This window comes from Phoenix dactylifera, chromosome 1 (assembly GCF_009389715.1).
Source record: "Phoenix dactylifera cultivar Barhee BC4 chromosome 1, palm_55x_up_171113_PBpolish2nd_filt_p, whole genome shotgun sequence".
NCBI classification, from domain to species: domain Eukaryota; kingdom Viridiplantae; phylum Streptophyta; class Magnoliopsida; order Arecales; family Arecaceae; genus Phoenix; species Phoenix dactylifera.
Window position 1 is genome coordinate 21,676,697 of NC_052392.1, and position 60,948 is coordinate 21,737,644.

The window sequence follows — 60,948 nt, forward strand, 5'->3', positions numbered from 1 at the left end:
TTTATTAAGCATTAAAGATTAACGGCACTTATAAGCACCGGAAACTTTAAACTAGCCTTTCACAATACCTTTCTAGCTAGCGTCATTGTATTATTTTAGTAAGGTGATGCTTATTAGTATCGATAAATGCTGCAAAAAAGATGACGGTAATTATAAGCGTCATCGGATGCCTAAATGCCTACTTTAATCTCGATCCCCCTGTCCTAAAAGCAATTTTAACGACGCATAACAATGTCCTCAATATTGTACTTGAAGATGCTCTAAAGTATTGTCACTCAGCGATACTTATAAACATCATTAAAGACCGGCCACACGGTAGGCTTGTATGCTACAACTTGCGTGACATTTTTATAAAGCATCGTTAGTTAGTGACGCATAGAAGCATGGCTAATTAACGGCGTGCACGTAAAGCATCATAAATATTTTTTCCTGCGCCTGCATTGCGGACGCTACGTCAATGCTTTGACAAGCGTCTATGTGCATCGTCGTATGGCCGGAAAAGCTGCTCGTTTTTCCTGTAGTGAAGAGATTTATGAAATGACCTTGGCACAAATCAATAATCATCATGTAAGTGATTCTAATGATTTGTTGATGGTAAGTTTTAATCTGTTAAATAATAGTTGAAATATAAATCTGATAATCTTAAATAGTTTATTTTGCAACCATGAAATCTTAAATTGATAACCTAATACCAGATCAAGCTTTTTAAAGATACATGATTTCTTCCTGTCTTTTTTTTTTTAATTTGTATAATCTTTAATTCCAATTGATAAGGCCACCTGAAAAGCTCTATAATGTATTTCTATATTTTCTTTAAAAAATCAGAAACAAATAAACTTTCAACACTAAAATGCGAGCTTGGATATGTAGGTCCTCAAAATAAATACTGTAAAACAGATGATATAATATAGTTCTTGTTTCCACCTAGTCCTTTCAGTTGATAACAGCGTTTGCAAGTGATTCTCATCAATCAACAATGGGGATCAAACGAAACAAAATGCACTTGAAATGGTCCTACTTCTATCTATTCAATCATCCATCATTGATCAATGGATGAACGGTATGAGGGATCAAGTTGGAATAAGAAGCTGAACCCGTTATGACTCGAACTAGATAGTATCCATAATCTGAGTTCCTTCAACAATTAATTAGACGTCTTATAGCTCTGAGAGTTCATGATTATCTTCTGTTTAGGAGCACACAACCCTGACTCATTAATTCACTGCCAAAAGCTAACACATTGTCTGTCTCACCTTGCTTCCAGACCCACTCCATCTCGGATAATTCGCATCAAAGCATACCCATGGCTACGGAAAGGCATTCAACTTTTGTTGTGTCTTTTTTTTTTTAAAAAAAAAAAGAGTGAGTTACATAGATTTTGGCATTAATACTAGAAAACTAATAAGATACATATATTTTTCTAAAAGAAATTGGTTGGATAAAAACTCATTAATCAATGGCACATACGGTAAGCACTATTCCACGCTGCCTCTCTTTTGCAGTATTGCTCTGCGTTTGCGTCTGCATGGGAAAAGGATGGACGGGTGATTGCTCTTTCACTAGCCTCTGTCACAGCGTGCGAGTCGAAAAGCTGAGGCCCAGCTATGCTGCAAGCTAAGCTTGCGTGAAGTGCATGCAGTAGTGCAGAGCTAAGCTAGAGGGTTGGAAGGCAGAGCGGACACAACACGAAGGGAGTTGTTGGAACGATATAGTCGCCGGCTCCACGCTTTCACATGCTCCTCCTAGTCGAACCGTCCTCGCGGCTTCAGTGCGCAGGAAGCCATCAAAACACTGTTCACAGAGTCCTCAATGTTGCCGCCATGACAAGTCTCGTGTGGCTGTTACTCCTGCATCAGTTTGGCCACCCTGATGCTTGAAACAGTAACTCTTGTCACGGTTTCAGGGACTCGGCTTAGATTGTAGAAGACTATTTGCAGCAATATATAGTTTCAGAAAGCTAGCTTTATCTTTATCAGACTCGGGCCTCTATATTTTACTGGTGGGTTAGAGTAGGCTGGATTCGTCTTTGGTCTTGCTCAAGATTATGATATAATGCTCCAGGGCAACGGTGGTGACACAAGGAGCTAGTTTCATGTGCCGCATGATCATATATAGGTGGGGGTTGGTTGGTGTGATTCATGGTGCAATGGTGGTGGAATGTTTTGCTGATTAATGCCACCTTTTAACTTCTTGTATGATCGTCTGGCAACCCGGAGCATTTTTTCATTGAACAAATTATATTATGTGAAAATTATGTTTCTTCTAATTGGCCTTGATCAACTTGACCCGCAGTGCAGTCTAAGGTTCAGGTGCATGGACATCAGAAATGTATATGAGCATTGGCTAATGTTATGTCTTGCAAGCATTATGATAAACTCACGTATCGTAATTCAATAAACTTATATGATCATCATAATCATGATAAAATGATTATTACAACTGTTCCGACTTACTTTATTCATTATAACAACGGTATATGATAATTGCGACAATCGTTCTGCCAGCAATAGAGTTGTTAACTGAATTGGTTAGCATGGAGGAGGTCCAAAATTCAAATCCTATACTGAAAGAAATAATAGTTCCGTCTCATCTTTGTTATGCGTGCAAATGCAACGAGTGGGCTCAGTTTGTTTTTTCTCAGGTGCAAGTTTTACAAGCTCATTAATTTAGTTTTATTTTTCGTTGTGGTTAATTTAATTAGGATGTAATTGAGAGTGTTATGTAACAACCTAGGATTTCACTAAACATGGCTAGCCATAAGGTATTATTTGGATTCTATAATTTTGTGTAAGGATCAAAAATCGACCAAGCGAATAATCGATGTGGGACTAAATACACGCATGCACTCATGTCCTCACATAAAAAATAAAAAATCCAGCCCTTTAAGCGAATTGGGCCTGGTCCATTTGACCAGCCCACTGGAATTTGGCCCAAAACACACAAAAAAAGAGAAACCAGCACATCACGTGCCTAGAGAGGAAGAGAACTCCCGATGGAAGTCTTCCTCCTGATCTCGCTGGATGGAATCCGACTCTAGGTTGGATTCTGGTTGCGACTGATCCTATTTAGAGGCTCCTCCCCATCCTCTCTTTTCCACACCGGAGTTCCGGCCGTGATCGGAGCTAAGCACCAACATTCTCTTCGGTTTTCGCTTCGAACGCTCAGTCTCCATCATCGCTGTGGCCAAACATCATCAGAAAACCATGTAAGAATCCAACCCCCTTGAACTACCATCTCCCTCTTTCTTCCGAGGTCGTTAGGAGCTTCAACACCAGCCGATGATTGCCGGATTTTGGATAAGAAGGAGAAACCTCTATTTCCTCTGTATTGACTGATTGAATCCATGTTTTTCTCGATTCCGGCCATTTCTGCCACCGGTGCTCACCATTAGGGTCTTCCTTAGATCCCTCATAGTGGCCGGAGACCATTGCCAAAGCTTTGACAGTGGGGATGCTTGATTTCTTCAGTTTAAGGGGTCACAACCCTTATTTCTTTAATGAAATTGGTGCTGATGGCGTCAGTCGTTGTCGGCTGCCGACCGCTGTTGGCTGGTCGTGGGTCCTTTGACCCCAAGCACCACTGCAACCACCATTTTCTTCCTTGGATCCGGCCAGCGAATCGCCAGATTGATCTCGGGCAAAGTCTCCCCTATTTTGATACTTCTTGTCTTCTGTTTCAACGGTCATCACCAGGCAAGGCACGCTGCTGACACCGCTGTGGGTCGTTGACCGCTGGAGGTCGCCGACCGCGAGTGTCATCGAGGGCTTTCCTTTGTTTCGGGAGGAGATAAAGGGAAGAAGAGAGGGCCTCACAACTCTCTTCTTCTTCTTCCCTTATTTTCTCTCTCCTCTCTCTAATTTTTCTTTCTTGCTCTCTCTCTCTATTTATCACCCTTTCTCTCTCTGCTCATTTTCTTTCTACATATTTTAGTGGACGAATGGTGGGTCTAGATACTTTGTGAAGTCGGGCTGATCCTTAGAGTGGTCCCGACCAGTGTTGTGTGACCTGGAGCTTTGAGTCGATATTGGTCTCGGGTTGGCGTTATGCAGCCGTAGGAAGGGTTCTAGGTCGGCGTTATGCGACCGTACGAGAGGTCCCAAGTTTTTGGATTGACTTCTCACTCTATCTTGGTGTTTTCTCTTTCTAGTTGATTCAAAGAAATTCTTGGCTGAAGGGACTGGTGGATAGTTCTAAGTTACTACGTGATGGTGGACCCTTTAGTGGATTAGTAGAGAGTTTTGGGTTGTCGGATATCTCAGATGATTTTTGATGTTGATTTGATTTTGCAGGAGAACAATCTTCAGAAAAAGAGGACGTCGAGTAGGATTCTGCACATCCTGGTACATAGATCGTGGTGTGGGGCAAATGATTAGTTTATTTAGGCTGTCAACAAAGAGGTAAAAATCTTTGTACACTCATCTGTATGATTATAGATATTTTGTATACATATATATGATATGCTACTGATTAAGATAAATAAGATGCAAAAATTCATTTATGTTGGTTTTTGTATTAAACTATGTTTTTGATCATATATGCTTGTAATTGATAGTACAATAGATGCATATATAAGTATAATTTACACTTGCATAATTGGCCTAATAGTTGTGGTGCTCTAGACTAACCATGTTATTTTGATTGCCTCGTCACGGGTGAAAAATATGATACTTATTGTTTGCCCCATCACAAGTTGGTAATGTGACACTTATCGATTGCCCTGTCACGGACGGAAACGTAACCATGGTTAGTCTAAAGATAGAAATAAAAGAAATTAGTATATGGATATGAACTTGATTGAATGAACAAGGCCTCTAGATTGATCTTGTTATCATTAATTGCCCCATCACAAGTTAGACATGTGATATTATCGATTGTCCTGTTACGAGCAGGAAACATGACACTTTTTAATTATCCCATCATGGGCGGAAAACGTGACCGAAATTTGGCCCAAAATCAAAAAAAATAATTGATCCTGGATTCAGATCGAGTTAAAAAGGAACAAAACAAGAAGTTGTTTGAAAACACTATTTATGATTTATGAGATATCGTACGATATATCACTCTTGAGTAGTTGGATTTCTATTGATATTCAATATACATATGTATACTATTATTCAAGTATTTTTGATAGTCGGTTTATGATTTCAGTAACAATTTCTTGCTATTTTCAAACTTATATTATTATATGATATAGATGTGTGAAGATTCTTATTATGTTGTAAAACTTACACTGCTTTTTTTTTTTTTTCAATGTTGATGGTCACTTGGCACTTGGTTGCAGTTGGGATAACCGATGAAAGGATGAGTAGATAGACTATCACTGATACTAGTTGGATGATTAAATTTTGTAATTGTGCTAGTTTTATTAATTATTATAACTCGAGATCATTATTGTTTAATGATATTGAGGTTGTAATAAATTTTCGGGCCTTGCATATTTTCTAAAACTTTGTTGTAGAGAGTATGTGGCCGTGTCACGTAGCCGACCTGAGTGTTGAGTTCGGTGCGTGATAGTGCAAATCCTTCGTAACGCTAGTTGCACGAGTAATAAATCAAGGAGTGTAGCATACTTTTAAGGGCTGAGGTAATCTAGCCCTACTTTAAAAAGTTGACTTGAAGAAGCACCATGGAGGATTGAAGTGGAACCTTTTTTCAGGAAAAAAGAAAAATGTCTATAGAAACTTTGTCAACTTTATCAAAGGAACATAACGAGCTGATAAAATTGGCAAACTACGTAAAATAACTCTAGGGTGCATAACTTGCTCACAGGAATCCCCTCATGGTCATGGCTTTCCATCTGCTGGTCCAGGTTAACCCATACTTGGCTTGTGTTGGGCCAACATGTATCATGTTGTGCTTGGGCTTGTCAACCCAATTGCACGTTGAGTTTGGTTCAAGTTGAGAGCTCCGAGACCCAACCCAACTCGAACCCAATCCAGATTTGGAATTTCTGTAGGATACTGAACTTTACTCAACCAGAGACTAAATTTTAAGCGTTCCAGAGCTCCACCAAACTGAAATAAAACTTAACCAATATTTCTACACGAGCTCTCAACGCAACTTAACTAGCTTAAATCTTGCTTAAGCCAACTCAATGCAACCTGATCACTCGGCCTGACCCAACCCCAAATGCATTTGGCCTGAAAATTTTGGAGTTGGGTGGGTTCAGGTTGGTCTTTCTTTTCTTTCACTCATCCACTCGTTCATTCTTTCTTATTCTTTAAAAAAAAAATCAATATTTGGCTTGGGTTAGCCCTCAACCCCACACTAACCTTCCCAACTTGCACCTAGACGAGCTAATGAATTCCATTCTAGTGACATCATGTATGCGTGATGTTATAATAGAAAGAGGGCGATGGTGATATATATATTTATAAAGACCCATGCACCCTTCCACTTTGTGATTGTCGCATGATCATATTTGAAAAGAAACGCAAGCATCAAAGGCCTTTTTTTATCCACTGGCGACCTCTAAGATCAAGTGCTCACTGCATGAAATGCTAAATAGCCCATGGAAGAAGGATCTTATGATCAAAATATTGAAGTTTTCAAGCTTGCATGGATACATAAGTTGGTCTTCTTGTTCTATTTTAATGATGAGATATTTCACTTGGTGGCATCAAGTCATTCATACAGGACAGTGAGAAAGAGACCTTCTGCCCCCTTGTCACCCTTCCTACTGATATTTCTCTTTTCTCAAGCATGAATACTGGATACATGCAGTCATCGGGCATAACATCATTGAACTCCATGCTGCTTAAAATAACACCAATCACACATACTTTGCATGCACATAGTGGATGATAATTTGTAGAGCCCACACCAAAGAGCTCTTATCATGAAGAAAAAGTTTGACGGTGTTTCACTGTTGGGAGAAAAATGGACCACTCCACAAATACAATTAAAGCACCCAAATCCCACAGCAAGCCTAAGCTCATGCAGGCCGAGCTCATGCAGTCCGAGCCGAGCTCATGCAGACCGAACTCAGAAGGTCGAGCTCATGCAGGCCGAGCTCATGCAGTCCGAGCCAAGCTCATACAGACCGAGCTCAAAAGGTCGAGCTCATGCAAATCGAGCTCATGCAGGCCGAGCTCATGCAGTCCGAGCCGAGCTCATGCAGACCGACCTCAGAAGGCCGAGCTCGTCGTTCACGTGCTGCGGCCATACCTTGCAACAGTCTCACCGCACCATGCTTTGCTTGCCGGCCACGCCACGACATATCAACCAGGGACCCTACCTTGCTGCGACTGTCAACCATTAAATAAGCATGGTCTCTATAGTCCCCCAGCCAGCCTAAAATCTCAAGCTATCCACGGCAACTCACTGACTCACTCAACTACGTCCGGTCGCCCACAACAACTCACTAACTCATTCAACCCAGTCCAGCCCTCCACGGCAACGCATTAATTCATACGATCACACCCAATCATGACAGTAACTCATTAATTCGCCCAGTCACATCACAGGGAACCCTGTATCCCTCCTATAAAAGGAGAACTTCTTCCTCCGGGGAGAGAGAATTCTCCTAACTATGATTTTCTGGCTTGGACTGCTACATACGAATTATCTCTCCTTCTCCACAAAAGCTCCCTCTGACTTAAGCATCAAAGGGCCGGTGCCGGAAAGCCTGGCCACTGGCTTTTTGCAAGTTCCCCGGAGGATGCAGCCCGCCGACGCGCCACCCGCCGGAGCTCCTCCTCCTCCTCCTTCTTAGCCAAGTGGTCACTCCCGAGTTCAGTTTCCAGCAACATTCACCAAAGCTCAAACAAAGAATTCCGTAATCTTCCACCGAGACACCCGGTCTCACCTTCATAGGAATTTATTTAGAGCAAACATCTGACATCCTCTTGGACTAACCTAAGATTGCCTCAGTAATTAATACTGAATGCACTCGTGTAAAGGCCATGGCTGATGACACTTCAGCGATGCCAGGAAAAGAAAACGGAGAGAGATGAGCTGGTGGTCGTAAACTAGGGAAGTTAGCCTTAAACCGAGTTGTCCTTTCGGTGTACAGCCGAGGAATATGAAATAGCCTCCCTCTTATATTATTACTAAGCTTTCTCTTCGAAAAAAAGAAAAAGAAAAAGCTAGAATAAGTTAAGAACTTTGTCGGGAGAAATTCCAAGAATGCTAGTCAGACTGGAAGAAACGATCTGATCAGATATTTTCTTCTCTTTTTTTTTAAAAAAAAGAAAGGCACAAACAATTTTTTCCCTGGCGATACCATCCAACTGATTCTTCTCCGTAAATATTGAAGCTCATAATTATTGTTTTTAACGAAGAAGAAGAAGAAGAAGAAGAAGAAGTTGCTGCTGCAACACTTATACATGATCAACAGAGAACTTTGAATTTATGAAGATATAATTTTGATGAGACCTTAATTACCTAATACCATAAAGCTTGATACACTGGGGATGTTTGTCTTCCACTTATATGTGTTTAAATTAAACAATTTTTGAGAGAAGGGTTAGATCAAGCAATTGATTGCAAGTATGAAAAATGTGTGAATTTTGATCCTGAAAAAACAGCATGTGATTACAAAGAATTAGTATAAGATGATCGACACTTTGGCCACTATAATATGCACAAAGGTTAGATAAACTATAATAGCTAGCATGTTTAGAACCACTCGCCTCAAAGCACGGAAAAGAAGATTTTTTCGCCTATAGTAGAAGCTGTCACCTGGTCCTTCGTTGGCTGCAAATAAAAAGGAGAAAGAGCCCAAACTAAAGTTGCATTCTCAAAATGAAAATGGACCCAATCAAAACTAATATTTAAGCATACAGAATTTGCTGTCACTCTAGGTCTTTTCCCTGAGTGCTCTAGTCAGTCTGCAGCCAATATTTGGGTCCCTTCAGAGCCAAATCTTCAAATAACATCATAAGTTATTTCCTCTCACAGCATTTCAGTGATTGGAGTTATAATGTGGGATCCATGTGACATCATCCTTTGAGCTAGTGATAATGATTCACATGTTAATAAGCGGATGATGATTGCTGCGAACCAGAAGGGATTAGAAAGGGCACAAGTGATTGAGATATTTTAGTTTGCAACTAATGAAAGTACAGCACTGGAAGTTAGATGTACAAAACAGTATCAAGGAAAAAAGAAACGTCAAGTAAAACATATGCACTGATAAACCGATGATGCTCGAACCTGGCCATGAGTATGACCAGTTGGCAATCTAACTGGTCAAGATCCCTTTATACTGACTGATGAAGTAGAAGGAAAGTTTTAAGTTCAACAATGAAGTAGAAGGGAAACTTCCCAATAAATTTTAGCCCTACACCTTTGATGCCCTGCTTAATTGGATACTTGATCTTTCTAATTCAGGTAGTCGGGCTGAATGTACACATCATATGTTGTTCTAACATACACATGGGGGTTACTTTACTAGATTTAATAGACCAGTTTACTCACATAAGAATGAGGAATTTGTGTTTCACCACTTACCTTCTTCTATTTACCTTCTACCTTCTTCAGATAGATGATAAAATAAATGAGGGATCACTTCATATTTTGAACTGCTTCCAGTGACAAAATTGTCTACCTAACTAACATCAACCCACCATATTTGCCAAACAGAAGGGTGTTAAGAGGTGAGTCTTTGGGAGCCATGGATATTCTTAGAAAAATTAAGAGAACTGTCAGCCCATGGAGAACTTTGACTGGTGAGAAGATCTGGCAAGCGTTGAGGGCTTTCTTCAGAAATCTTAGAGTCCCTTGATGTCTGGATCTCCTTGCAGGGAACCTGTTTCTTCTGCCGGCTTTTCTTACTACTGCATTATTTTATTTTATTTTTATAATCTCTCCCCTTGTATCTCCTCTAAAAACCTTTAACTCCATTAAATACCTTTTGGAACTTCCCTCAAAAAATTGACATCAGCCCACCACTTTTTTACATCTTGTTTTTGGACCATTAATAATTGGCAAATAAGGACTCATAAAGCTAATTCCACTAATTGTTGAGACAAAGATTGATGATTATGTTTGTAATTCGATGATCAGAGAAGATTTTACCCCAATAAAAGTCAATTTACATTTTACACAGACCATACCAGAAAATCAATGGTTATTATCGGTCAAAGCAGAATACCAACTATAGTCAAGTGGAATTCAGTGGAGAAGATTGACATGCTATGTGAGGTTAACGTGGTAAAAATTGGCTGGGTGAATTTAACAAGAAACTCACATGCAACTTGAGCAATGAAGTAAAACCCGCCTTATGAATGAAATATACAAATCTCTTCATCACTACATTTCTATTTGCCAAGCATCCCACGAATCTAGGCTTACTTTACTTTCTCTATGGGAACAACTTTGATGTTAAACCATGTTTTTTATCCTTTTCCTGGTCCTTTCTTAGAATGTGAAAGACGACACCATAATCAAAAGATAAAATTTATATGCTTGCTCATTTGTTTTTCTGAGTATTTATGTCTGGTCATCGCCTGTCCCCGGAATTGTTTAATGTTTTTATCACTTTAAATTATTTGATATTGGTACGATTCTTGAGACATAATTCTCACTTCTCAATTATCTAAACTAGAGAGTTGATTGGAGCATGAGGTAATGTTTTAAATCACTCCATTCCTTTCTCAAATTGTCGTGATATTAGTAAATATTTATTCTAACTTCTTCTTTGGATATCTCTTCTACTCTCTCTCTCTCTCTCTCTCTCTCTCTCTCTCCCTCTCTCTCTCTTTTGAGCAGAGCTCAGGTATGATTCTTAGATAGCAGGCATGGACAATAGGTCTTTCTATTTTACAAGCAGTATTTTACTCCTGAAAGATGAACAGTTATAGCAGACGATGGTGACAAGACACTGCATTCATTTTAGGACGCTGGAGTCAATTTGCTTGTCCAACGGTCCATCTTTACTTTAAAAGAAATTCTTTGCCACTTCCTAATAACTTGACTAAATCATTTTGTTAATGTGAATTGCTCACTGAGTTTTCTTCCCTTAATTTTGATGTTTTGTCTTGCAAACAACTTCTCTTCAGCCATCACACAAAAGGATTGGCCATGATACACTGTGGAGAGGTTTCATTATAAATAAGTAAAAAGGTGCAAGTAGGGTGACAACAATCTTGTTGATCAGAGAGAGCTTGGACGGACTGAGGGAGAGAATAATTTCCCAGGGTGCATTGGTGGAAGAAAAGCTTTATGTATCTTTAATACTAGTGGTCTGTAATGGAGAACAACTTGCCCGGAGTCAAAACCTGTACAGTACGTTTATGGGGTATGGTTAAGGACCCCTTTTGTCATAAAAGGCTTGAGACATGCAGAGAAACGGAATCTATGGCAGTGGATTTCTTTCACTGCTGAAGAAGAAAAGAGGGCTGTGACTACTATTGGCTACCTTTTCCTAGATTTATAAAGAGTGCTGGCAGAAGGAAATTTACCCAAAAGGGCTAATTGCACAGAAAAAGATCATCATCTATCAGATGAGAATGAGGAGAAAAATGATATAAATGAGGAAGAAGGAAAAGACCTGATTTGATATCCCGTCATGATGGCAGCTTTCCTTCCATGATGGAGGAGGAGGTACCCACTTCAATAATTCTTACCCACCTTTCAAACAAAATTAAAAACCCATAGCAACGCAACAAGGCTTGGGGCTTGCCCTTGTATATTTTGTAGAAATGAACCATTGTATCGCCCAAAAGAGTGAGAAAAATATAATAACAGTGCGTGCATAGATACTGCACTCTAACTTGTGTGTAAAACTGCACAAAGTATGTAGACATGAACCATTTTATCGCCCAAAAGAGTGAGAAAAATATAATAACAGTGCGTACGTAGATACTGCACTCTAACTTGTGTGTAAAACTGCGCAAAGTATGTAGAAATGAACCATTTTATCGCCCAAAAGAGTGAGAAAAATATAATAACAGTGCGTACGTAGATACTGCACTCTAACTTGTGTGTAAAACTGCACAAAGTATCACACACACACACACACACACACACACCCACGCACGCACGCACGCACGCACGCACGCACGCACGCACGCACGCACGCACGCACGCGCGCGCACACACACACACACACACAGAGAGAGAGAGAGAGAGAGAGAGAGGCACTTACGGCATGATATTGTTTTGGCTCACTGGTCTCTCTCTGTAATTTCCCACAGCTTTATTGAACTGCAGTTAAGATTCCCACCATGGAAGTATAGTTGATGGCAGCAGTTCAAGAAAGCTGTGGAAGAATACAGAGAGGGCCATCAATCCATTCCTCACACAAACACGCGCGGAGAGAGAGAGAGAGAGAGAGGGAGGGAGAGAGGGGTTGGGCATAGGAGAGGGCATGGGGAGGGGGTATTTATAGATGGGAAGAGGAGGTTTCATGGGCTGGGAAAACTTTGATAACCCAATCCCGAGAAGAATAAAGGCCCCAACTAAACTGACCTTTTCCTTTCTTTCCTCTAATACCACATGCTTATATACCACTAGAAAAGTAATCACTTTCCTGCTTTTAGAATATATCGATCTGTTATGTTCTCATTATGTTAATGGTAATAAACAAACCCGTATGGAGTCAAGTAGCAAAATGGCAGCACTTGCTGGAAACAACAGAAGTGCTTCCATGTGAGTCCTATATAATATGAAGCTATCAAAGTTGCAGAAGCGTGGAGTTTGTCATTCAAGACCATGACACCAGATTGATGGCGGCAGAAGAACGGCAGATTTTTGACACGTCTATTGTATGCGTCGAGGTCCGAGCTGCATGAAAGGGTGTGACCTGTGCGAGATAGGTGCTGGGCATGGATAAGATCAGAAGGACTCAATCACAGTGATCGAGTGGGCCCGGGGTTAGAGAGACGCTGTAGAAAAAAGGCCGCTGCTCCACGACATCCACAGTTTACTAGAAGAGTGTGTGTCACGCCCCAAATTCGGATCATGACACGGCCGTGCTATTGCTAAGTTAAGTATACAATAACACGTAACCACTTTAAAACTTCCAATCAAATTGAGAACAACTATATTCATGAATGTCATTAAATGTTTCACCGGTAAAGAATATTTACAGAGCTTTTAAACATATCGATATTTAATATTTCATTTTTTCCATAACTCTGAAGCATGTCACGCTCCTTATTCCTAGCATCTCCTCTTCATCTGTAAGAATATAAATAAATGAGTGTGAGCTATAAAGCTCAGTAAGTAACCATGCATAATCTTATCAGATCAAGTATAATATTTTTGTATGCCAATGCACTATTTGAAGAACAAACAGTTGTAACAAAGAAAACATTTTCTATAATCAAACGACACGTAAACATTTTGTCTTTATTTCATACTTTGAAATCCGTACTCATCATTATTCTTGCTTTGAAATCTGTACTTATCATTATTCATGCTTTGAAATCTGTGCTGTTATTATTCATGCTTTGAAATCTGTGCTTGTAATAAAGTAAATATTTCATGTAATCCAACAAGTTATAAAACTATGCAAGTCCATTCATGCAACTTCATAAATATGATTATGCATCATAAAACTTTTGCCATTATTCCATACTTTGAAATTCATACTCTCAGATGGTAGTGTAGCTATGGCCGTACTTATTCCCACGGCAAGGCCTTTACCACTGCAAGATTATCTTCCAGTTACTATTACCCACTGGCGGGGATCGTAAAGCCAAGTTACTTTTACCCACTGGCGGGGGTCGTATGCCTAGTTACTGTTACCCACTGGCGGGGGTCGTGCATAGCGATCTGAGAGTTCTTAAAACATATCATGCTTTTCATAAATCTTTTCTCATAAATACATTGGAAAGTGAATAATGGCATCATGCTACATAAAACTCATGATCATGCTCGAAACTTTATTTTTCTAGCATCTTTCTACATCATAATCATGTGTACATAATATAATAATAATAATCACGATGGATGCTATTTATCCAAAATCATGTAATCATTTGCTAACACATACTTGATCCTAATTTTGTGAAAATATAAATAATCATATACAATTTCATAATCGAGTAGTCACAAGTATTTGATAAAATATAAGGTTATATCAGGGTTCCTTACTTTTTCTATAATTCATATACATAATTCCAATCGCATAAATAATACTTTTTCATCTTATAAAACGTGATACATGATCCATAATAAGATTAAGACATGTTACTTACCCTACTTTGCTCACCAAATGCCAATTCTCCAATACCTAGCAAGATCATTAAATTACATGTCACCTGCACATCTAATTTTTATTTATTTATAATCTTAAAGTCATTTATAGTCCATCCATAGGACTCAATTTCATTTTTGGGTCTATAGCCTAATTCAATTTCTGTTTCAGGCCCATGGCCCAATTCAATTTCTGGTTCTGGTCTAATCTACTTCCTGGTTTGGATTTAATTTAATTTCTGGTTCAGGTCTGGTTCAATTGCATATCGGTTCAAATCTGACCGAATTACTGGTTTAGGCCTGGGTCAATTGCATACTGGTTTAGTTAATTCTGGATTTAAGAATATTGGGCTCGGACCAGGGCCCAGCCTGTCTCGGGCCTTTAAAGCCTGATTCATATGAAGCCCACCACCGGAATCAGGCCCAATTCGGCCCACAGCAATTTTTATTTTATTTTTCTTTCTTCTTTTCTTTTTCTTTTTTTTTCTTTTTCTTTTCTTTTCTTCTTTTTTCTTTTCTTTCTCTTTTTCTTTCTTTTTCTTCTCTTCTCCTCCCTTCCCGAACCTTCTTCTCCTCCTTTCTTCTTTCCGTCCCGATCTCCTCTTCTCCTCTTCCCCCCTTGAAGCTAGGAGGCGAGCTCGGAAGGGGCGCTCGGGAGGAGGCCGGCCCGAAGCCGGCGACGCTGTGGTCAACCAGCGGCGCCTGCGGCGGGCACGATCTGAGCTACAGCAGCCGCGGCCCGGCTGGCCGCTCTCCTCCTCTACCTTCGGTGGAGGAGATGGGGCACGGGCACCTCTCGAAGAGCAGAGGAATCGGCCGAAACCGGTGGTGCCTGCGTGGCGCGCGGCCGACGCCCACGATCGGCCCGATGGCGTCCACAGTGCCCCAAGCCGGTGGCGTCCACGGCCAAAACAGGGGGATTCACCCTTCTGCTCTTCTTCTCCAATCATCTCTGGCTGAAATCAAACCGGTTCCACACATGGGAACCGGATTTGCATGAGCCGAGGACTCTTTCCATGAATCGGGAGGTAGGTTTCCCTTTTTGGATTTCTAGATCTAAGGTTTTAATGGAAGAAAGATAAATCGGGTGAAGGAGAAAGGACCTCAGTCAATGTCCGCTCACGGCCGATCATTGGCTAGCCTTTTCTCCTCCCTCCTCTTCATCTTCTTCCTTGTCTCCTTCACTCTTCGATCTCTTCTATTTCCTTTTCTCTTCTTGGTTTTGTTTCATAGCTAGACTGGATCCTACTTGAATGAAGTATGAAGGATGCAAGGGAGAAGACATCAAGACTTACCTAGCTCCAGAACGGCACTGTGATGTTTCTTCCGGTGATTCGGCGATGGTGTCGAGCTGGAGATACCTCCTCTTCCGGCGCCACCGCTCCCGATCCAGTTCTTTGTAGCAGGAGGGAAGAGTGAGGGGTAGTGAGAGGGTAGTCTATTGAGTCCCTCACTGAGGAATCCATGAGCGTTTATAGCCCTGGGTCGGAAGAGGGGAGAGTGGTGTCAGGCGGTTGTAACTGCCTCAGCTGGCGATCACCGCCTCTGGGTCTCCAGATGGGCCGGCCACGTTGGGCTTGGCCCATTAGCCCACTGTATGTGGGCTGGTTCTCACAGTGTGACTCCCCCCAAGCCACGCATGTTTATAAGGAGGCGAACAGTGTCGTTGACTGGATTGCCTCCTTTGTTGCTCACCATACTAAAGGGTTTATCTGGATGGATCATATGTCTGTGCCGGAATCTTTGTGTGGCTTTTTGTTTTCTAACTTTGTTGGCCGCATTCATATTCGCAGAGTGTAAGCCGTTGTTGTGCCCATCCCCCCCCCCCCGCAAAAAAAAAAATAAAAAATAAAATAAATAAAATAAAATAAAATAAAATAAAAAAATAAAAGGCTGTAACTTGGACCAATGTTTCGGCGTTAACACCAACGTTGGGTGGCGATACCTCTCGCTCGCTCTCCCGAACCTGAAGGCAATCTAATGACTAGAATAGATGGTCCAAAGCCACAAACTTTTTTCTTGTAATTTGGCATCTTACTCTGAGCCCTGCGGAAACTTTGTATGCACTTCATCACCAAACAATACGAATCTCAACGCGTACAGCTGAAACTGGCTGTTGCCAGCTCATCCTTGGAATAGCAGTAGTCACATACACCTTCAAAGCAGTAGCTTGATCAAACAATGAACCTTGCGAGTTACGAAAAAAAAAAAAAAACTTGCAAGAACTGAAAATAGTCACCTTTAAGTGCAGGATTAAGAGAGATTTGAAAGAATCTACACGAGCTCAGAATTAAAAGAAAGAGAAAGGAAACTGGGAAAGGGTTTCATTCGTCTTGATCTTCCAATGACTGCTGCCTAAAAGAATTCTTGGGGCATGTGGGTTTGTTTTGGCAGGAACTGCATGCCCTTTCTTCTCTGCTATATCTGTTTGTTTTGCATAATGTGGTCTAGTTTGTGATAGGCGAGGAGGATGGATTAAAATAATGACCCTGAGCTTCTGAGGTGACTAGAGATTTCTGCAAATGGCGAGGTCGGTCTCAGATGAATGACTTGTGAAAAGTACGATCTTAAGCATCTTGGAAATGGCCCTAGAAAATGTTTCAGACATGCTTTACAAGAACTATGAGAATGGCTAATGTTTTCTTCATGTAATTTGATAGAGACATGATAGTCAATATTGACCCAATGGATTGTTTTTGATTAGGATAAAATATTTGAGTACGATACTAGTGATTTTATATTTGTGAAGTGGTTAATTTATTGTATAGGAAGCTCAATGAGTTTGAGAGGTTAGAGAAGCATGGATATATTTTTTAAAGAGTTTTGGGAGTTTCTGTGGTGGATAAGTCGACCCATGAATATCACGAGTCGACTCCTGAATGACTACAGAAAAAAACAAAAAGTAGTCAAAAATAGCCCTCTCATGAGTCAGCTCTTGAGACACGAGTCGACCCCTGAAGAATTCGAGTCGACTTGTCTATGCATGATATTAGTAATGGCTAGTTTTTTCTGAAACTAGAACGTCTATATTCATTTCCAATAGTTATTTTAGTCTCTTTAACGGTAGAAACATCTTCCAACTAATTTTTGGAAGATATAAATACATAGGAACACTCAAAAAAGACAAGAAGAAGAGAAGAGATCAAGAAAAGTGAGTGGATGAGGTAAAAAAAAAGAAATACAAGTCTATCACCATTTATTGAGCTTCAACTTGAGGATCGATCTGACAAATGACCATCCAAAATCTTCTCCCACTTCAAAGTGAGCTTTCAAATATCTATTAAAAAGAGAGCTTTAACTTTCTACCACTAAGTGTTCCCACAAAATCTAAAACAAATAAGAAAGAAAGAGAGAAAGAGCTTCCATTCACCAAGATCTCAACTTTCAGAACAATCAAACTTGAGCTTCAACGGCATCAATCCAACCTTTGTAGAGGTCATATTATATGGATTCTCTATTTTTCTTTGGTACACGAGATTAGAAAATCTCATGTGGGGTTCATGGTGTAGCTAACACCATGAAAAATCAGCTGGCGTGTAAGGTTTGGTTGTACCCATGAAAATTGACTGTCTTGTTGAGCTTGAAAATCAGCAAGGAGTTCTTGTTGGAACTTGGGTTTGGTTTTGGTTGATTACTAAAAAAAATCAACTGAATTTTGTTAGGAGCCCGGAAAACAACTGAGCTATAATTTGGTTTATAGATTGATTATAGTAAAATTTCCGAGGAAACCTTGCGGAGTGAATGTACATGCAGAGTTGGCACCAAACTACTATAAAATCTTGGTATTTAATTTGTTTGTGCTCATTCTTATCTTTAGCATTTATTTATCATTCATTTCGTTGTGCATACTTAAAGTTTAAATTAGTTTTATTTAATCATTGTTTAAAGTTTATAAAAAGTTTTGAAAAAATACACACTACCAGAAAACACGCGTATAGTGACGGAAAATTAGTGACGGCCCATTATCAGTCACTATTTGTGACGGATTAGTGACAGACAGAAATTTGGTCACTGTGGCGTAAACTTAGTGACAGATTAGTGACCGATCGGTCACAAAATACGCGGGTAGGATGGGCGCCAAAACTTAGTGACTACTGTAGTGACGGAATATCTGTCACAAAACTGGTAACCGAAATTGCAACGAGACAGTGACAATTTCACCGTCACAAAAATTGCAACCCAAATGTTTATAAATTTTTAAAAGATTATTTTTGATAGTGACGGATTATTGACAGAAATTTTCGTCACTAAATTTAATTTCTAATTCCAAAAATATTAAAAATAATATTTTGAGTAATTATAAATAAAAAAAGATAAAAGATAAAAGGAGGAAATCTAAGTGCCGCGCTTAATTTCTAATCCCCCCCCGACCCGCCCGCCCGCCCGGCGCCAACACCAAAATTCTAATCCCCCTAAACCCTAGCCCCTGCAGCCGCCCCTCACCCCCCCCCACACCACACCCACACCCCGCCCCCCCCCCCCCCCCCCCCGGGCGATCCCTAACCCCTCCTCCTCCCCCCCAACCCAAATCCAACAAATCCCTAACCGGAAGGCTGTCCACGGCAGGGATGACCGTCCGGATTTCCTAACCCCTTCTCCTCCTCCCTACGCCGACGAGAGCTACCTGATCTTCTTCGAATCTCCTCGAATACGGATTCTCGCTTCGAGAGCTCACGTCCGAGGCCAGCATCGCGGGATTTTGTTCTGTATCTCTCATGAAATGCTCAAGATCGGGGCGGTCTTTCTGATAAGATCTCTTCGCCTCGGATTTTTGATGAAATGCTTGTGATATTGCTTGAGGTACCCGTGCTTGTCCCTTTGTTACTATTTTTATATTTTTTTCTGGGTGATTTCAGTGTCTGGTTCATATAAAATGGTGGAACGTAAGCTTAATTTATTGGGGTTTTTTTTTCTTGTGATGCGATTTGTGGATATACAGCAGAGATTTGGATGATTCTGTGGTTTTTGATGTAATGGGGTAATTTTTTGGTTGAAGAAAAAGGACTCCACCGCTTCCAGGAGGCTGTTTAGCTCTATAGTTCATACTTCTAGGGTTTTCCGCCCTCATGATTTGTTCTTTATTTGTTTGTTTTTCTTTTGATTTTGTGCACAGGTGTTGATTCCGATACCAAAACCTACTGGTTTCACTGGTGCCGATCCTTACAAGATGTAAGTCTAATTGAATGTTCGTGTTTTTCTTAATTTGTCTAACATGTCATTTGAATATGCTTCTCTTTAGTCAATTTACTGTATCTGTGTAAGAATTGATGGCTGTATAATTTTCTCTCTTTATAATTGATTCTAAACATTTCATTGCTTTGTTGGAAAAATAATCTCAGCACAAGATAGATAAGCCCTGAATCATGTAAAACATATATCTAACAGCATCATGTACATCAATGAAACTTAATTTGTTTTTCTTCCAGATAGGCTACATCTGGGAATTTAAAGTTATTTACATAGGAGCTAGACTCTCTTCTATGAAATAAAATATATTGATTCTGCTGATTCATTTAGCTATAAATTTCCCTCACAGGCAAATTCAATCTTTGTTATTGATCTTCTTACTGGTATACAAATGTACTCATTGTAATTTAATTTTTAGATCTTCCAGAAGTTTGCTAAATTATATAACAATGCCTTTGAGAAAATCAAGATCGAGTGCTGTTGAGAAAGCCTTGTCTCCTGAAGAACAGCAAGCAAAGGTAAACATACTCATTTTAACCAACTAAATGCTTCTATTTATGCCTCTTAAGTTTTATGCATGACATCTTCATTCCGAATTTTGGTTATCACTTGAAGCATCTTATAGTGTTCACTTGAAAAGCATCTTATAGTTTTCACTTGAAGAGCATCTTAAGCTCCTTCCTTTTTCTGAGAAAGCATGTTAAGATCTTTATGGAATATTATGTCTCACAACATTGTTAAGGGGTTCCTGTTGTATCATGCTTATCATATATAGGTAATGTTGATGCCTTTTCCAAGCAGATAAATGAAGTTCGAAGGATGATTGGTCCATTGTCGGAAGCACTGCCAGACTTCTGTTCAGATGCTTCAATATCAAGGTACCTCCGGTCAAGAAACTGGAATGCAGAAAAGGCAAGTAAAATGCTAAAAGAGACTGTGAAATGGAGATTGAAATACGAGCCAGAAGCCATTCGCTGGGTATGGGTAGAGTTCTTTATGTTCTTGAAGAACTGTAGTTTAACACAAGTTGGTCACTGACCAATCAAATTATTTCTGAAGTTTAACTCCTCACAAATCTAAGAAGAGGCTAGATTTATTAAAACATTAAATCAAAAAGACACAATGACCATTTGCCCACATTTGGCAAGAGCGAAACAAAAATTGACAGAACGCAAAGATTAAGTGATCTACCTCCTTCATTTAGTTTATTAGTGTGCCATCATTCAACTGTAAGAAGGAAGAATCTGCATCAAATTTTTATATCTCCAAAGCCCTTATTTTGAAAGAAAGTGCAGATAAGTTGCTATTTATCAACTGCATAGAATTTTTAGAGTCCACTCATTCTTGATATTTTGGTAAAGCCTACATGATTACAAGTTTGTTTGTAGCTTTCTGTTTCCTGATGTAATTTCTTGTTGACTACTAGGAAGATGTTGCCCATGAAGCTGCTACTGGAAAGATTTACCGGGCTGATTACTTTGACAAATATGGAAGATTTGTTCTTGTTATGAGGCCTGGATTTCAGGTGGGAGGGAAATATAAGAGAAAATTGTGAATATTTAATAGATTTCTTCATCATCTGACTCTCAGGCTTCTGCATGACATGAAAGCCATATTGTGACTTTTTGCTTTTAATTTTGTATACGTGGTGGTTTTCTCCTTGAAAAAGAATGAATGAAAAAACAAAGCTGTGTGGGCCACGTTCATTAGCGTTTCATTGTTCGAGTGTTACTTTATAATTGTACCAGTAGGTTGTGGTGATAATTTTCAGAAACAAAAGTTCTGAACTGGTGGACCAAAATTTTTCCTGTGTCTTTCATTTTTGGGATTATAGGTCTTGCTCGCATGTTATGTTTCAACAAGAAGGAACATGTCAGAGATAACGACCTTTTATATATTACTGTCTTAGGGATTGGGAACCATTTAGTGAGATTATCAGGCTTGTAATTGTTGGTTCTTTTGTTTTGTTTTGTTTTTCCAGTTCCAGTTTTGTAATTTCAACCTACTTATATTAATTCAAAAGGTTTCACTGTTTTTGTATTCCCATCTTTTTTTTCTGGTGCTGCAAAAGGAAGGGAAGCTCTCGTCAACTGAGTCTACAGTGAGGAAGGCAGAGGATGTGGTGAGCAGCATGCTGGCCAAGGGTTTTGTCCTGAGCAAGGATGCCCTCAAGAGAGCAATCCTAGGATAGGTCTTTGCATTCCTAGGAGGAATGAAATCTCTGTTATGACATACTTTTTGTACTTTGATTTTGATGGATTTAGGACATGTTGATGCCTATTTTGAATGACATGTTAAAAAACTTTTGCGTAATGTTGAATGCCTTTACTATTAATGATATTATTATTATTATTATGAGCCAATCAATGTACCAAATGTACCAGGTTATTGGAATGTGATCAGTGACTAAATTTGGTTACTGAATTGTTTAACAAGTATTGTGACGAGCAGCCATAAATTTAGTGACAGAATTTTGGTTACTAAAAATTGATTCTGCTCAGTGAGTTGTGACAAATTAGTGACGGTAACCTTGTCACTAGATCAGTGACGGAATTAATAACAAATTTAGTGACAAAATCTGTGACCATGTCTGTGACGACTAAATTTGTCACTGAAGGTTGTGACAGATCAGTGACCAAATTTGTGACCGAATTCTGTGACAAAATCAGTGACCAAGTTACTTTCGTCACTAACTCAATGACTGGTTAGTAACGGAAAATACATAATTTCTTAAATATTTAATTTTTGGATTTGTAATGGTTTAGTGACGGTGATTCTGTCACGGAGTTTCGTGACGAGAATCGGCGCCGTCACTGAGAATTTAGTGACGCGTGTTTTTGTAACCAATTCAGTGACGGAAGCTCCGGTCACAAATTCCGTATTAGTGACTGGAAACATGGTATAGTGACGGGAATTTCTGTCACTATACGCATGTTTTTTGGTAGTGACAGTTCACCCCTCACCTCCTTTTGGATTGTCATCTTAGGTAACAATTAATATTAGAGCAGGTGCTCTTTTATCTTTTAGAGACTTAACCGTCTAAGAGCTCAAGATCTATATGACAACTCTTGGAATATTTTTTGCTGAAGGACACTCCTTTATTAGGCCTCTTCTTTTTAGAAGATTTGATTATGCTTTGGAAGTCTAGAATGAAAATTTTTATTCAAACACAAAACTATGGTTTATGAAATATCATCGTACATGGCCCATACATACCTACCAAAATTATAGATAAAATTTAGATTCCCAAACATGAAAGTGAATGGGATAACAATGAAATAAAATTAGCTTAACTAAATGCTAAAGCAATGAATGTACTTTATTGTACTCTTAATAAAAATAAATTTAATAAAATTTGCACATGTTCTTTTGTTAAAAAAATTTGGGATAAATTAGATATAATTTATGAAGGCGCTAATAAAGTGAAAGAATCAAAAGTTAATATGCTAATACAAAATTATGAAATATTAAAAATGGAATCATATAAGTCTATTTCTAAAATATTTTCAAGATTTTCAAATATTATTAATGATTTGAAAAAATTAGAAAAATCATATACTAATACTAATCTTATGAAGAAGATTTTTAGATTTTTTCCTAGATCTTGGAAAGCAAATGTGGTAGCTATTCAAGAGGCAAAAGATCTAAACCAACTACTCTTAGAGGAGCTCTTGGGTTCCCATATGACCCATGAGCTGGCCATGATGAACCATGAAGAAGAAAGCAACAAAAGAAAGAAAATATTAGCATTCAAGTCCTCCAATCAAGAATAGAGAATAGAAAGTGAAGAGTCTGGTGACAAAGACAAAGCTTCCTGAAATTCAAAAGCTTCCTGAAGATAAAGAAGAAGAAGAAGAAGCAAGAAGAAGGAAGTAAAGCTTCAACTGAGGGAGAGCTGAACAAAGAAAAGAAGAAAAAGATAAGAGGAAAGAAAGCTATGGCTAAGAGGGAGCCCTGCAAAAGAAGAAGAAGAAGAAGAGAGCTTGGAGCGACAACAAAAAATTCAGCTCCAAAGAAGTGGAAGCAAAGGTAAACAACTTATACTTTATGGCACAAGGAGATAAGGTAAAACTTGAATCCCATTCTGATTTTACTTTAGATGAATTGCAAAATACTTTTGAAAATTGTCTTTTTGAGTTAAAACAATTAGGAAAGAAAAAATAAAAAAAATTTAGAAAATTAAACTCCAAACTATCTAAGGAAAAATAACTAATTTTTTTTTAAAAATCATTTAACCATGAAAAATAATGATCTGAAATTAAAAGTAGATGACTTAAATACTAAGATTTCAAAATTCGCACATAGAGAAAATAAATTAGATATAAAAATAACTAACTCTAATCACTCGTTCATAAAATATAATTATTATGGAACAAAAGGACATTTGGTACATTCAGTTCACTTAAAAATAATACTACTGATAGAAAAAAGAAAATATGGTTTCCTAAAAGATCAATAATTGTTAGTCAAAAATGATCTAAGAGAATATGGATACCCAAATTTAAAACTTGATTTGATCAAACATAAATCAATACTAGGGTATTCTGATTTGAATTTGAAATTATTGTAAAAGTTGAATATTAAATTATGCATAACTGAAAGAAACAAAATCCTAAGATGGAAGAAGATGAATTCCTAAAAATGAATAAATGATTATGAAGTTGAAAATTAGATCATAACTATACTTATTTGAAAGAAACATAATTCAATTTTAAATGGGAAAAATGAATTCTTAAAATTGAATGAATAAATCTAAATTGGTAAATTAGGTAGAATAGATTGATTTTGATATAACTCTTTATGATGCCTAACATACTTTAATTCATGATATTTGTCCTTAATGCCTTGATACATATTACTATGCAGTGATACTTGTTGAAACTCATTAATATTAACTTATATTTTGATTCTTCTTCTATTAAGTTTTTCATATTTTTAAATGAATATATCTGATACTTTAAACAAAATATTTTCTATATCCTGCAACTCAAGATCTTAATGACTTAAGATGAGCTGCAATGCATATAAAATATATCTCAAATTATTAATTTGAAAGTTTCATTGAAAACTATTCTAAAATTCTAAAACTTTAAATGGAATGATTAATTAAGAGGGAGAAAGAAAACTTAAGGACTCTTACCAAAAAGAAAGAAAGAATGCTAAACATATGAAGAAATAAAAAATAATCCTAATTCTCTCCAATAAGCCTCATATAAAATTTAAATCTGAAATTTATTATAATACATCTTGAAGTTTGCTATTCGGTTCATACATTAGGTTCTTCAATCATGAACCAAATTGCAAATCTAATATGTGATATTTTTATCACCACTAAAATTGATCTTAAGTAGCTCTAATTTAAAGAAAAATGGGGAGAGAGAAGGTTAAGTATTGTTAAATCTAAAATTTCTATAGAAAATTTTCTCTTGAACCTAAAGTGGTCTCATGCATTAATTTTGAATATCTAAAACCTCTGCATATGATCTTTCATGCGGGCATCTTAATTATCCTAAAAAATTATTGGGATAAAGTTGCTCTAATTTTTTTGACTTTTTCTAAATTTTAAAATTCAACTTTTTGATGCTTTCAAAAAGGGAGAGAGAGTAGGTTTAGTATATGCTAAATTGAATATATATTAACTTGAGTTAATCTGAATATTTTATGAAACATTCATGAAGTATGTTCTTAAGATACATATTTTTTTATTTCATATTTTAGATAAATAAATTAACTATGCATAAATTCTAGAAATACAATATCTTTATTTTGCATATACTCAAAGTTTTATCATCATAAAAAGGGGGCGATTGTTGACCCAATGAATTGATTTTGATGAGGACAAAATATTTAAATATGATACTAATAATTTTGTATTTTTGGAGTAGTTAATTTATTGTATAGGAAGCTCAGCGAGTTTGAGAGGTTAGAGAAGCATAGAGATATTTTTTGAAGAATTTTTGAGAGTTTTTGTAGTGGATGAGTTGACCCCTGAAAATCACGAGTCGACCCTAGCATAAATGAGTCAACCTTAAATGACCACAGAAGAAAACAAAAAATAGTCAAAAACAATCCTTTCACGAGTCAACCCTTAAAAAATTTAAGTTGACTTGTCTGCGCTTGGCAACAGTAATGGCTAATTTTTCTGCAAAACTAGAACGGCTATATTCACTCCCAATGGCTATTTTAGCCTCTGTAACAGTTAAAAACATCTTCCAACTAGTTTTTTAAGACATGAATGCATGAGAATACCTAAGAAAGGCAAAAAAGAAGAGAGAAGATCAAGAAAAGTGAGTGGATGAGGTAAAAGAAAAGGAATACAAGTTTATCACCATTTCTTGAGCTTCAACTTGAGGATCAATTTGAAAAATGACTATCCAAAATCTCCTTCCACTTCAGAGTGAGCTTCCAAATATCTATAGAGAAGATCGCTTCAAGTTTTTATCACTAAGTTTTCCCACAAATTCTAAAGCAAGCAAGAAAGAAGAAGAGAAAGAGATGACTTCCGCTTACCAAGATCCTAACTTTCAGAGCAATGAAACTTGAGCTTCAATGACATCAATCCAACCTTTATAAAGGTTATATTGTATGCATTTTCTATCTTTCTTTTATAGGGAATCTCGTGTGGGGTTTGTGGTGTAGCTAACACCATGAAAAATCAGCTAGCATGTAAGATTTGGCTGTACCCGTGAAGCATCTACGTTGCGGTCGATTTTTCTGGAAAATCAACTAAGTCTTGCTAAGCTTGAAAATCAGTAAGGAGTTTCTAAGTGTTAGAACTCGGGTTTGGTTTTGGTTGATTGCCTAAAAAAATTAACTGGGTTTGGTTGTGCATCCGAAAAACAACTGAGTTGTAATTTGATTTATAGATTATAGTGATTTCTCAAGAAGAAGCCTTGGAGAGTGAATGTAGGTGTAGGATTGGCACCGAACCACTATAAAATCTTGGTGTTTGATTTGTTTGTGCTCATTCTTATCTTCTGCATTTGTTTATCATTCATTTCGATGTGCATACTTAAAGTTTAAATCTTAGCTAATGATAAACAATCATCATATTGCTAATATTTTTTATTATTTTTGAAAAGCATATTAGTAATATAACCATGATAAATATCTCAATGCTGGACCTATCTCAAGAGAAAGGTCATATGAGAAGGGTGCCAACCATTAAACCCAAGTTTATGGCTTTGCTTACTACTTTGTCATTTCGGTCATCCCATTTTATTCCCCATGGCTAAGGCTTCATGGCATATGGTGATTTGTTTGCACTTAAGAATGCACCAAATTGTCAATTCCCAAATTTTGGGCATAGCACAAAGAAATGCCATTCAATAGCTTGCTGATATACGAGTGTTGCTGGAAACTGGGCCCGGGGGCAACCACTGGACCGAGAAGACTGGGGCTCCGGCGAGAAGAGGCTGGCGAGGGCGGCGGCAGTCCGTCGGCGGGCGGCGTCCTCCGGGGGAACCTGCAAAGAGCCGGTGGCCGGGTTTTCCGGCGCCGGCCCTCCGATGGCTAAGTCAGAGAGGGGCAGAAGTAAAAGGTGGAATCTCCGCTCCAGAGGGAGAGAGTCCCCCGCTAAGGTAGCGGGGTATCCCTTTTATAGGGGGATACTGGGTTACCTGTGATGTGATGGGGCGAGTCATCGTACAATCAAGTACACTGCCTGAATTGATGCATGGCTGCGGGAGTTAACGCTGTGGCGAGGTCGGAATCAAAAATTGCCTTGCAGCCGAGCTGGCTCGATGTGACGATCTGGAGATTTGCAGACAGCCGGGAGCCATGCATTTATTGTAGAACAGGCCGGAGATTTGTGAGAGCAATCTGGAGATTTGCAGACAGCCGGGAGCCATGCATTTATTGTAGAACAGGCCGGAGATTTGCGAGAGCGATCTGGAGATTTACAGACAGTCGATAACCATGCATTTATTGTAGAATAAGCCGAAGATTTGTGAAGGCCATACGCATTAATTGTGGCGTAAGCCGCCTGAGGTGTCCTGGGACCAGGCGCATTAATTGTTGAGTAAGCCGCCTAAGGCGTGCAGAGGTCGGGCGCATTAATTGTGGAGTAAGCCACCTAAGGCGTGATCCTGCATCGGGCCGTAGAAGAAAGTACTCACAGTGGGCAGTCGGTGGAGTCCGACTCCCGGGGTCGGGCGTTCCGAAGTTGGGCATCAAGTTCGGCCGTCCGAGGTCGGCCGTCACCCGGTCCCGTACCGGCAAGGCTCTCGTGTACTCGGGGGAACTTGCATTCCCCCCAACAACTAGAGGTTCTAAGTTTGTTTTTTCCCCCGCTTGGAAGTCCTTTTTTTTTCTTTCATAGAAGCATCAAAGTCGATAATTAACGTGGCTGAGCCAGTAAACAAGAATACCAGTCCTTAGAATAGTATTTCTTTTTATAGTACATCAACTGGTGACTTTTGCTGTTGAATGTGGAAGTCAATTATTCAAAAGCATGGCATTCCTAAAGATACCATTTATTTTAAGGATCTGTTTGGTTGAGAGTTAGAATGAAAATGAGAATTAAAATAAATTAAAGTAGAAATCAAAATGACAATATCCTATACGACTGAAATTGAAATCGAGATCAGAAAATTAATTAAGCATAAAAATATTTTTTTAAAAAAAAATTATTTTTAAGTAAATTTGGCAAAATAAAATTTAAATAATAATAAAAAAATTAGGATTGAATGTTGGAGAATTGCAGCATCATCATTTTTCCTGAAAAGAGAATGCGAATGAAATGTGCAAGTCATCTATTTCTATATCTATTTTAGAGCCTAATTTTTTTCGACCAAATATATCCTAAAAATTCCTCAAGACTCATACTTTATTTTGCTTCGGATAAGCCAGTCCATTTATTCTTGATTTAAAAATCCTAATTTGGATTTTTTTTTTTTTTTAAAGAGCTCAGAAGGGCAACGTCATCCGGGCTCAGGCGACCACGCGGTCTCACAGCTCAATAAGGGGCAAAAAAAGAATATGAGATGGACCATTTATACATCCTGAGATTGCACAAATAGAAGTGGCAAACACTATTTGAGCCTTTCAATCATGACAACTAACTTTTTTCTACCATATATAGAATTCTTTAGAGCCTGTCCTCATCTCTTTAGTGCTGCGACGAGGACGAGGGCCGTAATTTGGAATCACGTTGCCTCCCCCTTAACCTTGCACGAGTACAGCCTCTATGAACCGAAACGGAACCATTCTTTGATTCTTTGAGTTAGCCAGCTCATGGTAGGAAGAAGTTATGCGGCACTTTAGGGTCATATAAAAGGCTGCATGAGATGGAAAAGCACTCGGAAATCTACGCACTTTTATGGAAGCTTATTTTCTTCTGGGTAAACATCACGATTTATGATTTGACCCACCAATCCGATCCATAAACAACCAATATTTAGCAGGTTTCAGTTTGATATAAATGAATTTCGATCATAAATAGATCAATCCGTCTAAACCTATTTATTAAATATAATTGGTTCAAGTTTAGAACCTTTGATCGGTGTAATCTGTTTTGATATACTTAATAATTGGATTGGGTTATTATCCAATTAATTTAACCTATTTGAAATTTGCTTATCCTGCTTCTGTCCTGTTTAAATCAATTTAATCCATTAAAAATCTAATCGATCTATTTTCGCCTGATTTAATCTGTTTAATAGGTCATATAAATAAGTTCGAATTACCTATTTAACAACTAGGTCGAATTTAGACCTAAAATTTTAATTTATTTAATAAGTAGATCGAGTTTGAATTGGTAAATTTTTAATCCGGTCCGATCCGTATTTGAGTCGGTCCGATCCGACCGCCACCCCACGTGCAGGGCGTGCTTTTTGTTCCACCATTATTCCTTGCATGATTGCAGCGTACTTTAAATACTTCGAAATTTAATTAAGAGGTGACACTATTATCTTGCTCCGCAAACGGGGTGCAGCTTTTTTTTAATCTTTTTACTGCCTAAGCGATCCATGGTGTCCAATAGGATCCTTGCCCTGCCAAATAGCATCTTGATAGGTTCGGTGGAGCCAAAAACCTTTTGGTTGGGACCACATTGACTAGATGGGTTTGGATCATCCGATAAACTTGTCGGGTCCTTCAGGATCTTCCATTGGACAATGCCACCGTCACAATAGTATTTTTCGATTATTAGTGTAAGATCTTTTTCTCCATTCATAAATTCACTCGACCATTCTGCCTTTGTTCTCTCGGAACATAGTGGATATCGTCCACCTCACTCTACTCTTCTCTTTCACTTTCATTGAGACAAAAAAATGAAATGAAGACAAGGCAGACACATGGAGTTCACCATTTAGCAAAAAGGCATGCAAGTAAGTGTATTCTGAGAACTGCATGAGCTTTTTTGACCAAAAAAGTGAAAACGTCTTTTTTTCATGCTCCACTTGCTGGAGACTATGGAGATCTGGGATTTAAGAACACTGACTGACGGCACTTCGTGGCAGAATTGATGTACAGTGAAAAATAACTCATTCCTATTTGTGCAGGCTACAATATTTGATGGATTTTAAGATTCATGTTTGATGCATGATCCATCTTGTTAGGCACTTATGAATTGCGTCATGTGCCACACATAGGTCTCAAAGTACACATACATGCATTGCAATTTGGCATAAAAGCAGAAGTTAGAAAATCTAAACTACATCCTAGCCATGAGAGAAAGAGTAAATGTTGATTAAGCTGTTTTGTGCCACTTGTACTTTATATGCATATTTAGCCACTATTGGTCTTTAATGCTTGTCTCTAAGGCATCAATCATAAACTAAACAAGCAAATTAATTAGAATGTAAGATCTAATTAAAGAAGATTATTATAAAAATATCTACTTCAAACTATTAAAATATTATAGACATGCCCTACATTCTAGCTAATGATGACATCCGAAGGACATGCGCATGCTCAGCCACGTGGTAAGGTCAGGGCAGAATTATGATAGATAGGTCTGAAGCCAAACACCTTGAATTGAGGTGGTAATTCAGAAGATGAAGCCTTAATATTGTCTTGGAAGCAGAGCTTGAAGGTGGCTCAACACTTGATCTAAGCTGCCAATAGGCCTAGTAAAGAGAGTGTCGGGCGAGATAAGTTGGACAACTGTTAAAGGCAGATTGAATGAAGAGCAGCTATGAAGAATTTGAGATTAATCAAGTACGACAATCTATGAGATTTTCCTATTGACTTGGTACGTAGAATGAGATATGATACGAGATCTGACGATTAGCAAAATATGGAGATTGGAGGAGGATTAGTGCCAAATACTAGAACTGTCAGAAAAATGGAGGTCGGTTCTGGACGGACACCGATACTAGAAATGGACAGTTACCATGTCGTTTACAAGGTTATGTATAAATAGTGAGATGTAATGGAAACAAAAGCCCATTTAGCCAATCAAACATATATATTTATCTTTCTCTTTACCTTTAATTTATTGTTGCATTTGTTGTGGTTGAAATCCGGCCTAAGGGCGACCACGCCGGAGGGGAGTCGAGGAGACGCCGGCCGGAACGAAAAAGAGGGTCGCCTCCGGTGCTCCGGGGTGCCTCCGAGAAGATGCCGGCCGGGACGGAGAAAGAGTGTCACCTCCCTCCGATGGTTAAGTTAGCAGAGTTTTTGAAGGGTCTGATTTTGGGAGCTAGAGTCCCTTGTTTCCCCTGGGGGAGAAAGAGGAGGAGAGTCCAGAATCCTCTGGAGTGCCTTTTCATGGCCTCTTTTATATTTCTTATCAGAGTGCTTTGATGGCGGGCAGGGTATGGCCTTTGGCATGTGTAGCAGAGTATGTCCCCTGTCAGGTGTAGCAGGTATGTCCCCTATTAGGTGTAGCAGGGTATGGCCCTGGTTGACACGTCATAATGTGGCCATCAAATAAAGTACGGCACGGTGAGGCTGCTGCAGGTGATAGATGCGACATATGCTTGGTGAGGTCGACTCGAGCCTTTGGTGGACCGAGGTCGGCCTGACTCTTGGCGAGGCCGAGGTCTACCTGGCTCTTGGCGGGGCCAACTTGCTCTCTGGTCGTAGTCGGCTCGCTCGGCGGAGTTTGGGTGTTTTCATATCGGAGTAGGACGATCCATTTTACCTCCCATCAGCATTTATCTTTAATCTCCTTGCTTTAGTTATCCAATGTTACTTTAGTTTATCCGCAGCTGTAGCATAGACTTGTAGATCCGGCCACATCCAACCTCCTACCTTTATCCTATCTTCTTTTCGATCATCGACACCAGCGGCACATCATGCACTAGCATGAACCTGCCAACGGACGCATGCACTGTTATCCCCCCAGGAAAGAATCCAACTGGCAACAATATAAAATATAGAAAATTGACTATATCAAATAACAAATGCTAAGTTTATAAGATATCACAACCACCATTAGTCCAGTAAAAAATTTAGCCATACAAGTTCATGACATATCATGGATGGTAGATGTGACCATACAGTTGCTCTTAATAACTTTTCAAATGTTAAAATGGGCATTTATAATATTAATATCTTCTTTTTCTAAACAAAATTATAATATCTTTCAAACATAGTAGATTGCGTAGGAGCTTTAGAACGCAATCCTCTCTAGGAAATTGGCATTGTTATGATAATGAATCCCCTCTCCAGTTTAATAATTCCAGGGGCATGAAGGCTGTTAATGGCCATACATAGGACGAATTACTTCTAACTTGGATGATGCGATCCTCTCGGTTTGGCTGAGAGTACTGTAACTTTCCTCCCACTGATTCGAAAAGCCTGGCCTCCAAATGAATTCCAATCTCAAGGTGCATCTTTTTGTTGGCTTTCCTAAAAGACAAGAAATACGGGGAAAGAAGGAGGTTCTTTTAAAAAGGCTGTGTTGGTGCAGTCAAGTCACTGTTGTGGGATTGGAGTCGTTGATACCGACCAATGAAGCAAACAAGCACACGGCTTGAGTACAATGATCCATACAGCAGATGTTTTAGAAAATTCTTCTATGCAGTGCATATAAAAGGTAAAAAGTGAACAGCAAGGGACCAATTCTCTGAGCCCAGTGGACTACTTGACAAGAAAACACTCATACTTCTTCTGCAGCCTCTTCATCTATTTCCTCCTCTCACCTTTTCTGAATTTGGTCTTTAAATTATTTTTAACTCGATTAATCTGCCTTCTGGTAAATTAATTCTATGATCTGAATTGTTTTAATGGTGCTGATGGTGGATCAGTCTCATGGTGATATCCCCGAGCATGGAGTGTGCAGAAGATTTAATCATTGTTTCTAGAGGGCATAGCTGCTGCTATAACATTAAGGCAATACCTGATACTCCGGTATGGGGGAAAAAAATACCACAGCCAGAGTCACCTTGGAAGAAGCTGCTACGGACCCATAAAATGCCCTCTTCCCTTCTGATTTCTTGGATGTACTCATATATTAGACCTTAATGATTTATCCATCTTATCAAAAAAAAAAAAAAAGCTGCTACAATCCTGAATCACTCTCCGATGCGTCCAAGACATCTATTGTAACAACTCAGGACCTCATCCAAAATGGTTAGCCGAAAAGAACTATTTAGATTTTTTGATCTTGTATAAGTACCCAAGATCTACTCAGTAAATAGTTAATGTATGACTAAACACACGCCCACACAGATCTTTACATCTATCGTGATCTATGTTTGGATCAGAAAGAGGATATAGACATGTTGTGCTGCGGTATGACTTTGCAAAGAATGCTCTGCGACAAGTTCTATTCACCATCCTTTACAAGTGCCTTCTCTGGATGATATCCTCTCTCTATTTATCTTCAAAGTTTACCAAATGATACAAGAAGCACATTTTGTTGTTTTAGGATGGGTGTTGTGGCCTGCAAGGACTCATTTTGATCGGGAGGGCTACTGCTGAAACCTCCCAAGCTGGTGATGCAGGTCACTGAAGGTAAATTTCGATGGTGCAGAGGGATTAGCTTCAGAAGGTGGGGTGTCGGATGCTGCCTCCAAACCGATACCACACTGATCCGTTTCTTATGCCAAGTTGAGAGCTGCAAAGCAAGAAGGTCTCATCACTGCAGCCCAACTAATTGAACCTAATTAATAAAGTTCTTAAGGAGATTCGGGAACTGTGTGGGCATGGATTATTAGACCTCTAGTTGACATGATGGACGTTTGTCCCATTTTCTTGATATTTGGAGATTCTTTCTACGGAAATTAATGAATGGGGCATGCCTCCCGACATAAAAAAAAAGGATTTTCACTTAAAATGGTGATTTGAATTTTAAAATTTTTTTAAACGACAGAATAAGAAACCATTAACAGCCCTTACAAAAGAATAAACACTAAATACTGATTGTTATTTAAATTCTTCATATTTATGCATATAATTATCCAGAAGAGATGCATATACTGCGTGTGCGCACGCGCGAGAGAGAGAGAGAGAGAGAGAGAGAGACATAGATTTAGATTTCAAACCTTAGTTGGATTAGGACATATCCCATGCCATTACACACTAGTAGCTTAGGTTGTACTTTGGTAGAGAGGATAATTTTTGGAGGACTACCTTCTCTGTTATAGTCTTATAGACTGAATAATCTATTCTATGGAATAAGATATTTTTTTGGCACTTGATTGAAGGGAACTAGAAAGCATTTCTGTCTCTCTTTTTTTTTTAGCAAACATCACTATATCCCCTGAAAGTGCTTTCCACCCTCTCCAAAAACGCGCCCAAATAGGGCCTAAGTGGTTAGCAGAATCCAGTCCATACACCCCATTCCATGGGAAAGACCAAACTCCTTGCACACTGAACTGTCTTTTCTTCCCTCCTAAACTATATGAGTGCATGATATTGATGGAAATGTTATAGGATTTTTTTGTAAAAAAAATGAGTAACAAAATATTATAGGTCATAAACACAAGAAAGAATTAGAACTAAGACCTAGACAAATTATAAGTTACAATGGAAATGATGGATCTCGATAAAATGCAACCTCTTCTCAATTCTCAGATACCCCTTCATTTACTTGGGATGAAGGATACAAAACATGTGCTTTCTTTCAACATCCCAAGTCATCAACCTACTTCTCCAATTTTAGTGAGTCTTACAGGCAGGATACCAGCAGACTTACTTTAGGATGAATATATTACCCAATCCTGGTTATTCGTTATTTTTTTCCTAATTGACAAAGTTATGGTAGTTTGCAATTCAACATGTAATCCCTAAGGATGTCCAGAAACAAACCATATCATCATATGATGACACCATGTAACTAGTTTTCTATTCATCCAAAGTGCATACAACCTTAAGAGACATCACATCAAAATGCAATCCCGAAAGTAATAAGTTATGTTTTAAGAATCAATAGTTCAAACATTACCTGGTACTCTTTACAAATATCCAAAAGACAAGCCACTTGTTTATTTATAATCACAAGAACAATCAGCACCTAATGTCCTCCAGTTCGGATCGTAGGCCGTCATCCAATAAATGGTATCTACAAGTATATCAACTAAAATCATATCAACTAAAATCACCATAGATGGTATCTACAAGTATATCAACAAACATCACCTCTTCAACATATAACGGATGAAGGCTTCGCATATAGATTTCAGCAAGAGAAATTGAAGGCCCGCAATAGGATGAAATTTGAATAAGTCAGCATATGAATGCCTAAGATTTTCCATTATCTGCTCATTAAAGGTAAATAATTAGTTACTAGTCATAAAATATATAATGGCAAGCTGTCATCTAGAGCACAGCTTACGAGAAATAAAAAAGAAGTGCCAAAGACTGCGAAAGAATAAGGCATGAAGATAGTAGACAGAAAACTGCAGTTATGTATTGTCTTGTCATTACAAATGAGATGATTCATTCTGTTCATTAAAATTAGAGTCCTGGAACGGATCATGAGCAGAGATAAGATGATTGATTCTGTTAGTTAAAATTAAAGTCTGGAACGAATAATTCTTTTTGTACTTGAAGAAGAAAAGGAGTCATTTAATCTCTTATGGTAATAACTCACCAAGTTTAAAAACCAATGAAAATAGGGTGACATTCAAAGGAAAGGACAATGGACATGATGGAGCTATACAGAAGAAAGATAACAAACCATGTATGAACCAAGCAAATTGACTGAGGATCATCACCATACATGTAGTCTCTTGGTGGATGATCATCGAGGTTACTATACTACAGACTGCTAATTCAAAAGTGCAGTTAGAGATTGTTGAGGGCTTCACAAGCGAAAATTGTTTTATTTATTGGAAACCTTTTGTCTTAGAATGATAGTTTGCCTGCTCAAGCATAAATTCGACAAAATTGAGAAGGTAGAACCTCACTTAGAGAAGAACCTATCTTGAGATCAAGAAGGAATCATCAAGGTTCACAGAAAAACAATAAACATCAACATCAGTCAGATTAAAACAGCATAAAAAATTTATGTTTTCACTAGAATATGTATCTATACAAATTCTGAATTAAATGAATAATCATTATTCAGAACACAAGGTAGTCACCATCCACTGAGATTTCGGGCATGTTTGGAAGCCTGGCAAGCTGTCCCTGGAATAGACTCATTCAATGGAAGGTGAGAAAAGGGGCAGCAATTGAAAGAGAAGATTTTTAGTCAATGGGGGAAGCCCCTGGATCATGCAATTCTGAAAAATTGAGGTGCCACATTCCTTCTGCGAGGTTATTACATAGTATCAGTTTGTATGAATCAAAAATTACCCAAACTGATAAAACTCTCTCTCCCTATGACACAACTCCTCAACATATTCATTTTTTTAGCCATCTATGGACTATTCCACGGACAAACTGTCCGAGCATCCAAACAGGGCCTTAGGAAGAAAAAATCTATGATTTAACTAGAACAAAAATCACAAACTAACTCTTACATACAAGATCTGTTGCACATCAGGAAAAAAAAAGAACCCGTCTCCATATATATGCACAAGATTGTTGAAGAAAATATAAAAGTGGTGTCGCTTGGATACCACCATGAATTTGTGTACAGCATAAACTGTTGTCAACATCATATGAGGAATCAGATTCTTGAAGCTCTAAGATTTGAAAAAAACAAGACATTATTAAATGAGTTTGCCTGTGACCTTATGTAAATAATTTTTATATCCACATCATCATCCAATCAATATATCATTGAAAAAAATATATATTCTGTAGTAGAAAGCATGAGACAATTTAGATGAAATATGACCAACATTTTATCATGTACATTTGTATGTGAACCAAAACTGAAATTTTTCCCAACATGTCTAGTACATGACATTGATCAGCGAAAAAACAGAAGACACTTTTTTTTGTGTGTGGATTTGCAATAGCAAAACAATAGAAAGTTGGAGCTCTTAAGATCTGGTTTGAAGAATTCCTCCATAAAGATAAGGGTGTGTTTTGTTCATGACCGGAAACGAAATCAGAATGGATTGGAATAGAAATTGGAATGGCCATATTCTCCAATGTGTTTGGTTCATAATCGGAATCGAAATGGAATTTGAATAATAGGGGACAACAAAGAGTAGGTGTTGGGGTTGGGGCATTCTCATTTCCTCCGAGATCGAAACAGGAATGGCACTCCCCCCAACCAAATGGCTAGAATGGGAGTCACTCATTCCCATTTCCATTCCAAAGTCCAACTTCCTCCCCCCAACCAAACATGCCCTTTCCGATTAATACAAAATTCAAAAAATCCTCCAAGTAGCTGACTTTGTATCCATACATGTGCAGTCTTAGTATTTAAACCAGGTATAAAAGAGTTCACAGTCACAACATAGAATAAGTTACAGGCGGATGCCTGCCTATAAATATGATAGATATCTGAGGGTCATGGATGGCTGGAACATCCTTAGCAAATAGGCACCTAGCCAATTTTATGCATAACTTTGGGTAAACAACAACAGAAACTAATTTTAAAATAAGTGTAACCCGGTCGGGATTGGCATAACATGGCATCTAGAGTTGGTGTATTTTCTTGATCAGCAATACATGAAGGTCCCATGCAAATGGGGTGAAGTGTCGGGAACTAAAAAGGATAACCATATCGTTTTGCCAATGCAAGAACATCTAAATCAACTTCTATTACTCTATTAGGAGACAATTAAGCCTCATCCCCATATTTGATCACCCTAAGAGACTACCCTCCTTAGCAAATCTCACAAGGAAAGTGAAAATATTTTACCTAGAACAAGCGAATCAACCTATCCTAACTCTATTGAAACGGTTGGCTTTACATAAGGAAGCCGATCGAGCCCCACGCAACCGATAATAGAGCCTAGTATGAAATAACATGGAAGCTCCCAATAATGAATGATAACTCCAATCTATGCTATTAAAGAAAACGTGCAGTTGAAATCATCAATGAAATTTTTAGTAAAGATAATTCTCATGGTTCTACAACTTTGCATTATGTGAAGCCATGGTTAAAAACAACCATCGGCACTCCAGTTGCATGATTGCACCTCATGAAACGTGTAGCATCACGATCCACTAGCATGACACATATATTATCTGCTACACATTGGGCTAGTACAAGTAATAGTGTGTATCATCCTGATGTATACAAACGAAGATCATTGCTGGTCATGCAGTATCAACTAGTGTACTGTGGAATCCATAATTCAGCTACTACTACCAAAAGATTATAAAGACTTATTATCCCTTGGTGTTTTTTTCCCCTTTTCTTTATATAATAATTTACGGGTGACCGTCAATAATATAAAAGCAAGAAGACGATTCGTGTGTGTGTGTGTGGGTGTGTGTGTGTGTCCATACCCGCATCACCGCTCAATCTTGAAACAGAACCACTCGATCGATCGATCGATCGATCGATCAACCCGTGGCCTTCAGCTCGCCAAAGCCGCCTGGAGAGGTCGTCCTCGTCCGATCTTGTCAGCAGCAGGAGCGGAGATAGCGTGGGCAGCGGGCGGCGGGAGGCCGACAGCGACTCGAGGCCGTAGTCGTCGGCGACCTGCTGCATGAGACTGTTGACCTCGAACTCGGGGGTGGAGAGGGAGGCGGACCCCTCCATGGCCCTTTCCATGAACTCGGCCTGGAGCTCCATGTTGACGAACTGGCGCTCCGAAGCGGTCCATCGTCTCGGACATCTTCTGGAGGTTGCCGGCGGCGAGGGCGGAGTCGAGGGACTTCACGATGGAGCCCATGGACTTCCCCACGGACTGCATCTTGGCCTGGGTGTCGAGGCGGGAGGAGAGGCGGAGGTAGTCACTCTGCTCGGTGCGTTTGCGGATGGCGTTCTCATGGCGTAGATGCGCGCGCCGTCCATGTTGCCCTTCTCGATCGCCTTTCTTCATTGAGCTTCTCCGCTTTCTCCTTCTTCTCGCACTGCGCGCTTGCCGCTGCAGGCTCTTCGCCATGAACTTCAGCTCCATGATCTGGTTCATCAACTTCTCCGCGTTCCCCATTACCGCCGCACCCCCGCCCGCTGCAGGCGGTGGATCGAATCGGATGGGGTGCCCAAATGCCTAGGGTTAGGGTTTCCGGCGACGATGGAGGGCGGGATAGGATAGGATTAATCGCTGGACGGAATTCGACGGGGCTCGGAGAGGCAGAAAGGCTTCGGTACTAACAGGACCGTGTCTAAAAATCTTCGTCCTCGAAATGCCGCTGTGTCACGCGAAACCATGACTTAACGCGTGCTGATGTCGTCTGTCATATGTTACCGCAGTGCAAGTGAGGTGATATGGTCTTATAAGGGATAATCCTAGCCGTTCATGCTAGATCAAACATTACCGTAAGTAGTGGATTCTAGTTAGCATGGTGCTTTTATCGCTTGTTATGAATAAATTCCAGGACTTTTTTTGGTATTTTCTTTGTTAAAAAAGTAATTTGTTCTAAAATTTACTTTATTTTTATGAGTATTGTCTACTTTCTAGGATATTTTTATTATGCATCAACTTAGTACAGCTCATCACCAATATATATGCACACCCATCTGGAACAAAGATATAATTGTTCATAACAATGTAGTGACTCCTTCTTGCAAAATTGTTCTCTAGTTAAATTACTTTAGGAATCGATGTTTATTGAACTGCTCGAGATCCTTTTGAACTTTGCATGTTTCGAATTCAATTTCTCATTTAATACAATGTTAATAGCCTTGCTTATCATATTGTGTCACTCCACCCCCCGTAAGGGGGTGTAAATGGGTCAAGTTGGGTCGGGTTATGAGTGACTCCACCCAATCTGATTTCTTATTTGGTTTCTAATTTTATATCCAAACTCAGCCCGATAGAAGATTAGGTCGGATCCACCGCTACAATTTTTGACCCTAATAGCCATTCAGGTCGTATCGGGTCCATGTATAATACTGACCCCAATCCAAAAAATTTGGGTTTGATTCGATGGCTTAAGAACTTATGTTTGCACACTCGAGCTGCAGCCCACGGACTCAAATAATTTTCAAATTCAGATCGGATCGGGTCGGGTCGGGTTGGGTAGGGCTGTAGGATTGAAACCCCAACAATTAATCCAATTTTAAATTGATTCAAGTCGGGTTGGATCTGAATCAGTAAATCCAGACCCAACCCGAAAAATGAGAACGAGTTCAATTTTAAGACCCAACCCGAACCTCAGAGGTCCTCCAAAAATGGGTCGGGTTGGATCTAATGGGTCGGGCCGGGTTGCGGGTCTACTGACCCATTTGCAACCTTAATTCCTGAAAACCATAAATATTTATTTAAGTGACACAATGTATTTGCACATTTGGGTTTTATTTATTTGTGAAATCATCAATTTATTCTCTCTTATAACCGACATGCAACTGATATTTTATCTTATTGTAGGTGGATTATCCATGAGTTTTTTAGACTTTGTTTGATCAGCAAGGATGTGAAACCCCCAAATCAAGTTGTGTTTTGACATTTTGAGCTGTGCCTGTGGTTACCCGCAGCTTTTGCTTACTCTCTCAGTTTGGGTTGGAACAAAAGATGGCATATTGCAAATCAACGCCCTCATGTAAGCATCCTGAATGCATGGCATGCTTTGATTCTCCCGTGACAGTGAGAGATTAGCAAGCAAATAAGGCACGAGTTGGTAAGCACGACTTGGAGGGCGAAGGATGGCGTTGTGTATCACTCCAATAAAGCACTTCATTTGATCTTGAGTTTTTTGGCATGAATATTTTTTAAAAAATTCAAATTTGCATAAATATTTTTTTAAAATTTATATTTATTTTTTTATCCTCATAAAACACTATTTTTGTACAAATACCCCTAATATAACGATTCTTTTAACACCATTAGTAAAAGCTATATTTATTTTAATTAAAAATAAATTTAAATTTTGTAATTACTTTTTTATCTCCTATCGTGATCGTCTTATAAATTTCTTTTTGTGCATTTACCAAAAAAGGATATTTTAGTTATTTTAATTTAAAATTGTTAATTTTTTAATGATGTTAGATAGCGTGGGTATATATACAAAAATAAAAATAAAAAAAGAATAAAATAGCAAAACAAGTGTTTTATGAGGGTATATATGCAAATATTAATTTTGAAAGGGTATTCATGCAAAATTCGATATTTAAAATGGTATTCATGCAAAAAAATTCTTTTATTTTTGCACAAAGTGGGGCTTCAAGTGGAAACATCATACCCATGGAAATATAAAGTGGGACTTCTTGTGATTTTGATGCCTCCTCTCACCCTAATAGATGGGCAGAGACATCCATGGTTGCTATTCAAATATTACTAGATTGACGCAGCAATTAGTTCCAACTCTCGAGTCTTTGATGCTGCATAACATTAGATAATACTTAGCAAGTATTGTTACGGTATTTCCTTCAAAAATTGGTTTCTAGATCACCTCCTACTTTGCAATTTCTACCCTTGGATGGTGCTTGAATGTCTACTCGATGGGTCAAGGAAGCAAGGGCCCAAATGGATATACGTGTTTATTTTCTAACATGATATACGAGGGGGTAATATCAAGACCTTGTCCATCATCCCATAGCTAACCCCCTTTTTTTTTTTTTCTGATTTGATGTGCATAACATCATGATCGTTCACATCTTACAATCCTTCTCTTGCATGTAGGATTGTGACCTTCCACCTAAACCATATTCTTTTAGGTATCATGCATGCATGCATGTATATGAGATAATGCAGTGGCATGTGGTTGGCCATGCAAGAGCGTGCATGGCAAATCATAGTGCACGTAGCTAATCACAACTTAGCTATGTCAGCATAAAGCCTAAAAAAAAAATAAAAAATAAAAAAAAATTCAGATGAATTTTTCAATTTTGTTTAAATGTTGTAATGTAGTAATTATCATATCAAAATACATTATAGCAGAAATTTGGGTAATTCGGGCCTTAAAAAGACCACCCCTGTAGGCCATTAACTGACTCAGAATAATCATTTAATTTTTTCCTAGTTTTTAATTTTTTTTGGTATTTTTATAATTATAGAAGTGCCCACCTTTACCTATCCTATCTCTCAATAACTAAATCTTATCCCAGATGGACATGACAAGGAGTAATACCATTCAAACTCTCATTGTTCTATGGAAGCTTCTCATTTGATAGCTTTAGGACTCGTTTAGTTTATGGAAAAAAAAGAGAGCGAAAAAAGTATGGCAACAGAGAAATAAAGAAATATTTATATTTAGATGAAGTTTTCAAAAAAATTAAAAAATAGTTTTTGTATGAATAAAATTTTTATATTTCATAAAAAATCATATGCAATAGAAAATCCTAATTCTTACTAGTTGAGAATTGATTTTTTTGCCAAAAATATCGTTAAACTTAAAATGGAATGAGATAAGACCCTTTAAGATCTTTTTGTTTATTAAGAGCATAATAAATACTTTACATAATTTTTCTAAAAAAATAGATGCCCAATCAAATATAAATTATTTTGAATGTGCCACTTTTCTATGGCCAATCAAACATGCAAAAATTACTTTTCAGGCGTCAAAACGTCTATATTTTAAATTATTTTACGATTTTTTTTATATTTATAAAGTGTCGTGGCAAACCCTTTGGCAAACCTCATTTAAGATCCAAATCAATTCTCTCTCCCCCTTAATTAAGAACCATAGCATGAGCACCTCCTTAAAAAACACAAAAAAAAAGCAAAGCTCAAAACACCCCCATTAAAGTTTCACCCCGCATGCAAAGCCCTCTCACCGGACAGGTGGCCCCCGAACGACGAATCCATTAGAGGGCGCGGGTGTGCGTGGAATTAGAAAGTTGCTTAGCATCATTTGTGGCATCACAAAACTAAAAGTTATTCACACTCGGAGGAGCATCGCATGCTAATAAAAAATAAAGATTGTTCCAGGATACCTTTTACAGTTTTACCACGGCCAATGGCCTATTTTGCCTGAAAGAAACTCCGTGAATTAAAATAAACCCAAGAAAGAAGTCCATTATCATCTATCAGAGCCAAAACTTCTCTTCTTCCCATCGTTCAATACTGCGGCTTTTCTTTTTGAGTCCCTTCGGCTTTGTATCGCTACGACGGCTCAAGAAATCGCCGCCCCAAAACCCTAAACCCCCTTTCCCCTCCTCCGTGCTCCAAAACCCTAACCCCCCCTCCTCCTCCTCTTTCTCTCCTTTCGAAAACCCTACCATGGAGGAGGACAATCCCGTGCCCTCGCGCCCCGGCCCGAGTAGAATTTGATCCTTTTTCCCTAGTTCGGCGGCGAGAGAGGAGCTGGCATTCCTGCGATTGATTTGGTTTCTTGGATCGGGTCGGGGCTGATTGATTCGAGCAATGGACAACCGAGATTCGTCTGTATCTCCAGCAGCAGCGGCGGTGGGCAAGGACGGGTCCGCGGAGGAGGATGGACTTTTGTCCGTCGCGGCGGGCCTGGCCAAGGAGGCTGCTGTCCTTTTCCAGAGCCGGCGCTACTCTGAGTGTATCGATGTGTTGAAGCAGCTGTTACAGAAGAAAGAAGATGATCCCAAGGTGTGAACTTTACTCGTTTCTTTTATTTTTGCCCCTTTTGTTGAATATGACGAAGAAAACCCTGCTATGCTGTTCGATTTTCCGTTTTGAAGGCCTTGGATCTTATCATGAACATTTGCCTTAGAGTTTATGGATTCGCTTTGTTTCAATGCCCTTCGTTATTTCAATTTTTTAAAAATCCAAACTTGTTGATTAAATTCAGTTTACAAACTTATGTTTCATGTTTTCTTGTTTGGGGAAGAGAGATTTACGTTCTGCTAGTGATGCTTAGACTAATGGTTAACCATCTCAATCCTTTTTTAGTTAATCTTAGGTTCATAGTCATCCATGGCCTGGCTTCATTCGAATGAGTTGCTTCGTAACTTCTAAAGATTTTCCATACACAACTTGCTGTGGGAAGAAAACCTGATATATGTCAAGACGTTTAGAAAGATAAAACCCTAAATGTTTCTGAATATATTTGTCATACAGGATTTTGCCTTCTTACTGAATGGGGAAGTAGAAAAAAGAAGGCTAGGTTGAGTTGACCGATGTCAGAAGTCTCCATGAGATCTTGTTTGATTAAATTTTTTGTGTTTTTGAGATTAGGATTGTGAATGTTTTGCCAATTACAAAGTTGAATGATGAAATGAGAGAGGGTCATTGATTGGAAGATCATTCTTTTTAATCATCTTTGATGATGTTTGCGGTTTAGTACAGTTAGATTATTTCAGATTTTGTGTAAGCATAAATTGCTCGGTAAACTATATTACAGGTTCTTCTTATGAAATACATTTTGATGAATCCTAACTTGATTGATTCATTCTTTTCTAGATGAGCACTCTTGATCTATTTGATAGATCCAGACACACTCCTGGGTTCTTCATCATTTGATAGATATATACAATCTTTTGAAGATTTCTATCTTCTAGAATATCATGTACTTAATTATCTCAAGCTGATTGCTCATGGTCATATCAACAATCGTGAGTGTATTCAAGATCTGTTCTTTGACTAATTTGATTTGCTCTGTATGGTACTTGCACTTTACTTCATCTTAAATAAGTTCTCTGATGTTTGTTGTTGACAATGCATAGCTGTTTCCACTTTTTCTTGCCTTGTTGTATGGTCCATTTTTTCTATGGGGAACATCTATATCAAATGCGGAAACACATCCCCCTTGCCAATATGAAGAAACCCTTATTATAGAAACATTTTCAAAAACACTAGATTTCGAGAATCATGTAGCACCACACAATTTGACCTGCCATGTTGCTAGGATGCAAGATTAGCATGCATCATCCCAAAAACATACACAATATTATACATGAATACTCACTGACATTTGCTTAGAAAACACAAAATTTTTCTAACACAGTCTATTCAATGTATTCAGTTATTTCAAGCGCATCAGGTACTCCATGTCTTGTGATTGCTTTATGTATGTATAATACAAACACCAATCAAATATTAGAATAACACTAACTAGAAAACTTTGTATGCATGAAGCATTTGATACTCAAAAAGTTTTTGGGATGACTAATTATGCACTATGTTAGATATGATGCGAAGCATTGTTAACTAATGCTCAGTCCAGTATCTCTGTTTCCCTTCTTAATGATACAAGAGCATTTACCTTGGGTTCAAGACATCATTGTCTGTGGTATTTTCTTGTAGGGATATAGTCTAACATTTTCCGTATGTAAATTACTCGTGACCTATATAGATGAAGGTAAAGATGTGATTGAATTTCATATTTTTATTTGCAACCAAGGCTGATGTAACCCTTGTTTAGAGTTTTGTGGTTTGATGATCTTGCTATATCGAACCAATGCATTATGCATAGGAATAAATGGGATAATATATTAGGTTCTTTGACTCCTAAGATTTACATTATGATGTGGAAGCTGATGGAGAATATTTGGATGGACCAACGTATGTAATGCAATAGAATTGCTACCCAATACCACCACCACAATCATTGCCTCCCACATGTTATATGAGAGCCTCATGACCGTTACCGTAATAATATTGTTCTTGTTCCCAGTAGGCATCTTCAATCATATCAACTAGTAGATAATCAGACCACATCTTGTCGAATTACCATGAATTGTTTGAATTTATAAGAGAAGATCTTGCAATTTTTAATGATGAAGAATGAATTTTATCATGTGGTACTTCTTTGTGATGCACTGTCATTCCATTCGGGAGACCTTTATGGCATATTCTGAGTACAATAGTTGTAGTGATATTAACCTGTGAAAAGTAAAAGAATCATGGAGATTAGTATTTTCATGTCATTAGTTCTGAGTTGACTTGTTTTTATTTTTCAGATTCTTCACAACATAGCTGTTGCAGAGTACTATCATGATGGTTGTCCCGACCCAAAGAAGCTACTTGATGTGTTCAACAAGGTTAAGGTAAGGTGGACATGTCAAGCATTTATGCCTTTTTTGCTTGTGGCTCTTTTGGACTGTTCCTGTAAGATAATTTTATATTCAGAATAGAAAGATCAAAAATCTTGTTAGACTTGATAATTTTGATTGTCTGCCTATTGCTAGTGAGATCACTGTGTTAATTCCATAAAGGTGACGCCGCATAACTAAGAGCTTTGTTACAATTTACTCTGGGATGGTTCTGTGCTTTATTGGGTATATAATCTTTATTTAGAATTAATACTTGGTATTTAACTGAGCTGTTCTTGAAAGCTTTTAGTGATCCTCTAATCCAATACTCATTGAATTTTAACTACACTATAAGTCTAACTGATACGATTATTTGTGTACAACTAATGATATCTGATAGTTGTTCCATTATTTTATTCTGTCTATTAATAAATTTTGATTATGTTTGTGCTAGTTGAACAAGAACCAATCCGTCAATCGTCAATCTTGAGTGTTCAAGATAATTGTCTCCAACATCTCTCAGTTGTTAATAAGTTGTTGATGCAATCCAGCCCGTAGACCTGGGAGTATGCACAACCTCTTCAGTTTTTCAGTCTTATGAATTATGACATTGAATTGTGTGAAAGTATAATTTGATGCATTTAAGTGCTGTTTGGCATGGCATGTTGTGATATGTGTTGTGCCTATGCCTTATCAACATGTGACATTGACATAGTACTGGTTGTGTGCTGGTACTCGGCAAACTACAATGCCGCGTGCTATACTGGCTGTGCATCAGTAGTTGGCATAATGCCATGCCTCGTGCCAAGCACCGGCATAGCTTAGCATGACCTAATAAATACCGTAGTGGTGCCAAGCTAGCATGTCCTTGACACATAATACATAAATCCTTGATTTGAACACCAGTAGATTATGCATAATTCCCCTCCTTTTTGAAATAAGGATCTTCATAGTCTTGTATGGCCAATGTGTTTATTTGCAAGAATATGAATGAATCCACTAACTTATGTTTTGTGGTGTAACGTTTTTTATCAAGGTTTTAAAACTCAGTTTTGCTTTGGTCCCCTAGCTAGAGTGGTGTCAGTAGTTTCAGCAGTTCTACCATGAGTTTTGGAGTTTGGTCAAAAAAGTTAAGAAAATATCCAAAAAAAGTAAAATAAAAAAAATCAAGGCAGGTTCTTTCCCATCTTTTGATTGTGTTTTAAGTTATCTAGGATCATAAATTATAATGGTTTGGGTGGTTTCAGGCTAAAGTTAAACTATAGGCAAGTCATTTCCCATCATCTGATTATTTTATCTAGATTCATAATTTATATAATTTGGATAGTTTCAGGCTGAAATGAAATTCTATTAAATCTAACGCATTAAATATATAACATGAATGTACACATATCTTAAGTACCAAATATCATTAAATCAAGCATAAAAGGTGGGTGGCACTAATGATAGTGGCCATCATCATCATACAATGTAGATGGTAGTACTAATAGAAATGTTTTATTTATTGAATATGAAAGGTATTATTTTTGTGAAATGTATTGTATTTAGTTGTTTACAATAATATTTGTGAAGTGCTATGATAAGGGCCATTAGAGGTCTTGACTGTCAAGAATTATATTTATTATGTATCCCTATTTTAACTTAAGAAAAAAAAAATCTATGGAAAGGTTATATGCTTTGAGAGCAGTTCTTGTATGCTTTATAACCACCATATGTTTTTGTAATTAAGGGTTCTTTCAACTATGAAAATTTGTGACCACACTTTTATGATGACAAAAAGTATTCGTTTGACAGAACTGCTCTGCTACCACTTTGGTGTGATTTGAGGTAAAGATGTTGCGGATAGGGAAAACAGCAAATTTAAGAACCATGCTTAATAAAAGAGAAGAAAAGTTTAGATTGGGGATTGGGAGTGACTTGGTGGTATATATGAGAATTATATTGTGCGGAAATTGAAAGGGAAGTTTTTGGATATAGAACATATTAAATGTCAAAATTTGATGATGCATTTTTAATCACAAACTTTAAAGCTCATGAAGCATTAATAGAAAGCACCTGACAACTGTTCAAAATACAATCTAGTGACTTTTCTTAACAATAATACTACTCAAAATAAGGGTCATGAAGGAGCATTAGTTAAACTCAGCTCTTTTTTTAAATCTAAACTCATCTATATGAATTAATTAACAAACCTAAAATCTAAAACCCTTTGAGCTTATGTCATGTTTCCACATGTTGAAAATTTATGTGCTCTCATTAGTTATGAATTTCCGCATCTTATAAATAATGTGTTTTGTTGTAATATGTGCTTTATAAATGCAATAACACATTCCAAAACCAAATGAAATATGGTTGCACCTGATTTGATTTATATCCATTATGGTGCATATTTTCATAACACGAATTCCTTTTACTTATTCCTCTTTCCTTTCCAGGAAGATTGATAATACTGCTAACGGTTCACTTACCTCTTAAGGACCTGAAGGGAATGACCCAAGATGATTTTTTTTCATAAAAAAATCATTGTTCTGTGAGATTTGCTTTGCAGATTTGTATTTGTTCCCTTCATCTTCAGCAAAAGTTTATTTTCCAGTGCCATAACTTGGGAATGTGGAACAATTTTCACTGCCCAACTTCTGCACAGGCACACCCAAGTGGCCCTCCAGTTATGAATTGCACCCACATATTCTTAAACAGTCAATGCTCAGTACTCAATACTTGCACTCTAACCAATCTCTTCTCTTAAGAATTGGTATGTTACATGCAGAAGCACTTTTACCTTCTGGATCTGAAGATCAAGTTCAGCCTGTGGCTCACTGGTTCTAAAATATGCTTGGCTTTAGTGCATGCTTGGTATTGCTTAAGAAAGTACCTTCTTGACTTTTAAAGCCAAAAAGCATTTTGCTAAAAAATTAAGTGTTTGGTAATGTTGTCTGAAAACTGCTTCTACAAGAAGAGAAACTCGGAAAAGTGCTTGTAGGAGAAGCTAGAAAACCTAGCTTCTGTCTTCTTCTTTTCTCACAAAAGCAGAAACAACACCAAAGTCGCCCTTAATATACCGAGCATAGTAATTTCTTTAGATTGTTCTGTACAAGCACGCTTCCCCCAGTGCAACAGAAGTTACAAATCATTTGGAGATAATTTTTCATCATCTTTGTCATGAAATGTTGATGTTGCTTTTGCAATATTGGTATAAATTATTAAAAGTTCAGGGAAGCTGCATATAATTTGTATCAATGGAAGTCACTTCAGTTTGTTGATGTTTGGAGTTTTGGACCTTAATTTATGTATTTTTTTGCTTTCAATCTGTTGATCTCTTCAAATTTGAAGATTTTGTAGATAGTTTGCAGTTATTGCATCAACATGCTGTTTTCAACATTACTTTTGTTTGACCTTTCGTTCCCTTTTTTAATGGTTGTTGTCGCCCTATTTTGTATTGAACTGAACATGTGCACATTTTGGACCAATTTGTTGATGTTGATATAGAAGAGAAGCGAAGACCTAGCTTGTAAATCTGGAGAACAGATAGAAGCTGCTAACAGCCTTGGTAGCAATGTTACATCAGGGTCTAGAGGGAGTAGTAGTACGCTATATCAGTTGTCTGCTGCAAATGCTGGTGGCATTGCTTGTGTAGATGAGTTTGACACTTCCATCGTCACATTCAACACTGTATGCTATCTATATGCCATTTTCATTTCTTTCTTTCTTTATTGTTAAGCTTGTGCTTGAAGGGAACTGGTATTGTTATTGGTATTGACAGTTTTCTTACTCAATTTGTTGTGTAAACAGGCAGTTATCCTCTATAATCTTCGTAATTATGCAAATGCATTATCAGTTCTAGAGCCGTTATATCAAAATTTAGAACCCATAGATGAGGTATATCTGATTTCAATAATTACTCTTTAATTAAGCAAGCCTAAGCTTTGTTGCTTTCTTTTCTTATATGTCATTTGCACTTTTGCAGTCAACAGCTCTTAATGTGTGCCTTCTCTTACTGGATATTGCATTATCTTCCCAAGATGCATCAAAAGCTGCAGTAAGTTCACATGCCAAAATGTTATGCTTCCTTGCCTCTTCAGAGCTAGTGTGCTGCTGCCCTATAGTGATACTATAGTTTTCCTAACTTTGTATCCTAAATTGATGCTAAAGATTTACTCTTTACATCATATCATCAATCCTCTCCCATCTATAGTCTCTTATAAATTTTACCTCGCCATTTGTTCTTATGTTAGTCCAATTATCCATGATAAATGCAACTTCAAATTACTTTGAGCTTCCATTGAAAGATTCTGGTCTTTCTCATTTTTCTGAATTTGAACTTGAATCTTTAGAATGTCTGATGCAAAACAACATATGAATTGAAGCACTCTTACAGAAATTAATGTAGAATTTAATGGGAGACAAGGAGATGGTATTCAGAATAGCAGGAGCTTGAATGCATATTTACTATAAAATCTGTAATCAGATCTGAATCTTGTATAAGACTGGACTAGACAAAAAACTTTTTCTTTTTCATTTTTATCTAGAAAACTAGGTGATGGATAATCAAAGCTCAGTGTGGGGGACGTGATTCTGGGAAGTGATTGGGCGTGAAACATCAAGGTTTTGGTTTCTGGAAATTCAGACATGGCTAGTGATAAAATATGGAGGTTGGAAAGAATAAAAAAACATTTTTTGGAAGGTTGTTTAGAGATTGTATGGTTTTCAATATCGTCAGAAAAGTTAAGGCTAGTCCGCTAGGTATATGAGGAAAAAGATGAAGGGAAAATGAGAAGTAGGACCTGCAAATGGATTAGGCCTTACTCGAGATCCAACCTGAAATCTGACATGATAAGACCTGATTGGATCCAACCCCACATTTAATTGGGGCTGAACCAAGGTACGCCGAACCGGTACCGGTTGGCGTACCGATGGAGACCCGGACCGGTTCGGGCCGTACCGAACCGGTTCGGACGGTTCCTCCACGCAGGCGCGCGCCCGAGTAGTTCCCCTTCCCCTGCGCATTTTCTCACATGTGGGATGCTTCCCTGTGCGATGATCCACGCGCGGTCTCGTTTCCTTGCGCCTTGCACGAGGCCCTGCGCGGGGCGCGCTGCCCAAAGCGCGGGCGCGTTTCTCCACGTTACCCGAGCGCGGGCGCCTTTGCGAGCGCGTTTCCCCGCGCGCGGGCGCCTTTGCGAGCGCGTTTCCCCGCGCGCGGGCGCCTTTGCGAGCGCGTACCTGTGCGAACCTGTCCGATTTGCACCCGTACACAGCGGAAACCGGTCGGTTCTGGCTCTTCTGGGGCCAGAACCGTTTCACAGGAAGGGCCAGAACCGTTTTTCACAGCTGGATCGTACCGGCTACGGCACGTACCGGTACGATACGTGCTGAACCGGCCGTTACCGACCGGTTCAGCATGCCATGGGCTGAACTAGGATCATCCCTTTTTTGATCCAATGCCGACCTCTTCTAATCCCAATCGATATATGGACCAAAATGCATTAAGTAACTCCACAAGCCAAATAGACTCGAGAATATCTGACCCAATCCATTTACTTAAGCATCTATAAATGAAAACGAAATACATAATTAGGTAGTCAGTTTTTCTCAATGCATAGAGTAGAGCTAAGTTTGCCATGACCCAAAATGGTCTAATGGATTTTCTTGAGATAGCTGACTATAATGCATATATATTTAAGATTTTTTAAGTGCCTACAGCAAAGAATTGTGTAAAATGTAACTTTTTTTTTTAAATATAGAGAAGATACTAAATTCTGAAAATACCTCTACTCAGAATTAACCTGACCTGATCTCAAAACAAGGAGATGGAATTGGATCTAGACCAACACATCCCAATCTCCTTGTTTGATATAAAAGTAGAATTGTCAGTCCGACCTGGCGAACCTAGTTAATAGGTGGTTAGGGTTGGATCTATAAATTTTAGACCCAGATTAAAATGAAGTTGGATTTGGATCAAACAAATCTTTAACCCAATCCAACACACTTGCAGCCCTAGGAAGAAGAAACATAGGTTGGAGATTTCACAGCCAAAATACCTAGGCATTGCAATCAAGGCTGAAGGAGAGACTTTTGAAGCATGAACTCACACCATGGAAGGGAAGAAATGTATCTTGATTTTATTGAAGTCAATGCTATGATGCTGGTTCATCTCCTATATGGGCCCATATGGGTTACTTGTGGCTGTAGATTGCTGAACGTGTAAAGGAAAGAACTTTTTCTATTAAGGAGACAGGTTAGGTTAACCACAAGAGGAGGCAAGTTAGGACTTGCATATAGTAAAAGAAAGAAGCCAACTTTTTCAAGGAAACAAATTAAGGCTTCCATGAGAAAAGAGGAAAGAGTTCTCTTTTTCTATTAAGACATAATGGGCTCATAGACTATGTGGCTGCTATTTGGGTGAATATTGTTCCATAAGTCCAACTTTGTTTTCTGTATTGTTTTTTAGGCTATTTCCAGCTTAGTGAAAAGTTCAAGGATTATCCCCATATTATGATCTCAAATGGCGTCACAAGGTATGCCTACATATTGGCTTTGCAGCTTTATCATTTACGCTGAAGGTCCCATCTACCCAAAAACTATTACTGAGAATGGACAAAAACTAGAATGGAAATAGTTGTGACGAAAAGTGTGTAGGTAGAAACAAGGCATGTGGGATGAAATCATTCTCCCATTTGGTTCTATTGAATAAGGATGAAGAGACAATTGAAGGTGTCTTAAATAAGATGTAGACAAAATGCACTGGTAAAGGTGTATGTCTGGAGAGTTATGAAACCTAGAAGACATAATTTTGTCATTAGAAATTGGATTATTGGGTGTTATGAGGTACAACATTTGCATAAAATATGTTTATTTCTCGTATGTAAAACAACAGCAATGCTATAATAGCAACTGCATGTTAAGACCGCCATTGTGAAATAGGTTTAGCTTGCACAAAAGTGTTTTACCTAGAGTGGGAGCTCACCATTTTGGTATGTGGCTCTTGACCCCCAATACTCAATTACTTAATTGCTGACCCTGCTTCTTAAGGGTTCCCTTGGGACTTCTGTTGTTTTTATATCATTATTCTTAAAGTGGTTGATCAAATGAAGATCCAAATCTGGAGTCTTGTCCAATCATAAAAGGCAAGGTATATTGGTGCATCATATATGGAGGCTGTAAGACCTGCTTTACCATATATATATTTGAAATTTGGGTGGTGAAGATGCTCCTTAAGATGATTTTTGCAGGATGACAATGTTGAGGTGAATGTGGTAAAATGTAAATATGGGTAATGGTAAGCATCCTAGACATCTTAGGTTTATCATCAATGGCCTTTGGGTTGAGAAATCTGGGTAGGCCTAATCAGCTAATGTATTTGAGTGATTATAATTTAAGACATTCGGTTTGAGACACAGGCATTAGGGAAAACCTATCAACTTGAAATTGATCTATTGATTAAACAGGTCAAATTCCAAAACTGAACCCAACCTATTTATTAAATAAGTAACCCATCCTGACACATGTAGGCCATTTGATAAACAGGTTGGAACGGGTTGGGTCTGTGATAACAAGTTAAACAGGTTAAGCAGGTCTTGAATAATTTAAACAAGTTGTCCATGAGCCAGGTTGTGACCTTGTCAACCTGATCCAAGTATTAAACAATTGGAACGGATTAGATAAGTTAGGACTCTAAACTTGAACTTGACCCATTTGATAAATGGTTTAAGTCAGATCAACCTGCTTATGACTAAAACCTGTTTATGCCAATTCCTATCCGCTTATCTCGGGTTAGTGTGTCTGCTTATAAATTGCCACCCTTCAATTGAGGATAAATATATGAGAACTACCTTGAGATGGTTCGAAACTATGTAATTTAGGCATGAACAACCATGATGAACAGTATGGCACATTGGCACTTGTAAATCACAAGTACATGTTAATGTGTCCGTGTAGTGGCGATCATGATGCCGCATATTTAATAAATTATCTCTTTTTTGATTAAGATACATCATGTGGATTGTTGATGATAAGGCAACTAATTTCATTTGACCAAGAAGATCATGCAAATAATTATTCAACTATTTACTGAAGGATAGATTTGTTTGGCGCACTTAGAGTTCATATTAGAGCCTGAGGATAGTTTTTCTTAACATTACTATTTTCCATAATTTTTGCTTATATTGAGGGAAATTTATTTAATATAATTGACCTTGATATTGTCTAGGATAAATTTAGTTAAAAAGTCTATGGGCTAATTTGTGTTGGATTGAGAAGCACTTAAGTTCATCATAACAATTTTTGGGAGTTCCATGTTGCTTGATGTAAGTTTGTTCCCTTCAATTCTTTCCTTTCTTGAAGTCTTGCGATTGCACTTTCTATACCTTACTGGACTGTTTCCAGTGTGCAGTACCTAGCCCCCCACATGAATTTCCATTGACAATGTCAATGTAAACATTTGTACATTTTTTCTAATTCATCAATGAGCAAATAAGTTAATGCAGCCATTTGTAGACTAGAGCTGGATTTATGGTTTTTTGGTTATTGTAATTTCAGATCTAAACCTGAAACTAGTTTGACTGCAAAACAAAGCATAAGAGTTTCCAATGATTGAGAAAATATAAGAAGAAAGAAACTCAGGTAAGTGGAGAGGAGAAGAAAAAATTTACGGATTTCAATAGAAAGAGGAGAAAAAAATGAACCATGATGCTCCGGAGAAGACAACTTCAATCTATTCAATTATCAGAAGGTACTGTTCATACAATGAAGAATGGTTATTGTTCATGGTCTTGTAGCATGAACAGTACTCAAAAATATCACTGGCTGGTGTGACACTTTAGGCCATTCAAAATTGCGAGGAAATATGTATTACTGATGACAATAACCAAATATGATCCTTTGACAAGTGCTTTGATGTTTACTTCTCTGTTTAATTTTCCAATACGCCAGATTTTCTTCTGTTCTTTGCTTTGATATTTTTATTTCCTGATTTGTAGGATGTAATCCAATATCTGGAAAAATCCTTTGGTGTTAGCTCTTTGCCAAACCAAAGTGATAATGGAAGCCTGCAGCAACTACTTTTGAACCAATTTAAAGTTGCTGGAACAAGTAGTATTGCTGCATCAGATGCTTCTAGTTCAGATTCAAGTGCCAGTGCAAATGCTGCTGAGAACCCTCTGGTGGGAAATTTATCTGATGAAGCATTAGAGTATGAAACCTTGTACTCAACATTGGATGGTGGAAATCAGAACTTGGGTAGGCCAACCTCAAATGATCACTCAAAAACCTCAGCTGACTGGGCTGCTACTGCCATTGATCTAAAACTGAAAATGCATCTTTACAAAGTCCGACTTCTGCTCCTTACTAGGAACCTGAAGACTGCAAAGCGTGAGCTTAAGCTTGCTATGAACATGGTACATGGTAGGGATTCATCTACAGAGCTCCTCCTGAAGTCTCAGTTAGAGTATGCCCGTAGCAACCATCGCAAGGCCATAAAACTTTTGGATACAATTAGTAACCGAACAGAAACCAGTAATGCTCAGTATGTATAACAACAATATTGGGTGCATACTTCACCAGCAAAGGTCGCACCACACATCAAACTGGTTCTTTAACAAGGCACTGAGGCACAGCTTGTTGCTTCGATCAGAGAAGCCTTTGAAGCTTGTTGCTTTTTCACAGGACAAATCCTGTCTTATTGCGTACAACTGTGGCCTTCAGCATTTAGTGTGTGGAAAGCCATTGGCTGCAGCTCGCTGTTTTCGTCAAGCCATTCCAGTCTTCAGCAACCGACCACTCTTCTGGCTCCGTTTCGCTGAATGCTGTCTACTAGCATTAGAGAAGGGGTTACTAAGTGTTTCTTCAAGTGGTGAAGATATTAAAGTTCATGTTGCTGGCTCAGGCAAATGGCAGCAACTAGTTGTCGACTGTGTCAACTCGAGATATAGCAATTCAGATTCTACAGCAGGAGATGATGCGACCAATGGTGATGATCAGATCTTGATCTCACTTCCATTTGCTCGGCGGTGTCTTCTCAATGCTCAGCTTTTATTGGATGCTTTGGATCGGAAAATGACGAAACTTGATGCCTCAGCCTTTGCATTGGATGTGGCTGATCCTAACCAAGGAGCATCTATAAACCTTAAGAATTCAAACCAGAAGAATATGTCGAGCAGGGACTCGAAAGCATTGAATTCAACATCAGCATCCACTGCAATCGGTGTAAATTGTGATCCTAAAGAAACCAAGGGTGGTAACAGCTTGAATACCACCTTACAGATCTCAGTTGCTGGATATGAGGACATGTGCAGAAAAGAAAACCACAGAATAAGGCAAGCTGTTTTAGGAGACCTGGCATATGTTGGATTGTGCTTAGAAGATCCTTTGAAAGCATTGGTTGCTGTGAAGTCCCTTCAGCAGCTGCCAGACTGTTCAAAAATGTCTCTCTTTCTTGGTCATGTATATGCTGCTGAAGCACTCTGTTGCCTGAACCGACCTAAAGAAGCTGCAGAGCAGTTGTCAGTTTATATAGCAGATGGGCAAAATGTTGAGTTGCCATACACTAATGAAGACAGAGAGAAGTGGAGTGATGAGAAAGCTGCTGACTATGAAGAGTCAAATGGTTCTCTTACAGCCAAACCAACTGTGGAAGGGACCAAAACAACTATTGAAGAGTCCCGAGATATGGGGTTCCTGAATCCTGATGAGGCACGTGGGGTCCTTTATGTGAACCTTGCTGCCATGTCTGCAATGCAGGGGGATCTTGAGCAGGCAAGCCACTTTGCAAAGCAAGGTCTCTCTTCCCTGCCCAACAATCCAAGAGTATTGCTTGCAGCGGTATATATGGATCTGCTACAGGGGAAAACACAAGAGGCTCTTGCTAAGTTGAGAAAGTGTAGGAGGGTAAGGTTTCTTTGTAGTAATGTGAAAATGAGCAGCTGAGATGGTTCATGCTTTAATTGATGTGTGTTCCGGACGAGTATTCAGCAAGATGATCCGAGAGTTATTTGTACCATACGAAGGACAGGCCGTACAATAATCATTTTTTCCCTATATTTGAGGCCTAGTGGTGTGGCTCATTGTTTCAATCTGCTGACCACTTTTTGTGTTCAAGTTGTAGTCAGATTCAAGGAAAAGAGTTGGGCACAATTGATAAGAAAATTCATTCATCTAGGAAAGTACATGCAAAGCCTTCACAATCAAAGCATTCTCAGTATTCTTGCTTTTTCTTTGTGATGTAATTTGGGTCCTGACATGTGGATGGTGCTAAAGTTAAGGGATTGTGATCCTTAACCATCAAGCATGCTGTCAGCTTGTCCATGCAGCCTTAGGAACACGTTTACTTTCATCCATGATTGTCAGAACTGAGGACTGAGAGTTCTCTAAGCTTAATTTGTTAATTTGGCTTTGGCATTAAAGAGGCTGTTGATGAAAGTATGTCTTCCATGGTGCCCTAGTGTGCTTATATACATTGTGTAACCAGCATCGTCATATTGAAACAGGCTGCTGTGACTTCCAAATAATCAGTTCAGCATCCAAAGAACGTTTGGGTGGGTTGTATTTTGATAATGCAAATTGTTATCCAGGAAAGAATCATTTGTTTCCAGTGATCATTATGATGATATCTAGGTGTGAATGCCAGTATCGTATTTTTTTTTTAGCCACAGGTTGGTTAGAAGCTGTGAAGTCTTTAAAAGTCCTATGCTCGGTGATACATGCAGGGCTTCATACTCTTAGGGCTTATAGCGCTTCTGATTCTATCCACCTGCACGCAATTTTATGATCGATCACAAATCTACCTCCCATTTTTTACTGTTGCACAGAGTAATTGGCCTCCAGAAAACCCCTTGATATCCTTCAAAATCATTCAGTGCAGCACTTGTCTCGCTCAGATTTCCATATTCACATTACTTAACCATGCGCAGCAGCACCTCTCTTGAACAAAGGAACAATGCCGGGGAGACCCGGCTATCTCCTTAATATCTGAAAGTATTGCCGAAGTTTCATCTCATTAATTGCATGGTCCTTTGCACCATCTCTCATACGTCGCATGAATAATTTATAGAAGACATTTCTGAGTACGTGAAAAAAAAACACAAACGAAGATATAGATGGTAGTGTGAAAATCTTAATGGAAAGCAATATGACCCACCAATTCCCTTCATGTGGATTCTACTGTCATACCACATCACCACTTTCCTCTTACCTCCCCTTGCTCATGACATTGGTGGGAAGGATGGAATAACGATCTATGCCACTATAGTTGGATGTCCTGCTACGGAAGTACGGGACTCGAGCGTAGAAGGATGTTAAGGCTACCCATATCCCTTTGATGCTTGTGCTTTTTTCGCTTCTTTTTACCTATTCAATCAAAGCCTTCATTTTTCTTCACTTATGCAAGGGAAATTGTATGGATAAGATACTGGGGCATGCGAATACATAGCAAACGCACTAAAGAAAACAAGAGAAAGACCCAAGATATGATAAAAGAAAAGGATACAATGTGAAATTTTGTAACCATACCTGAACAATAACATTTAATGCTTCATTTACACGATTTTTAGTCTTTTTTTTATGGAAACGGGAGGAACATCCACCTGGTTTTTTATTGATATCATTTACACGTTTTTTAGTTGGCGAGAACTAAAAAGAAATCGATGAAAATGAGAAATAAGAAATGGGAATCACCATTCCTGTTCTACAATTGGGGTATGAGATGAAGAAATGCTCTGGAAGGGATTGATAAGCCCATTTTAATGTTGAGTTAAATTGTTATACTCTAAAATCTAATTAATTTTAAATTAATCTTCTAATATATCATTAGATGAAGAATTGAACTAGGTGTAAACAAACAGTTATAATAATGGTTTTGAAGGTCTTGCATTACATTGCAAGCTTTTAAATAACGATCATGACTTAGCTGCCATCTTGTTATTATGACTGCTCTGGAACAAGAATGATGGCCATTACATTAAGAGAATATGACTGTTATATATTTTACATTTTTCACTTTTCATATGGTATAAGTATATTTATGTGCAACCAATTTCTTCATTCTTAAAATTTCTCCATTTCATTCCAGATCTTAGGAAAGGTCCACGTTCTCTCTCTCTCTCTCTCTCTCTCTCTCTCTCTATCTATCTATCTATCTATCTATCTATCTATCTATCTCTCTATTAGGTTTAATTTTCTTTTAATTGCTATCCTTAAATTTCCTCTTTCATGACGTCCTCTGTGATTTTTTTCCCTCCACACCACTCTACTTATTTGTGTAAATATGCTACGATAAGGTACATTTGAGTGAATCAGAACATCTATTCATGTTCATGTTCAAGTTTTTTAGGCACCTTCCTGATTCGCCATCCTTTATCATATTTGGAAAAAAATAAGAAAGGTAAGTGTAGTAGTGTTTTATTAGTCCATACAAATAAATAATTCCAAAATATATGAAGAGTCGATTAATATTCCATCTAGTTGCCAAATATTCTTCTAACTAACTTTTTTCCTAGTTATGTAATTATTTCATTTTAATCTTGGATTGTGTATCTATATACACCACATATAGATCGACGATTGTGATCTAAAAGCCAACAGAACAAGGAAGATGCAGATCGAAATACTAAGAGTGCAAATGGACACAATAAAGGTTCAGAACGAAAATCTAACGTGTAGATCCAAGAGAGCAAGAGTTATTGGCCAAAGATGAGGTCTTAGTGGAACGAAGTCCAAGGATAGTGGTTGGTCAGCAGTTACTGCTATCAAAGTGCTGGAGGAGTGGTTAGACTACCTAGCATGCATGGAAAGAGTCGCCCATGTGGCACACGATAGTAAGTGTAATAACCCGATTTAAACTTGTTTGGCTGGCCAGACCCATGCCTCTTATGTGCTTTGAATGTGAGGTCGAGGACTCATGATAGGAGTTTGTCTTCCTTCCCAATTTCGTCGGACGAGGGACACCGAGTGCTGGTATCTCCTCTTCTAAGCTTTAGGTTTTTTCTATAAAAGAAACTCCATCTCTTTCTAATTAATCCAACCTCAAACCCTTCCATCTTACTCGTCGGAGTCGAGGTAAGGATCTCTGATCTTTCCTCTCCTTTTCATGGTCTTATAGCCGCCATTTAAGGCTTGATAGAGTCGGCGAGTTGTTGGATTTAGGTGGAACAAGGTCTTCCTTGTTCGATCTTTTTTTCTCTCGTTTTTAGCAGTCCCCGGCCATCGACCATTGCTTGCTATCAAGGCCTCCACTGCCCTTGAGTACTCCATGGCCACATGGTCAAGTATTGGCCATCGGTCAATGAGCTATCCATGATCAAGGCTAATTTCTCTTCATCTCTTGTTTCTCTATTCTATTTCTTTTTTACTAGTCGACCACCACTGCCAGATGCTGCCACAGCCTCTCGTTGTCGTGGGATGCCATTTCTCCGGCCAGGGGCAGCTCGATGCAATTGGAGGCCTAAGACAAACTTTCTAAGAGAGGCCTTTTTTTTAAAATAATAATAATAATAATAATAATCAAAGGAATTAAAAGCATAAAGGTAACAATAAATTAAAGATAAAAGTAAAGTTTGGTTATTTGAGTAGCCAAAGGTCCTTTTCAATGGTTACAATTTGATATTTATAATAGACATTTTTCTACTATATATTACATTCGTAAGTTACCTAATGACGAAAAATATGATAGAAGATGGTTAGTGTATTCGAAGGATTTGGATAGGGTATATTGTTTTTGTTGTAAATTATTTGATTCAAAGTCTAGCACGAGTCAATTAGTCAATGAAGGAAGTAGGGATTGGAAAAATCTAGGTATCAAGCTTAAAAGTCATGAAACAACTAATGAACATATCATTAGCATGAATAGGTGGATTGATATAGAAGTAAGATTGCCAAAAAATAAAACAATTGATAAAAGTCTCCAGGAACAAATAAACCAAGAGAAGGATCATTGGAAAAAAGTTCTATTGAGAATTATTGCTGCCGTAAAAAATCTTGCAAAAAATAATTTAGCATTTCGAGGAAAGAATGAAAAGATCTATCAAAGCAATAACGGAAATTTTCTAAGTTTTATTGAAATGATTGCAGAATTTGATCCAGTAATGCAAGAACATGTTCAACGCATTCAACATGGTGAAATTCACAATCATTATTTAGGTCATAATATTCAAAATGAATTGATTCAAATATTAGCGTCTGAAATTAAAGCTATAATAATTAAAAAGATTAAAGAAGCAAAATATTTTTCTGTAATACTTGATTGCACTCCTGATGCAAGCCATCAGGAACAAATGACCCTAGTTTTAAGATGTGTAGATACTTCAACAAGTCCAGTAAAAGTAGAAGAATATTTT

At 38.3% G+C, this 60,948-nt stretch overlaps 1 protein-coding gene and 1 pseudogene across 1 annotated transcript; one reads left to right on the forward strand and one right to left on the reverse strand.

Annotated features, from left to right (window-relative positions):
• Positions 1–33,919: 33,919 nt before the first annotated feature.
• LOC103711485 lies at positions 33,920–39,097 on the reverse strand (annotated as a pseudogene).
• A 3,613-nt stretch (positions 39,098–42,710) lies between these two features.
• LOC103711486 (CCR4-NOT transcription complex subunit 10-like) lies at positions 42,711–57,209 on the forward strand. Its single transcript, XM_008797636.4, is given in 7 exon segments — positions 42,711–43,241; positions 45,554–45,640; positions 49,112–49,294; positions 49,415–49,501; positions 49,590–49,661; positions 54,601–55,131; positions 55,133–57,209. Coding segments are annotated over 7 exon segments (2,568 nt in total). The 5' UTR covers positions 42,711–43,046; the 3' UTR covers positions 56,546–57,209.
• Positions 57,210–60,948: the final 3,739 nt, after the last annotated feature.